Here is a 72,089-nt window from a genome sequence, read left to right as displayed (position 1 = left end):
TGTACACTGAATAATAACATCCAATGTAAATAAGCTCTTCCACGTGGGACTAAGTTGTAGTCACTTTCATATTTTTGAGAATATTGGCTCGCAACACACACAACTTTTTCAATGCAGAAGAACTAATCTTATTATCCCATATTTGATTTAAGGGGAATTCTTCAGAATTCGGGCAACAAGCACCGCCTTTTAACTTCTATATAAGCAGTTCTCTGATACCGCCAAAGTCCCACAAGCTGCAAAGAGAATCCCAGAATTTGGTTTGATTTTCCATGAGGCCATCATAACAATTGACTTTAGATTTTGTAGATCTAATTTGGTTCCAGATCTAACTTGAGAGAAAAGATGAAGGACAAATTTGGTCCATTGGGTATGCCAGAATTTGTAGACAATAAAATTCGCGTCGAGAAAATAATAATCAAGACAGGAAAATATCACAGCAATCGTATTATTTGATTTCAAATATGAGCATTACAATCTCGATGATTCCTCTGATTCACCTTTTCAATAATAACTTCAAGGGCTTTTGAGCTTGATCTTGAACTTGACAGATTTGATCTTGTCTTCTACTTGAATTCAAGGGCTTTTGAGTTTGATCTTGAATCTGGTGGTCTTGATCTTAAACTTATACTTGGATTCAAGGGCTTGCAGCTTGATCTGAATCTTCATCTTGATCTCTAGAACTTCTAGAGAAATAATTGAGTGCTTGAATGCTTTTAGCTTGTAGAGAAATCTGCAGCGTTTGATCCACGGGCTCTCTCTTGCTTCTTGTTAGAATTTTTGATCCTTTTTTTGAATTATGAGACCTCTATTTATAGTAGTAGGATGGAGAAGTTGTGATAAGGACAAACTTCTTTCGGCTAATCAGATTTAAGCTGACATGACAATATTTTATTGATCGAAACATGTCACTTGTACACGTGGCCGCATCTTCATTGGCCTTTGATTTGACTAGGCATGCTGCATTATTTTAACACGTGGCATGACAGTATAGGCTTCTTTATTTGACTTGGTGTGCCACGTCATTCGACATGTGACACCAATTTGGGCCTCTTGAATAAGATGACGTCTTGGGCTTGATAAAGTGGGCTCATCATTTGTAGCCCAGTTAAATGGACTAGCCCAACGAAATTGGACCATTACTTAAATCCATATTTATTGGATTTAAATAATTAACTCAATTACATTAGCCCATAATTTATTTATTTGGACAAATATATGTTGAATGTAATCCGAATTTCTTGTGCAGTAAATTTAATAAAATTTCGTTATCCATAATGATCTTTCTAAAAAAAATCAAAAAGATAGAGTTGATGATTATGCCGAGAATGCACTGCAACATAAACCAAAAGCTTGTTATTAGAAAATAAATAATTTTGGCTAAATGTATTAACCATGTCAATAATGGAACAAAAAAAGACATGAGATATAATAAAGAGGTAAAAGCTTAGTATTGTTAGTACAATTGAATGGTATATTACTGCAAATCAAATGTAAAACCACATCGATAATGGAACAAAAAAAAAGACATGAGATATAATGACCTAGTGAAAGAGTGCTTGTTACAGGCCTTTCATGGCCTCCACCACCACAACCCTATGCACAACCTACAATAACCCTAGACTACTCAAAACTTACCAACAACTTTGAATGCATGCGATGTGGAGCAGTGCTCTTCTTCGAATGTACAACCTATTCCCAAGAAGAATATCATATATCTTCATGAGGAATCAACATTACAATACACCATGGAGGAGATACAATGTATGATTATTCAAGAGGATTTACAATATGCTATCATAGGCAATTTTACGTATGGTGTGTCTGATTTGGAATTTTTACGTAATAACTTAGCCAAACAGTGTGAGTTAAAGGGAGATGCAAGCACTGGTCTCTTATGCAATAGACATATCTTGATTAGGTGCAAGTTATTTAATGATTATGTTGCTCTTTTATCCAAGCCTAATTTTTGGATTAGGGAGTTGCAATAGTATTATCCTATGCGTACATTGAAGTGGGATCCTTGGTTTAACCCCGAGGAAAAGACTACTATAGCCATTGTATGGATCTCATTTCCAACCCTAGCACCTAATTACTTTGGCCAATCTCAGTTCTTTTCTATGGCAGCAGCAGTAGAGAAGCCATTGAAGTTGGATATGGCTACTAAGGATAAGACAAGGCCAAGTTGTGCTAGAGTAAAGGTGGAAGTCGACTTACTTGCTAACCATCCTAAAAGAGTGCCGATTTCAGGTTATTAATACTACAAGTGATGCAATCAAGGCTAAATGGGTGAAAATACATTATGATTTCATGCCTAAGTATTACAAGAAGTGTTGCTTACAAAGGCATGATGAGGCAGGCTGCTGGAAAGTTCACCCTGAGCTGCGACTTGATAAAGAGAGTGCGGAAGGTGTTGAGGATCATGTTGGAGATAAGCCCAAGCAAAGTCAAGGTCATACAAAGGATATTAATGCAGGTAAGGAGGATAAGGATGGACAAACTTCAAAACCTAACCTTGCAAACCCTAAGCATGCAAAGCCTAACCCCAAGTACAATCATGTTATTAAGGTTCTTCTAAGTGGTAAAGTGGTTGGCAATGGTCAGGATTTATACAAATGGAAGAATGCTGAAGGAAAGAAGCAGGTGAATAGTGATGACAATGCACAGGAGCAGGTGGCTTTACCAACAGATAAGGAGAATGGTAATGGTGTTGCAAGTAAACAGGTTGAAACATGTAATGCTGGAACTGTTCAAACAAATAACAAGTTTGCAGCCTTAATAAATGAGAAAGGAGATAATGAAGGTATCTTTGTAGCAGCTAGATTTCATGTACAAAATTCCCATGCAGATGTGGATAATGTAGTGGACAATGTTGACAAGCAGTTGGTGGTACCAAATGATGTCCAAGTTGCTGGTCAAACTTTGAATGTCAATGCACCTGTGTTTACTCCTACTAAGAACAAGTCTTCACCCTTAATACCAAGTAATGGGTGGAATCAGTGTTTAAACCAGTGGTAGAAGTGGTTACTATGAATCAGACTTGTAATGGTGTTCCTTCAAATATTAGAGTTGATGATAATAACACAAGTAGTGGAAGGAAGCTTTGGAGTGAACAAGTTGAGGAAGATGGAGAAGAGGGTGAAATAGCTGGTAATAACCAAGATGATAATAGGCAGGCTATGGATTCTATTTCATATTCCCAAGAGATCAATAATATGTTTGAAAGAGTTGCTAGTGAAGACAAAGAGGAATCTGGATTAGAAGATCAGGCATTGCCTGAGACTCAGGACCAGCAGCAACACATGAGTATTGGCAATCCGGTATAATATTAAGAAGTTCAACATGAAGCTGATTCATCCAAAAAGAAGCAGACTCTAGTTGCTATAAAGGATGGTACACATGATCTTGCTCAGGGGACAGGTGGTGTTATGATACAAGAATGGGTTAAGGCACACCTATCAGATAGCATGTAAAAACATAGTTTAGTTTGAAGAACTTGGAGAGGATTCTCAAAGTGTGGATAATCAGACAAATGACACTCTAATGCAAACCCTACAGCAGCAGTCCAAGTCTAAAAGCAGTGCAAAGAAAAATGGAGGTGCTTCTAACTAAAGGGATCATCGAGACAAAGAAAATGCAGCTGTACAGAGTTCACAACAATAAAAAAGTAAAGGTAATACAGGAGGAAAGCCAAATCAGGCTTTACAGAAGGTTTCCAACAATGATTCAATGCAGCAGCAACAAGTTTCACAAGCTAATTCTGCAAATTTACCAACATCAAGTGGTGTTCTTGTGTTGAATGAGTCCACTTCCAAGGTAAAAAAGCAGAATCAAGTTGTTAAAATCAATTCTGGGAACATGCAAGTAGCTGTGGTTGGTGGGGAGGAGGCAAAGGTTGACATGGATGAAGAATCCACAGCTCAAAACTTCTTGAATGCTGCCAGAGATGGAGACTTATCTCCTAAATAAATTGAAAAGGTAGTTGGCAAAAACAGGAGGAAAACTGCGAAGGATAATAATGCACCTCAAGCTCCAGGGGAGCACACAACGAGAACAACATCTAAATCCAATATCTAGTGATGATGAATGCACTAGTTTGGAATATTAGATCAGGTGAAACTAAGAAGGCTTTTAAAAGACTTCTAACAATGCATAATAAATACAGGTTTTTTCTTATAGGCTTGATGGAACCTTTCCAACAAGCACATAAGCTGGAAAGTTACAGAAGGTGACTGGGATTAGAGACTGCACTTTGTAATATATCAGGCACGATTTGGGCTTTTGTGGTTGAGGAGTATGAAGTCGCTGTCTTAATTGATAGTATGCAACAACTTACCTTGAAGTTAACAAATAGGGATAATGATATGGAACTTGTTGTCACTTTGGTATATGCTAAGTGTGACAGGATTAAAAGGATAGAATTGTGGGACTCAGTATACAACTTAGCTTCAGATATGAACTCACCGTGGCTTGTTGGGGGAGATTTTAATATGATCACTGATGAGCATGAGAAATATGGCGGTCAACCTGTATCCTTGAATGAAGTATAGGACTTTAGGCACTGTATTAATACTTGTAATCTCTTTGATTTGGGATATGAAGGGAGTGTATATACATGGTGGAATTGAAGAGGGGCTGAAGACTGCATATTCAAGAGATTGGATAGGTGCCTTGGCAACTTTGAATTCCAACAGTTGTTCCCAAGATTGGAGATTACTCATCTAATTAAATCAGGCTCAGATCATGCTCATCTATTATTAGAATGCAAGGAGGAGGCTATACTAGTTAAGAAGTCATTCAGGTTTCTTAACTTTTGGGTGAAGCCTGAATCTTTCTTGGAGGTTGTAAGAGCAAATTGGGAGACAGATGTGACAGCAAATTCTTTTATGTCCTTTAATATAAAGCTAAAAAAGATGAAGAAGGTGTTGTCGCAATGGAGCAAAGCAACCTATGGTGATATTTTCCAGCAAATCACTAATCTTGAAGAGGTTATAAAAGCACATGAAGCTCAGTTTGAAGAAAATCCTTCCTTGACAAAATAGAGAAAAACTGCAGAAGGTGCAAGCTTAGTTGACTAGAGTATATGCATTGGAGAAGGCATTTTGGAAACAAAAGGCTGGTATGACACGGTTTCTGGAAGGAGACAAGAATTCCAAGTTCTTTCATGCACATGTCAATGGAAGAAGGAAAGTGCTGCAACTTAGGATAATTCAAAATTCTGAAGACCAATGGCTTGAATCTGAGGAGGACATTGCTGAAGAGGCTGTTAGATTCTACCAAGCACAATTTCATGAAACTAATGTTCCTACTCATTTTGACATACTGCAGCATGTTCCTAGACTGATCACAAGAGAGCAAAATGATGATTTGACTGCTGATCCTACCAAAGAAAAAATCAGGCATGTAGTATTTGGACTAAATAATGCAAGTGCTGGTGGACCTGATGGTTTCACTGGGATGTTTTTCCAAGCCTGTTGAGACATAATTGGTGATTATATCTTCAAGATGGTTTGGGATTTTTTCAGAGGCCAAGAGCTTCCAAGGTATATAACTCATACTAATCTTGTGTTATTGCCTAAGAAATAAGATTTTTAGACCTTTGGTGACATGAGACCAATAAGTCTGAGCAACTTTTTTCAATAAGATATTCTCTAGAGTTATTTATGAGAGGTTGGTTCACTTACTACCTGACTTGATTTCACAGAATCAAGCAGGTTTTGTGAGGGGTAGAAGTATAGTGGAGAATGTGTTGTTGACTCAAGAGATAATTACTTATATTAGGCTCAGAAATAATAAAGGGAAAAAGAATGCCAATGTTGTTGTTCCTAATGTTGTGATGAAGTTGGACATGACAAAAGTTTATGATAGGCTGTCATGGATATTTCTCACAAATGTGATGAGGAAAATGGGATTCTGTGAGATGTTCATCAGTTTCATTTATGAATTGGTTGGGAATAACTAGTATTCAGTTCTTATTAATGGTAAACCACATGGTTTCTTTCATTAAACTAAAGGTGTGAAGCAAGGTGATCCTTTGTCACCTGCTTTATTCATTCTAGCAGCTGAAGCGTCATCAAGGGCCTTGAATTCATTGCATAATAATTTGTGGTTCACTGGATTTGGATTGCCTAAATGGAGTCCAAAAGTCAATCATCTTGATTATGCAGATGATACCATCATTTTTTCATCATCTTGTGAAATATCATTAGGGTTGTTCATGAAGGTGTTATCTGAATATGAAGCAGCCTCTGGGCAACTGAATAACAAATCAAAGAGTTCAGTATATTTGCATGATAGAGTGGATGAGCAGGTATTTCAAAAAGTGGAAAGAGTCACTGGCATTGCAAGAAAGGAGTTTCCTCTGATTTATCTTGGTTGTCCTATATACTACAACAAGAGTAAGATGAGTTTCTACTCAGAATTGATTGCTAAAGTAAGAAACAAGTTGCAAGGATGGAAGGGCAAGCTATTATCTTTTGGAAGAAGGGCAATCCTCCTTAAGCATGTGTTGCAGACTATGCCTATGCATCTCTTGTCAGTTGTTGATCCTCCATCATTTGTGATTACTAAGCTGAACAAGATTTTTGCATAGTTTTATTGGAGCAACAATATTGGGGAGAGTAATAGCATTGGTCAAAATGGAAAAACGTTTGTTTGCCAGTAGAGGAGGGTGGTCTGGGATTCAGGTCTCTTGCGGACATGTCTATGGCATTGTTTTCCAAGTTGTGGTGAAACCTAAGAACCAAACCATCCTTATGGAGTTCTTTCATGGCAATCAAATATATGAAGAAGAATAATCCTGTGCTAGTTCCTTGGAAGCAAGGCTCTCATGTGTGGAGGAAAATGCTGCAGGCAAGAGATTTGATTGATCATCAAATCTGGTGGCAACTGAGAATGAGATCATCTCTCTTTTGGTTTGATAATTGGACTGGTCTTGGTTCTCTATATTTCATAATTCCACCATATTATCCATACAATGAGGCCATTGAGAATGTGTCAGATGTTGTTACTGATGGTAGGTGGCATATTCCTACTGTTAGAAATAATTTACCTGAGGACTTGGCTGATTACATATTGAATGAGGTGAAGCCACCTGCTAATCCTGGTGAGGTTGACAGACCTCGGTGGATGCTAGAAACTAATGGAGAATTTAGTGTGAAGTTTGATTGAGAATATGTAAGGAGCAAAGCTGAAAAGAAAGAGGTGTACAACAAAATTTAGGTCAAGGGATTGTCATTTAAGATAGCATTTCTAATGTGAAGGGTTTGGCATTTCAAGGTACCTCTTGATGATGTTATTAGGAGCTGGGGCTATCATATGCCTTCAAAATGTTCTTGTTGTGTGGAGACTAAGGAGGAGACAGTCCCTCACATTTTCTTGAGGTGTGCATCTACCCAAAGAACATGGGCATACTTTTGTTTAGCAGCTGGTATCAATATTGAAGGAATGCACTTGCATCAGGTGATCATGCAATGGTGGACTGCTGATATACCTTCAAGAGTTAGAAATGTATTCTATGTTATTCCATCCATCATAGTTTTGCAGCTTTGGAAAAAAAGAAATGGTGATAAGCATGGGAACAAAGTATCTACTAGCAGAGTCATTTATCAGGCCTAAATTGAGATTCAGCAGTTAGTGAGATTGAGGAAACCTGGGATCACTTTTGTTCCACATAGATGGCATGATATACTTAGAATTTTGGAGCAGTTTGTGCCAAGATTGCAAGTTACTAAGGTCATGTGGCATTTTCCACCTGAGGGCACTTTGAAGTGTAACACAGATGGTGCTACTAGGGGAAATCCTGGTAGAAGTTCATTTGCATTTTGTGTGAGAAATTCCTTAGGTGACCTGGTGTTTACAAGAACTAAGGAAAGGGAGAATAGTACTAATACTGAGTCTGAAGCTCAGGCATTGTTGGAAGCTGCTAGGTACTGCTTGGCAAATCATGTGTATTCATTCATTTTGGAGACTGATTCTCTCCTGTTGAAGAACATCTTGGATAGTGTTTGGAAACCTCCTTGGTATATAGCATTTGAAGTGAACAACTGCTTGATATTATAGATAATGCTGAAGTACGAGTTCTACACATCATGAGAGAAGAAAACCAATTAGCTGATCACTTGGCTAATGTTGCTTTAGATCATGGTGAGGTTAATGTGCAGTCCTTTGCAGAACTGGATTCAAAGGGTAAAAGAATTCTCAATAGTGACAAGTTGCAATGTCCTTATCTGAGAAACAGAACAAAAAGGAGATATTGATCATGAAGTCTGGTGGAGTAAAGTGGAGGAATAATAATCATTATACTCAAGTCTATCTGGATGAGAGCATAATGGTTTATTTTTCTACTGATCTTCGGTTCCTTTTTGCAGGATCTGGTGTCACATTAGTGGTCTTGGAATCTAGTTTCTTAGAGGAATTAAAGACTACCAGATGTTCATGCATATATGGAGAAATTTGCACTTCTGAGTCCTTTATTGAGGAAGTGGAGAAAATTATCATCAATAATAGTTTTTGCTACTGTACTATTGATCCTAAGAGCACAGGATATGAGGTGAGATGGAATTTTTCTGTGCTTAACAAAGTTGGTAGAGGAGCAGTTCAAAGGTGTTGGACTGGTGGCTTTGGAAGTATGCAGCTAGTGGTAGTAGCTGCTAAGGGTGGAGGATGGAAGATCAATTTATTGACACTCTATCAGGGTGTGGTATTGGCACTAGTTGCCCATCCTGCTAATGGATTGACAATGAAAATGAGGGGGGTAGTTTGGTCTGAGTTTCCTGATGGGAGTTGGTGCTTTCTGAGAGGAGTCGCATTGCTTGTGAAGGAAGATGTTGGTGCTGGTTTGAAGGAACTTTATCACTATGTTCAAATCCTATGGGAGGAGAACTTGGTGAGTCACTTTTACACTAACGTTACTTTATTTTTTGCAGGCACTTCTTATGCATGAAATAACATCAGAAATTCTGGAGTTTTTACTATAGTCTGTAACATTGATGTTATGCAGTTAGGAGATGATATGTTACAATCATGGTTTAGTTTCAATCTCTGCAAGGTTATTCAAATACCTTGTACCATAGATCCTATTTATATAGGAAATGACATGGTCTCACAATTCTCAAACACCAGAAGCTCATATTTTCTGAATCTAAGGAGGTACTTTCACTTGTGTAAAAGGCTCAGGTTTTTCACCAGTTCAGCAGATCTAATATCATGGAATTCAGTTGTACATAAGGGCCCAAACAGGATCTGTATATTGGCAAATCCTTATGTAGTGGTGTTAGCACCTTATGCTCAGCCTACAAAGGAAATGACAATATATGGGAAATGTTTTGATCTCAATGAGGGTACAACAAGCATCAGAGTTGTAATTATTTGGAAAGGAAGGCTGGTTCAAAGATGCATCAAGGGTACAAACTTGGGACACCTATTGAATTCAGCAGGATCACAGTGGACAGCTGGTTTTTTTCATGCAACATGCAGACATCAGGTATACTGCAGTACATCCTTTGTATACTGTGGTATAGTATCTGCAGATTGCACAAAGATTCAAGCAAGCTTGGATATACATGAATACAACAACATGGATGAGATATTCTACATGCATATAGGAGATGATATACACAAATATACCTCAGATATACATGAATATCCTTATGGTATAATTGGTGCAGTTCTCAGGTGCAGTCCTACAGGATTTCATCAAGCATTGTGCAAGGCTCATATAAGGCTACATGGAGTGTTTTCATTCAACTCTAATTATTATGTTACATGTTTCATTTCAGTTTTAGGATTAATTTTAGAGCCCGTTTGGATTGGCTTATAAGTTGCTTATAAGCTGTTTTTAGCTTTTTTGAGTGTTTGGCTGACCAGCTTAAAGTCATTTTGTGCTTAAAATAAGCTCAAAAAAATAATTGGGGCCATTTGACTTAGCTCATCTAAAGCAGCTTATAAGCTGAAAACAACTTCTAAGCAAAAAAAAAAAAAGTTAAACTACCCCAACTTATGTTTTTTAGCTTATAAGCTGCAAACAACTTATAGGCATAAGCCCATCCAAACAGGCTCTTAGCATCTAGTAGTATCAGCTTGGGATTTTTATGTCTTAAGCTGATCATTAGTTTATTTCTACAAGTTTTATTAGCCATTTTGGCTACATCTGTAAAGACATTTTGATTGCTTTGCTTTGAGAAAATATATAAAATCAGCCCTAAGCCAAAAGCCTAGTGGACTTTCTTAAAATATTAATATAAAAAAGAGGTAAAAGCTCAGTAAATTGAATGCTCTCAATACTACAAATGTAAAATGAAAAAAACCCATACTCAAGTATCATATTATTATAAAAGTGGGAAACCCCAAAGTGAAAAGTCAGATTACCCTAATACCCATCAATTGATGGACCTTTTTACCCTTCGAAATAACTATGTAACTACATTATTATTATTATTATTATTATTATTATTATTATTATTATTATTATTATTATTATTATTATTATTATTTTTACTATTATTATACAAAATTTAAAAATCCTCATAATTATAATTAGCGTGTTGGCTTCTCCACTACTAATAGCCTGTTTGGCCAAGCTTATCTTTCCCCCAAAAGTACTTATTTTTTCAATAAGTGCTTATTTTAAAAAAAGTGAGGTGTTTGGCCAAACTTTTGGGAGAAAATAAGTGCTTTTGGGAGAAAATAAGTACTTTTGGGGAGTAGCAGAAGCAGTTTTTCAGAAGCTAAAAAAATAGCTTTTGTCCAAAAACACTTTTTTGAAAAGTACTTTTGAGAAAAATACACATAGAAACACTTTTTAAAAGCTTGGTCAATAGATCATCCTAAAAGAGTTGCTATACAAGCTGTTGCTAGTACTGGGGAAACTAGGACTAAGTGGGTGAACATACAATATGATTTTCTGCCTAAATATTGTAAAACATGTTTCCTACAAGGTCATAATGAAGAGGGTTGTTGGAAACTCAATCCTACTCTACTGCCTAAAGATGATACTGAAGATGAAGAAGCTGAGGTAGAGTTTGGTTTGGGAGAAGCAACAGAGGTGCAAGTTGACAATGGTAAACAGGTTGCAGTTGTCAAGGGACAAGGTCAAGGGAGTAACAACACCAATCAAGCTGCAATGGTTCAGAACAAGCAGTCAGCTGCACAAGGTAAAAAACCTGGTCAGTGGCAAAATCAGGCAAGAAAATTCAATAAGGGCAGAAGGGATGTCATAAAATTTTTACAAAGTGTTAAGGTTATAGGCAACAGACATGATCTATACAAGGGCCAAGTTGGCAATGGTAAGCAACATATGAATAATACTGGTGCACAGATGGTTTTTAAAGCCAAGCCTCAAGAAATCAAAATTGCACATAATACTGATGGTTCTCAGCAACTTACCAATCAGTTTGCAGTTTTAGGTGATAATAATGAGGTTCACGATGATAATGATGTGCATGAGAATGTATTGGAAGTTCAGTATGAGAGTGCACTAAAGCAGAAGGCCATGATCCTTACTGCAGTTACTGATATGCAGGTGGCTAAGGTGAATGACATTGTGGATGATTTGCCAGTACTGATCAAGGATAAGGAGAAACAAACTAAAAATCAGGTTGAGGATCCAAATGTTGATAATCAGATATCAACAGCAAAGAAAGGAAAACTTATGAGTGCAGCTGATGCTAGGAATGCTCTTGTCTGTGCAGTGCCTATTGGTTCTCCATTGAACCAGATAGGTAGGGTACAGATCAATAAAACACATGGTTCAGATTTGCAAGCATATCAATTTGCAATGGTGGAGAAGTCTTTGAATGTTCATGCAACAGTTTTACACCTAACAAGGATAAGTATTCTGCTAACAGGCAAAGGGTGGACCACCCCTTTAAATTAGTGAAAGATTTGGTAACCTTGAATCAAGGTTGTCATGATGTTCCATCTACCTCCTTTGCTGCTGATGATGGAGGTATAAGATTTTGGAGTGAACAGATAGAGGAGGATATGGAGGATGGAGAAATTCATGCAGACAAACAGGATGACCAGACTAGGGACTTTTCTAGTCCTTCTCAAACTGCCTTGGAGGTAATGATTGGGAAGGAGGATGCACAAGATGAAGGAAAGTTGCAGGATAAGGAACATAATTCCTTAAACCTGCAGAATCCTGTGATTAGTGCTGCAGATGCTAGCCAAAAAGTACACACAGAAGTAGACAAATCTGAGGACAAGGCATCCAATGCTAAGAAGAACCAAAAGAAATCAAAAGGCAATTCAACAGGGACCTTACAGCTTACAATGACAATTTCAAAGGAAATCAATCAAGTAACAGCAACAGATGATGAGGGTGTTATGCAGGTTGCAGCATCACCTAGAGAGGCACTGAGAGTGGAAATGGATGAAGAATCCACTGCCCAAAATTTCTAAAATGCAGCAAGAGATGGTGATCTATCACCTAGGCAAATTGTGAAAGGTGCTGGAAGAGGCAGAAAGAAACCAGCAAGTCAAAACACACCTCAACCTCTTGGGGTGACAACAAGGAGAGCCATTTCTAAATCTCATAATTAGTGATGAATGCACTAATTTGGAATATTAGATCAGTAAATACAAAAAAAATCTTTTAAGTGGCTTTTGACAATGCATAATAGACATAAGTGTTTCCTGGTAGGCCTTATGGAGCTTTTTCAGCAGTCTTACAAGTTGGAAAGCTACAAGAGGAGATTGGGAATTGACACTGCTTTGTGTAATGTCTCTGGGAAAATATGGGCTTTTGTCAATGAAGATTATCAAGTCACAGTTATGATTGATAATGTGCAACAGCTTACTCTAAAACTGCACAATGTGAATTCTGCAGAAGAGATGATTGTCACACTTGTATATGCAAAATGTGACAGAGTGGAAAGAGTTGAACTGTGGGATTCTTTGCATTATATGGCTTCTAATATGACATTGCCATGGCTTGTTGGTTGAGACTTTAATGTCATATGTGATGAAGATAAGAAGTATGGGGGCCTGCCAGTGTCTTTGAATGAAGTGGAGGACTTTAGACACTGTATAAATACATGTAACCTTACAGACTTGGGTTACAAGGGCAGTGTGTTCACTTGGTGGAATGGGAGAGGTGCTGAAGATTGTGTGTTTAAAAGGTTGGATAGGTGTTTGGGTAATATTGAGTTTCAGCAGCTATTTCCAGGCCTGCAGATAACTCATCTGATCAAGCAAGGATCAGATCACTCCCCTCTTTTCGAAGAATGCAAGGACCAGGTTCCAAAAGTGAGAAAATCTTTCAAATTTCTCAATTTATGGGTCAAACATGAAACTTTCATGGATGTAGTCAAAGCAAACTGGATATCTGAGGTGGAAGGCAATGCCTTCATGAAATTCAATTCCAAGTTGAAAAATATGAGGAAGGCACTATCACAATGGAGTAGAGCAACATTTGGAGACATTTTTCAGAAAATATCCGATCTTCAAGAAGTGATCAAAGTTCATGAAGGTCTGTTTAAGGAGAATCCAACTCTGCAGAATAGAGCAAAGTTGAGACATGTGGAGGCTGAGCTGACTAGAGTATATGCTCTAGAAGAGGAATACTGGAAACAGAAGACAGGTATGGATTGGTTCCAAGATAGTGATAAGAATTCTAAATTCTTTCACAATTATGTTAATGGTAGGAGGAAAAAGCTCCAGCTGAAAAGGATTCAAAATAATCAAGGGCGATGGTTAGATGATGAAAATGATATTGCAGAGGAGGCTTTGAGATTTTTTCAGGACCAATTCCATCAGCAACCTGAAAATAGAGATTCTGCAAGATTTGATATCTTGCATCATGTCCCTTCTATGATCACAAGGGAACATAATGAGGATTTGGTAGCAGGTCCTACCAAAGAGGAAGTGAAACTGGCAGTTTTTGGTCTGAGTAGTACTAGTGCAGGAGGACCTGATGGTTTCACAGGTCTGTTCTTTCAAACATGTTGGAATGTTGTTGGTGATGATTTATTCAACATGGTATGGGATTTTCTCAGAGGTGTTGACTTGCCTAGATACATAACTCACACACACCTTGTTCTTCTGCCTAAAAAGAAAGATGTTCAAACTTTTGGTGACATGAGACCAATAAGTTTGAGTAACTTTGTGAACAAGGTAATTTCTAGAGTTATACATGAAAGAATGGTGCATCTATTACCAGACTTGATTTCTCAGAATCAAGCAAGTTTTGTGAAAGGCATAAGTATAGTAGAAAACATTCTACTAACTCAAGAGATCATAACTAATATAAGGCTGAGAACTAACAAAGGCAAGAAGAATGGAAATGCTGTAGTGTCAAATGTGGTCATGAAACTAGACATGACAAAAGCCTATGATACGCTGTCATGGCTGTTTCTTACAAAAGTACTGAGGAAGATGGGGTTCTGTGAAAGATTCATAAGTTTGATCCATGAGCTCATAGGTAACAATTGGTATTCAATTCCTATAAATGGTCAACCACATGGTTTCTTCCATTCTACCAGAGGGGTCAAGCAGGCTGATCCTTTATCACCAACTTTGTTTATTCTTGCTGCTGAAGTATTGTCAAGAGGTTTGAATGCAGTTTATGATAATCTGTGGTATATTGGCTTTGGTTTGCCTAAGTGGAGTCCAAAAATAAATCATCTAGCATATGCAGATGATACTATAATATTTACATCTTCTTGTGAGATCTCTTTGACTTTGATAATGGATGTCATAAATCAATATGAGAATGCATCTGGTCAGCTGATAAACAAGGCAAAAAGCTCAGTATATTTACATGACAAGGTTGATGAGGCAACTGTTTTGAAAGTTGAGAGAGTTACAGGAATCAGCAGACATGCTTTTCCTTTAATGTACTTAGGCTGTCCTATTTATTATAGTAGAGCATGCTTGGCCTTTTACTCTGATCTAATCACTAAAGTAAGGAACAAACTCCAGGGATGAAAAGGCAAATTACTTTCATTTGGTGGAAGAGCCACTTTGTTGGCTCATGTTTTACAGGCCATGCCAATCCATCTACTATCTGTTATGGATGCTCCTTCCTTTGTGATTGCTAAGCTAAACAAGATATTTGCTCAATTCTTTTGGAGCAATTCTGTTGGTGAGACTAACAGACACTGGGCTAAATGGCATAAGGTCTGTATGCCTAAGGAAGAAGGTGGACTTGGTTTTAGAAGGCTGGAGGATATGTCTATGGCCTTGTTTTCAAAACTCTGGTGGAACTTCAGAACCGGGCCTTCTTTATGGAGTGCATTTATGAGCAACAAATACTTAAAAAATAACAACCCAATTCTGGTACCTTGGAAAAAAAACTCTCATGTTTGGAGAAAAATTTTGAGAGCAAGGGATGCAATTGATCATCTCATTTGGTGGCAACTCATAATGGGTTCTTCTTTATTTTGGTTTGAAAATTGGTCTGGTTTGGGACCACTCTATTTTCTTACTCCCCCTGATTTTTACTGTGATGAAAACATCAATAATGTTGCTGATGTGGTTATAGATAGCAGGTGGAATGAAAATATTCTGAGGAACTTGCTGAACATATACTGCATGAAGTACACCCTCCAAGTCGTCCAGATGAACTTGACAAGCCATGGTGGACACTGGAAGCTAGGGGTGAGTTTTCTGTGAAAATAGCTTGGGAGTATTTAAGGTCTAGAGGCCAGCCTAGGGATGCATACAAGAAGATTTGGGTGAAAAGCCTTCCTTTCAAAATAGCCTTCTTGATGTGGAGGGTGTGGCACTTCAAAATACCTCTGGATGATGTGATTAGAAGCTGGGGATACCATATGCCATCAAAATGTTTTTGCTGTGCAGAACCTAAAGAAGAATCAGTACCACATATTTTTTTGAAGTGCCAAACTGCTCAAAGGGCCTGGTCTTATTTCTCTGCTGCTGCTGGTATCAACATTGCAGACTTGAGCTTGCATCAAGTGATTACAAAATGGTGGACTACTGATACACTAGCTAGACTGAAGCCTATTTTTTATGTTATCCCTTCTATAATTATGTGGGAATTGTGGAAGAAAAGAAATGGGGACAAGCATGGAAATAAGGTCTCTACTAGTAGGGTCATATATCAAGCATCAAGCAACATCCAAAAGCTGGTGAAATTAAGAAAACCAGGCATAAGATCTGTCCCTTATAGATGGTTGGAAATGTTGAAGATTGAAAGGAAGTTGGGGATGGACATAGATCCTTCCGCCTATCCGGAGTGTTGGAAATATAGCCATTTTCAATTTTTTATTTCCCGATCATTGGAAGCAATCTTCACTGGCACAAGGATTCTGGAGAATTTTGTGCCAAAACTTCAAATTACAAAAGTCATGTGGACTTTACCTGCTGCAGGAATTTGGAAGTGCAATACTGATGGGGCCACTAGAGGGAATCCTGGCAGGAGTGCCTATGCATTTTGTGTCAGAAACTCTGATGGTGATTTGGTTTATGCAAGTGCCAAGGAAATGGAGGAAACTACTAACACAGTATCTGAAGCAATGGCTTTGCTTGGTGCTGCAAGATATTGTTTGGAAAACCATGTGTATTCCTTTATTCTTGAAACCGATTCTTTACTGATGAAAAAGATTTTGGATAGAGAATGGAAGCCTCCATGGAATATTATTCATGCAGTAGAGGAGATTTGGGATATAATGCACAATGCTGAGGTTCAAGTACTGCACATAATGAGGGAAGGAAACCAATTAGCAGATCATTTAGCTAATTATGCACTGAATCATGGAGAAGTGAATGTAGCCTCTTTTGTAGAACTTGACTCAATAGGAAGGAAGATTCTCAATAGTGACAAACTGTAATGTCCCTATCTGAGAATCAGAACTGTCAAAACATATTTCTGATGGAAGATGAGCCTGAAGATCTGAGTTGGTGTTAGTGCTGTGCAGATAATTTACACTCATCATGTTCAAGACCTTTTGGAGGAGAACATGATGAGGCTTTATACACTAACACTATTTTCTATTTTGCAGGCACACATTATGCATGGAGACTGAAAGATTACAAGTTTTCTGGAAGTTCTACTGAGCATTGTATCATGGATCCTATTAAACTTGGAAAGGATATAATGCATGCTGGGTGGAATTCCAACTCTTCCCAATTTATTCAAATACTTGGCACCATTGATCCTACTCACATAGGAGATGACATGGTCCGTCTGCTAGATTACGCATACCAGAAGATCAACTTGCTGAGAGTAACTTGGAATTCTGAGAATAAATTTCAAGTTCTAAACAAAGCTGATCACATGCTTTGTCCTATTGATCCTATTCACATAGGACATGATATGGGAATCTCAGGATTTGATTGGATGGTAGTACTGGCCTCATACAACAAAGGGACAAGAAGAAATCAAGATGGCCTTGTAAGACTGATTTTTGAAAATATCATGAAGCTGTACAATCATTTGAGGATAACAGGTGTTCAGGAATTTCTAGAACTGCTGTCATGGGACTTAAGGAAAATCCTTACAGTTGCAATCAGTTCTTATATGATGACAAATCTTTATGCAGTGGTATTAGCACTTTGTGCTCAACCTGCAGAGGAGATGCCATTATATGGAGACTGGTTTGGCTGCTTTAAGGAACATATGTGCATCAGACATACTGCCTATAGATTACAGAATGATTCAAGCATAAGAGGAACAACTTCAGTATTAAGATCACCCAGATTTTCATGCACCAAGATAGGACCATGCATGCAATATCTCAGGCAGATTGTGTACAGTAGTATATCATAAGTATATTGCAGTATACTATCTGAGTCTTGGAGGATAACTCTTGTGTTATTGGTAAACAAAGGATATACATGTGCATTCATGAGTTTATACAGGATTGCAGGCACTGTTATGCACAAGTACATTGCTGATATACTCAGATATACATCTGATATACATGGAGCGTTGGCCAACTTGTGCATCAAGGGATCAAACTTGGGACATATCTTGGCTGACAAGAGGAAGAACAACATTCACAAATGCATAATAAATGGGATTAGCAGTTCATTTACACAAGTTTTAATCTTTTACCACTTTCTTATTTTAGCAATTCGTAGTGCCAACTTAAGTCATCATATAAGACTTAGAGCCCGTTTGGATTGGCTTATAAGTTGCTTATAAGCTGTTTTCAGCTTTTTTGAGTGTTTGACTGGTCAGCTTAAAGTCATTTTGTGCTTAAAATAAGCTCAAAAAAATAATTGGGCTCATTTAACTTAGCTTATCTAAAGCAGCTTATAAGCTGAAAACAGCTTATAAGCCAAAAAAAATAAGTTAGACTACCCCAACTTATTTTTTTTTAGCTTATAAGCTGTTTACAGCTTATAGGCATAAGCCCATCCAAACAGGCTCTTAGGTTGGTCCTTAGTTTAATTCTTGCATTTTTATTAGCCACTTTGGCAATCTTTGTTAAGACTTCTTAATTGTTGTTTTGGAAAAATTTATAAAATCAGCCCTAGGCCTACAAGCCTAGTGGAATTTATTTAAAAAAAAAAAAATTGGTCAAACACTAATTGCTGCTCAAAATTACTTTTTAAATTAATTGGTCAAACACAAAGTACTTTTTAAAATAAACAATTTTTAGAAACTTGGCCAAACAGAATCTGCTACAATAAAATGTTTACCTACCTATTCAATATCTTTAATTGTCAAGTAACTGATGAGGACTAAGGGTCAGGCAATTAAGTAGGAAATTGATGATTTTTTTTTTTTTTTTTGGGCTAAAAACCCCTAATAATTACTATAACACTTTTCACCTTCCAAGTCTCCTATTTAAAGTCACCTAGAAGTGTTACTGAATATGCAAATCCCATATGATCTTCTACTCGAGAATTGACACTTCACTCTGGCTAAGTTCTTATAGTTGTATACAACTCTTTTCTCTATTTAGTTTTTTTATGGTTCCCTTTTTTGTCAAAAGCATAGGCAGGATAGTGACAGAAAAATGAAGAAAACACCATGGATCTTCTCATAACTGTTAGGGGTGGCATTAGTGTTGCATTTGAAAATCATGATACGTGATGATACGAATAGAAAGAGAATGAGTTTTCAGGAGGAACATAGTTTGTAGCCTGGAAGTACATGTCAAAATGATATAATTTCCCAGTACATATTTTTCGAAGATGTTTGGAAATGTCAATATTTCCTGAAGAACATAATTCCAAAGTCTTTGGATTCATGGTTAAATTTTCTTAATAGTTAATGGATGATGTGTCAGAATCAAAATAATTGCCAGGAACTCCCATCACCTTCAAACTTCACGGATTATGAAGATCACCATCTCCATCTGTGGTGCTAGCGAAGATTCTTTAGCTATGAAACGGAGAGGGTTGGTTTCTCTGAAAGACTGGTTTTTGAATTGTCACTAATTGATTGTTTTTTTATAGTATATTATGATTAAAATATTTTTTAAAATGAAAAGACAACATATATGATCTAACATATATATAACTATTTACGGCCAAAGTGGCGTTATTTATCTTTTTGTACGCTTTTAATTTGCGTTTAAACTCATATACTTCGGAATATAATATGTATACAGTTTAGGTAATTATAAATTATTAGTTCTGTTACAAGTTAAGTAATGATGGATGCTAAATATATACGTGCTTCGCAGGTATCCAAAACTAGTATTATGAAAGGACATATAAATAAATTCTATAACATAGGACCCATTGCAATTTAGGCCTTCGCTACGTGCCAATCTCTCTAATTTGCATTAGGAACCACTGTAAAAGGCAAAAGCCTAGTCCCCACGCAAACCTAAAGCAACAACTGCATATATATAATTCTCATTCTTTTTGCAAAGCAACATTCAATTCATATTCACACACAATATGAATATACGGCTGGTTTTCTTTTATGGTAGTGCTAGGACTCCTACGACTTTGCCAAAAATAAGGTAGGGTTTTTTTTGCTAAAAATAAGGCAGGTTTATATTTCAGTTTTTATTTTGAAAGAAAATATTTATTATTAAGTTTTTATTTTGAAAGGAAATATTTATTATTAGAGTGTAGTAATAATATATGTAACAAAATATTAAATGATAATTTTGTCTGCTGTAGAGTCTTTTAATGAAGGGCAAAAAGTTCAACCAACATTTCTAATCAGGGGCGGATCTATGTTGTGTCGTGGGAGTGCCACGCCACCCGGGTGCCTCAGTGGAAACTATGTATGCGTATGTATATATCTATAAGGCAAGGTATAAATAATAGGCATGCCACCTAGAGTAAAAATGTGGCCCATGGTGCCAGTGGTTAGGCACCACCTTTTTCGCCCCAAGGGATGCCAGTTCGAATCCTGCTGGTGTCTTTTCCTTTCTTCCTTTTTTTTTTTTTTTCCTGACAGGTAATGTGATATCCTTAACATATGAACAAGGCTTTTTATTTATCTTCTCTCAACTTGTACCATCGTTCTTCCTTTTTATTTTAATCATAATAAATCACCTAAAATCTTCTCCTCTCTCTTCGTCAAATTTTAGTAAAATTTTTCCCTGCTGCCCAACTTCTCTTCCGTTGCTGTTCTTATCTTTAATTTTTATATTAATTTATTTTATTTAAATGGTTTAACAAAATGCAAAAGAAAAGGCTATGTTGAGTCTTGGCTCACGCTGATTTAAAAGAGAAATTTTCTTTATGTTGTGCTCCCTTCATCTCAATTTATGTGGCACCTTTCAGATTTCGAGATTCAACCGAGTCTTACTTTTACTGCAATTTTTTCATGTATCTTTTAAATATTTTGAATTATCAATTATATTGACTATAGTACTTTTTCAGAGTTCATTGTCAACACTAAAAGATTTGATTCTCGAAATTAAACTGAGCCACATAAATTGGGACAACTTGTAAGCTTGAGTTGATGTACCTATGTGAGCATGATTTTTTTCTATATAATATTTGTCTATGTAACTCAAACAAATAACCCGAACCACGATTCAGAGTTCATCAAACCGATCAAATGCTTACTTTATTTGGACCATATAAATTACAATACGTCTACATTTATATCAGAGTGGCACCCGGAACCTCCAAATTCTGGATCCGCCTCTGTTTCTAATAACAATTTTTTCTATTGTAGAGTCTTTTAATGAAGGATAAAAACTTCAAACAACATTTCTAAGGCCCTTCGTGCTTTTAATATAGAATAGATTCGTCGCTAAATAGAACCAGCGACGTATTTTGTTGTTTAGCTACAACATTCATCAATCACTAATTCCTGTTTTTTAGTTGTGTTTTGTGTTATCGGGCCTTGTTTGGGATAATTATTTAATTCTCGTCGTCACAGAAGTTTCATAGAAAATATTCATACCTTTTGGGGTTGTAAATCTATAATTACTCGTACGGCATGCATGAATAGAGCCATATTACCTTTATGAGAAGATTTAAAGAATAGCTTTCATATTTACTTTTTATATTATACTTAAAATGATTTAATTTTCCAAAAGTTTCCGTGTACATGATTAGTGAGGTATGAGTGGGGATTCTCGTATGGATTTGTTTGCTCGGGTCGGGTTATGTGATGGGTGTCGCCAATGTGGATTTGGGTACACTCATGACTTGAAGGAAAACGCAGGGAATTGACATAAATATACAACCCTTAAATAATATTGGCATGTTTGTAACCAAATATTATATTTAGCAATGAAACCTAAAAGAAATGGCATTAAGTAGCCATTTGTATATCTGCCGGCTTAAAAATAGGGAGGGAATATTTCGTCCCCCCTAATGTCATGCTATTCACTCCCCCAAAAATAGGAATGAATATCTTTTAATATATTTGATTAAAATCTCTTATCAATTGTTAAAAAAAAAAAAAAAAAACTATACTTGAAGGTTATACAGTTCATAGGTTGATATTTTTATCCTTTTTTATACATAATGAATATATATTGTTTAATAGTATAATAATTATAATGTATCCGTGGTACTTTACATTATATAAAAAAATGTATACATGATACTTCACAATATATAACAGAATGTATACATGGTACGACATAATATATCAGAATGTATACATGGTACTCTTCTTCTCTATCGAATTCCCAGAATTTATACATGGTAATGTATATTAGAATGTATACATGGTACTTCACAACATATATCACAATGTATACATGGTACTCTTCTTCTCTATCGAATTCCCAGAATGTATACATGGTACTTTAAATTATATACCAGAATGTATAGACGGTATTTCATAATATATACCAGAATGTATACATGGTACTCTTCTTCTCTATCGAATTCCCAGAATGTATAGTAATGTATATTAGAATGTATATATGATACTTCACAACATATATCAGAATGTATACATGGTACTCTTCTTCTCTATCAAATTCCCAGAATGTATACATGGTACTTTAAAATATATATCAGAATGTGTACTTGATACTTTATTTTAAAATATATTACATCAGAATGCATACATGGTACTTCACGATATATATCTAAATGTATACATAGTACTTCACAATATATATCAGAATGTATACATGGTACTTCAGAATATATACCAGAATGTATACATGATACTTCACAATATATATCAAAATGTATACATAGTACTTCACAATATATATCAGAATATATACATGGTACTTTATAATATGACAAATTAAAATTCTCTAACTCAGAAAAACATCCAAAAGCTATATCAAAAATTTTCGGTAATTTTGGAGATTATAGGTATTAAGGGGGGGCGGGGTGGGGGGGGTGGGGTGGGAATAAATATCTATATAGATTTTCTAATATACTACTCAAAATAGATGGAGAGATTAGCGTGTAATGTGGCTTATTTAAGGATAAAAGCATTAAAGGATGAGAGAGAAAATCAGTTATAGATCCTATTTTCTTGGTGAGCGTATTGGCTGGATAATGCCACACATTTTAAGGGAAATGCATATTTGGTTATGAGATGCCAATTTAAAAAAATGTAGGCTTTTTTATGCCAATTAGTGGCCCACGTTGTCGTGCCATGCCAAATTCCCAAATTTCAGGCAATACCGGCCTTGACAATCTTTACAATTTACTATAAATTGTCGGACAATTTGCACGATTGGCCTTCTTTGGGGGTGGTCTTTATTTTTTGTCCCTCAAATTGCTGGTCTTTAATATTTGCCTTTCGCCTAAAATATCCTGAGTTTTTGGGTTCGAACTCCGGTTTAGTCATAAAAAAAAATCGCAAGGCAAGACTTCGCGAAAAGTCTGTCTTATGCGGCAGACTTTTAGTTATGCCTTAAGGCTACGTCTGCCGCATAAGACAGACTTTAGTTATGCCTTAAGGCAAACTCTGTCGCATAAGGCAGACTTTTTGCAAAGCCTTGCATCGCGATTTTTTTTTTTTTTTTTTTGACGAAGACGGGGTTCTAACCCAGAACCTCAAGGTATTTTCGGCCACCTTTTTAAGCGAAGGACAAAAATTAAAGAACAACAATTTGAGGGACAAAAATTAAAGACTAGTGCCTTTGAAGGGCAATTCACGCAAAAAATTGTAAATTGTTGCCCATTAGGCAATCTTTTCCACTAAAAATGCATCATACATAAGGACAAAAAAGTCTTTCGTCGTATGGAAGAAAAATAAAGCGGAAGTCAATTTTAAATAGACTAAAAAATGACCACAACTTCAAGACCGTCACTTATCATGTCGTTAATTAGCAATTTTATTTTGAGATCGTGTTTTCTTTTTCTAACACAAACTTGGATTACCAACCAAGGATGTAGTGTAGTAGATGGGGCTGCTTCTCCCTTAACTAGAGGTTTCGGGTTCTAGTCCTGGGTATTGAAAAATACTTGGCATGGAGCGTTCCTAGAAATGAGCCCTACCCAGTACAAATCAGGATATAGTTGGGCTCCAATGCGATATCAGGAGTGGGAAAAAAAAAACACACACACACAAACTTGGATTATTAACCTAGTTATAGACTTATAGGGTATGGAAGTGGACCGTGAGTGAGGACTATTTGGGTCCTTTACTGGACCTAATGTAATCACTTTCTGCATTCCAAGAAGGCATTAGACGAGAGGTAAGTTTGATCTGCATTTTGTTTGAATCACAAAAAAGACGAGAGGTAAGTTTGATCTGCATTTTGTTTGAACCACAAAAAAGCAGTGTGCCCTATGACATCTCACATTCAATGGTGATGTTAAAAATATGAGCTCGACTTTTATAAGAGAAAATGATCTCCTGTAATCAGTTATCATTTTGAATAGAGAAAAAAATGACTCTACAAATATTTTTTCACGATTTATTTACTGATCTCCTACTTTTATGATTTCTTATAAAAATGATTACGTAGCTAAAATAACATTTGTAATTGATCGTAAAATTGACCTACTTTTTTAAGAATTATGACTTCATATTTTGCGATAACCACTAGAATATCATAGAATGATCTAAAGAGGGATCATATAACTTATTCAAAAGTATTTAAAGAATGTTTGTAGTATAGCTTTAAAACTGTGCTTAGTAGGGACCTAAACACAAAAAAATATTTTTTTCAGATCAGATCACGTTTTATGACTAAAGGTGGAGAAAGGAAGCCCTATCATAGTATTTCCATTAATCATGTAACTTTTGTACTATCACATGGTGACGTACTTGTTTAATTTATACTTCTTCTTAGTGTGGGGGAGGACTATGAGCAGTGGGAGCTGGAAAGATTGAGAGGGATATTGAACATTTGATAAGCAGGTTTAAGTTACATACACATTGATAGTGTTAACATTTTATATTATCGCCAAAATATAATCAGTAATAGCAAGTTAGTTATTATTTTTATTAGGTGATCAAGTTAATGTTTATCATCAACATTTACTTATAATTATACGGGCGATTTGCAGGATTTCCCTTAGCTGGGGTGGTCTTTCATTTTTGGCCCTCAAAATGGTGGTTTTAACTTTTGTCCTTCGAGGCAAAATTTGCCCATGCAAATTCTGCGGGCCTTAAAGGTAGAATTTGTACAAGGACAGAATTTATAAATTTCTGCCTTAAGGCCCAAATTCTGCCTTGCATGGCCAAATTTACAAATTCTACCTTGTGATTTTTTTTTTTTTTTACTAAGCTGGGGTTCAAACCCACAACCTCTGGGTATTAGGCGAAGGGAAAAACTTAAAGACAATTTGAAGGATAAAAATTAAAGACCACCCCAAATGAAGAGCAATCCACGCAAAAAAAAGTAATTACACTATAATTGATCTAATTGTGTAAATATCTTTTACAGGATTAACAAATAAAACCTTAAACTCCTAATAAAGTTTCAACCTAGGCTATAATTTTAATTTCGAAACCTTAATTCATAACTTAAAACCATGTGCGTTGTTGCTTGGTCAGAGAAGGTGTGTTATCTGGATGAGACTGCTTCAGTAATCAGGTAACGTGGTCCAATGTTATGGGCCTGAACTTGGTCCATCCATATCCTTACAAGAAAGAATTTATTGCTTTTCGTTGAATATTCTTGGTTATCAACAAAATTTTGAAGCCTCCAACATATCAAATAATTATATTCCTTATTTAATTGCTGATGTAATTTAATTGGACAAACAAAAAAGTTTGGTGAAACAAAGTCTAAGACAGTCAAATATAGCCTTTAGGAAATCACCCTTTTAGACATCATTACACTGGGGTCTAAAATTTACTTGCACATTTCTTAACCTTACAAATAAAATATTAGACTTTCGTTTAAAGCTTATAATAATTTGCAAATTTTAAGAATGAAGTCTAACGTTTCTCATAAGATTTTCAATTTGCTCAAAAAAAATCTTTAGGCTGTGGGCTAAAAGATCATTGTGGTGTGCCATGAACATAATTGTACAAGAGTCGAGTGGCTCGTATGGACATTTCTACCAACGTTTTACATTGTGACAAAAAAGAACCACTTCTAAGTTCTATCAACGTTGCGTGATGACAAAAAAGAAAAAGAAAGCATAGTGTACAGCCAAGCTAAGACTGGGTAGGTATTCAGCTAATTCCCTTTTTACCGAAAACATTGTCATGTGCTTCAAATAACTGACGTTAGTAACCTCACATAATTGGTGTCAGTCGTGTGAGTCACAAAATAAATTTTTGGATTCACAAAACTTGAGTCCACTTTCTTGAGATAAAAAGTAACCTCACATGATTAGTGTCAGTCGTATGAGTCACAAAATAAATGTTCTTTTTTAACATAATTTATACGAAAAGTAGAGCAGACCCGACTAGACAGCAATCACCATTATGGTTAATGAGATTCGAACTCATGGCACTATAGTTTGAATTGTCGCAGATGATCATTACGGTTTTTGGGACTCAAACTCATGACACTATAATTTGAATTGTCTGCAGATGCCAGTTTGTTCAAAAGTGCAGGAAAAAGAGAAAAAGCCTCTTGCATTAATTTGGGCATTGAACACTATCTAGCAAAACTAAGATCATATAACATATTGCCCTCTAATTAGCTCTCAACCATTGCAGTAACCTGGTGAGACTGGATTTGCTGATCTAATAAGCTGCCTCCATGGAGTAGAGGAATTTTAAGAAAGAAAGGATTGTTCCCTATACAAACACACAAGTGGAAAATACATTCCAATTGTGAACTAACAAGACAAGATGTTCCTACTAAATTTACACCACTTTGCGGGAAATATATAGCAAAGCTGCCGATATCTCCATTCTAGAAAACAAAAATGAGCCAAGAGTATATTACGATGTTTTGACTAAACCTGTTGTCCAATTCCGCCAATCTAACTTACTGATCGACTTATTCCTAAAGCTGACCATTTCTTTGAAGTCAAAACCCCACTTTTGGCTATTGCTTTCCAGTTTTCCTGATTCAACTTCCTCTTGTCCTTCTTCCTTTGTGTTGACTTCTTCTTTTGCAGATTCTTCATTTACATCTTCTGCTTCTTTCGGAGTTTCAGGCACCGCATCAGTTATGATATTCTCAAGCATATCAACAATTTCACTCATTTTAGGGCGAGATTTTGGGTTCTTTGAGAGGCATTTGTTGGCTAGTGATGCAAGTCGCTGAGCTGACTTGACACAACCATGCCCTTCAAGTCGAGGGTCGAGAATAATATGAAATTTCTTTGAATCTGAAATGTAAGGTCTCACCCACTCTAATAGTTTCTGCTCAGCTCGAGGAAGATTCCGTTCTAACACTCTCCTTCCTGTGATGAGCTCATAGAGAACAACTCCAAAGCTCCAAACATCACTTTTAGCGGTGAGTCTTCCAGTCTGGACATATTCGGGAGCTGCATAGCCTACTGTACCTACTACCTGAGGAATTGCTATTTCAGGCAATATGCATAGAGAAAATCTTAATCTTTCTGCTTGAAGTTTTATACTCCCTCCTATATTATCATAAAGAATATAACGCTGTTTGAGTGGACATGGAGTTTAAGAAATAACAAATGACTTTTGAAACTCGTGTTCTAAATCATTCATTAAGACTAAAATGGAAAATATAAGCTTATATTGTTTGTGGATACATAAAAATGTCTGCCCCCACTTTTTCATGTCAGTATATATATATATATATATATTTTTTTTTTTAAACTGGTAACTGTATATCAGTATAATTATTAGTCTCGTATTATCTTACTCTTCGATTTTTAGTATTACCTGTTGTTTCCTTTGCTTCGGCTATCGTATTATTTTGTTGTTCTTTTCTTTTCTCCATTATTTTCATCATGGCTTCTTCACTATTGTATTTCCTTTTCAAACTTACTTTGAAATGGTCTACTTGAGTTGAGGGTCTATTGGAAACAATCTCTCTACCTTCTCAAAGTAGGGTTAAGCACCACCCCTCTCCAGACCCCACTTGTGGGGTTACACCGGGTATGTTGTTGTTGTTGTAGATACATAAAAATAACATTTTTTTTTGGGACGGATTAAACAGGAAAGTGTTTCACATAAAATAGGACAGAGGGAGTAGGAGGAAAAAAAACTTATTAGCTCCAGATTAAGACCCACTGACACATCCAGTCTCAAATAAAAGAAAGGGAAAGAATATCAAGAAAGAGGAGGAAAGGGAAAAAAAATATACTTACTGATGTTGAGACATGGCTTAGTCCTGCAGCTGGTCCTTGCCTCGCCATTCCAAAGTCTGAGAGTTTTGCATTAAAGTCTTCATCCAGAAGAATGTTTGATGGTTTGAAGTCTCGAAATATCAACTGAAACAAAGACAGCAAAGAAAAAAGTAACAAAATGGATAAGTATAGAACCAGAAACGTCAAAGCTTAGAAATGGGTAATGCTGACAAGAGGCTGAATCCTGAATATTTCAAGAGGCCTTAGACAAAATAAAGTTATTCTGCTATCTCTGGTGATAGAGAAAAATAATCTTGGCTTGGACTGTTATATGCACCAAAAAAGTCATGGGTTTTCTTATGAATTTACAAACAAAAGAATCAATATTTCTGCAGTTAGTTCTGCCTGTACTCAATAAATAACTTTGACTTCTGCCTGTACTCAATAAATAACTTGACTAACCATAAAAGTACCAAGGCAATTGGCATCCAGATGTCAAAACTGTTATAGGAAAAGAATATAATGCAATACTCCATATGCTTTAAGCCAAATGTTCTGAATGAGACTTCTTATTTTCTTTTGGTAACTTATTCAGAAAAGAAATGCAAATAAATGGTGAAGCAGTTTGAAAAAAGTCATTGTTTTAACTTTTAAGCTTGGATAAACATCAGATTAAACAAAATCCACAGCCAAATGTCAGCTTTCTCTTTGGCATCTAACATGTCACGCGAACCTATCTCATATAGTTTTCCACATTCTTTTGCTATTTATCACATTCATTTTACTATTCTCCAGTTGATAATCAATACAGAATTTAGCTAAGGTCATTCCTTCGCTTTATTTTTTTTGCCTTATTCAAATTGATAAGATAAACCAGGTGGCGAAAAGGACCTGCAATTAACCTGTCCAACAGGATTCAAGGGCTTTAGTCATATGATTTACTCATCATCCAGGAACAAAAGGCAAGATTGGTTCTTTATCCCCTCAAAAAGAAAATATTAAAAGGACAATCAACCCTCTATATTGAACTTTTTCCTTGCTACCACAATTTGGAAGCATTGGAGAAGACTTTTTTGATAAAGATTCTCATATTGGAGGAGGATACTAAAAAGATTGACATGTATTTCACTCTAATAAAACACAATGGAGCACTTAAACTAACACACCTAACTCATATTTGCAGGCATGAGAGATAACGAAGTTCGTCTGTCGAAAGAAGACTTCTTCAATCGATCATGTAAAAAGGTTTCCTGATAATTTGGTATAGTCTAAAACACAAAAGTCTACATAGTAGCTAAACCACTTGTAAGTACCACGCGTAAAAATAGGAATGGATTTTGAAGTAAGCATTCTAAAGCACCTGAAAATCCATTTCTTCGTGCAGATAGGCTAGTCCACGAGCAGCATCTTGGGCAACTTTTAATCTCAAAGTCCAGGAAAGAGGGGTTTCTGATCGGACCAACAGATGATCCTCCAAGCTTTTGTTACGCATTAGTTCATAGACCAAAAGGCGTTGCATCCCTCTTTCATCATCTTCTGCACAGTACCCGATTAACTTCACTAAATTCGGGTGCTTCACTACACCTAAAAAGTTTACTTCATTAATCCACTCCTTATGCCCCTGAATACTAGACCAAACAAAAATGAACCACATAAGATGGCTGAGCTAGGAGGTGATAGATAAAGAAATGAACTTATACAGAAAAAGTAGAACTTATAATATGCAAAACATAACAGAAAATTATCCAAAGAAATATATATAAAAAGAATTTTTACTGCTCAAATAACCAGAACAAGCCTTAAAGCACACCAGCTACTCGTGATATTTTTGAAAAACGGTGCATCTTATGACATTATAAGTCTCAATAAAGGTTAATGCTGTGAAGAAAGGTTAATTTGATTAATTATGAAGTAATTGACAACTTGGTAAAACTAATATTTCAAACTAAGCTATCACAGATTGAACTACACAGCTTAAAGTGTTTCCTGAGTACTCTTTCCGTAGCAATGTAGTTGTCATGTTTCGCTTTTAGAGAGACAATTTAACTAATCTTTACAGCTAAATTGAATTATAGCCAAAAACTAATATTTCAAACTAAGCTATCACAGATTGAACTACACAGCTTAAAGTGTTTCCTGAGTACTCTTTCCGTAGCAATGTAGTTGTCATGTTTCGCTTTTAGAGAGACAATTTAACTAATCTTTACAGCTAAATTGAATTAGCTCAACTCAATATTTGACAACTGAAACTTAATAGCCAAAAACTAGCTAGACAACAAGTAAAGTTGCAACTTTTCTCATGTCAATTTGATTAAAAAAAGCAAAACGTGACACCTGCTTTGAGATTGAGAGTATAACTTAGTGGGCGTTTGGACATAAAAATTGTGAAATTTTTAAAAAGGTAGTATTTGGGAAAAAGTTAAAAAATGATATTTGGAAATTGGAGTTGTGTTTGGACATGAGTACAACTTCTAAAAATATTGAATTTTTCAGAGTGAAAAATGTGAAAACGTATTTGGAGTTTTTCGAAATTGGGAATAACAATTCTATGTCCAAACATGATTAACGTAATAAAATTCAGGAAAAAAGTGAAAATTGGCCATGGCCAAACGGGCCCTTAAATCCTAATTTAGTGGCCATTTGGCAATGAATACTTTTTACTCTTTTTCCCGAGTTTGAATTCTGAAAATCATGTTCGGTTATAAAATTTCGGAAAATTCAAGTTGAATTCCAGAAGCTTTTGGAATTTCAAAAAAACACTAAAACGTTGTTTTCACTTATTTTTAACTTCAAATCACTCACAAAAATTCAAACACAACTCCAATTTCTTAATACCATTTTCGCTTTGAAAACAAAAACTACTTTTTTTTTCATGGCCAAACATGATTCCAAAGAATAAAATTCCCGACAAAAAGTGAAACTTATCCATGGCCAAACAGGCCCTTAAATCCTAATTAACTACTAAGGGTAAAACTGGAAAAGTATAATTAGTTTTGTCTTTATCTTCTAAAACAATAAATAATTTGCGATAACAATTTTTTAAAAATCACACAGATAATTTGAGACGGAGAGAGTACGGAGAAAAGGCATGCCTGGAATCCATGACGATTCAATCTCTTAACAGCAACTTCCATTTTCGAATTCGAACCAATAACAACGCCTCTATAAACACATCCAAATCCACCTTCACCAATCAACAAACCTCTACTAAACCCCTTTGTCGCAATTTTCAGTTCATAAAAACTAAACACTCTTAAATCATTACCTCTCCTTTGAGTTAAAAACTCGTAAAACTCAAACGACTCGCTAAAATCCTTAGATTCTGAGACCAACTCGGACCTCGATTTCCGTGTAATATCAAAACTGCTTGATGCTACGCTTAATGAACGAACCCATGATACTTTTGATCCCTTTGAATTTAACGTTGTTGTCCCTTCTTCATTATCCTTTGTAAAATAAAAGCATTTCATCTCTAGATATTACGAAAATAGCCTTAGGTAACAATTACAATGGTGGATCCAGAGGGCTTATGCAAGTTCTTTTTACAGAAAAATGCAAAGAGAAGGTAACATTTTACATAAATATATTCAAGAGAAAATTTTCAAGAAAAGATGAGGGAATTGAAGATTTGAAAATGGGTGGTTTATGGGTAGGAAAGAATTGAGTTGAGGAGCGGGTGAACAAACATAAGTACAACCTTGGATTTGTAAATGTTGAAAAAATAATCGTGTGTCAATATGGTACTAATATATATATATATATATAATATAGGAGTAGTAAATTACATTTGGTACTTTGTTTGTGGGGGTATTATATATAACTGATATTATTGTATGTATAGATTATTATAGAGTAATGGAAGAGCAGGTTCTCTTGATCCTGAATTCCTGATATTGTCGTGTAGCCGAGAGAGAGAGAGAGGGGGCCAGTGTATGTTTTTTGAAGGGAAATTAGTACTATTAATAAATTTTTGACTTTGGTCTTCTGATTTCTAGTTATGTATATTTAACATTTAATTAAGAGCCTGTTTGGAAAGTCATCCGGTAATTGGAATTGGTGTAAGTACTACCCAAGTAATTACACGGTCTAGTAATTACACAATATTGTAATTATCACAACTTGTTTATTTGTCATAATATAATTACAGTGTAATTACAAGCGTGTTGTTTGGTTGTACATGTGTAATTCACAGTTAGTTCAATTTAAAAATAAAATTTAATTATAAAAATTTTAAATTAATATTTAAAAAATAAGTGCATATATAAATGATATTAAATTATTTATTTAATAATAAATTGATTCTTGAAAATATGTTAATTAATAATCATATATTTGTAACTAATATTGTAAAAAATAATTGATATATAATTTCAGATTAATAATATTTTAACTGATTATAAAACTTAAAAGCATACCTTTTTTGTGAGAACATCATGGGATTGGATATTTGACAAAAAAAGAATATTTATAAATATAATGTCATAACATTATTCAAATGTTTGACAATAATTCTATCAACTGTAAGTGAAAAATAAACAGCGTGCAATGTGAAATAACAAGTCAATAGTACTAAAGAAAATATTTTTAAAATCGAAAATATAACCTAAATTCAAAATCCAAAAGAAAAAAATTTAACATAATACTCTTATGTCAAATTCCAACGTTACATAAGTAAGTTTCAACGTAACATAAGTAAATACTCCTATAATTTAAAAGCAAGGGAAAATATAAGTTTATAACTTTATTCACAACGAAATTCTACTTTAATAACTTCACTCATTATATGCCAAGTTTGTTAATGACTCATTCTTTCTAATATTAAGAGATGTAGTTTTAAATATTAGAATATTAACACGGTTATGCTAAATGAATAAAATTAAAAAATTTAAAAAATACGAGCAATTACATGGAACCACAAGAAGTAAAGGTTGAGAATGAGAAGAAACGAAATGAAATATAAATACTATAAAAAGAAAAATATATTTTAAAAAATAAAAATAATTAAAAAGTAAAAATAAAAAGAAATAAAATAATAGAAATAAAAAATAAATTAGAAAATAAAAGAAATAAAAATAAATTAAATAATAGAAATAAAAAAATTAAAAAAGAAAATAAATTAAAAAAAATAAACTAAAATGTAACCCTGTAATTATAGGGTGTAATTACACCCAATTCTCAGCCACCACCCCCCTCCCCCCCTTCATAACTGGAGAGTGTAATTACACCCTCTCAATTACACTTAATTCCCACCTAACTGTGTAATTACATGGTCAAACAAACAGGCCAAACTGTGTAATTAAATCCAATTACACCCAATTACAACTACCTGGGTGGCTTTCCAAACAGGCCCTAAGGGAAAAGGGTTTAAAATACCCCTCTACTTTGGAAAAAGAGCTAAAAATATCCTCCTTTATAAATTTGGGTAAAAAAATATCCCTCCTATCACTAAAGTTTTCAAATATACCCCTGTCTTAATCCCCAACATATCTCGATTTCATTTTTAAACCCGATCCAACTAAATAAAAAACCTATATGGGTTACCCGCTCCTATGCCTAGTGGCTCCAGATGTAGTACTGGGAACAAGTTGGCCTCTTATGAATTTTTAGGTAGTTGGGTCGGGTTTAAATGGAGCGGGTTAAAAATGAAATCGGGTTATGTCGGGAATTTCTGTTAAGACAGGGGTACATTTGAAAACTTTAATGACGGAAGGGATATTTTGAACCCATATTTGTAATGGATGATATTTTTAGCCCTTTTCTCAAAGTAAAGAGTCATAAAGACCCTTTTCCCTTTAATTAATTGATATGTCTAGTTTTGATCCTTTTCACCGTGAATTTTCAAAAGTTTAATAAATTACAAGTGTTAGATCATTCAGGTGTAAGGTGTCAGGTGTCGATGTATTATGTTAAAATTAGTAATGTTACACCATATTTGAGAATTGAGAGTAATATAGTTTGAGAAATAGGCTAAAAATCACATTTTTCTTATGTAAAGAGATCAAAGTCGCACATGTCAGTTAATTGAAGATTAAATGTGTTTAGTCAATATTATAAGGACTGCAATTAAAATTCATCAATAATTGGGGGATTAAAAATGCAACTATGCCTCTTTTGAAAGAAAACAAAAAATGGTACTAGTGTGTCCAATTTGAAAATTTAAGAAATGAAGGGTTTGATTAGGGGTGTACATGGACCGGGTTGGTTCGGGTTCTTCAAATACCAAATTAAACCAATTGCATCGGGTTTTAAATCTATAAACAAACCAAACCAACAAAAGTTGGATTTTTCAACCTCGGGTTGCTCGGGTTTTTTGGGTTTTTTTTCCAGTAAAGTCTTCATACAAAATATATTACTTGTACTTTAGTATTTCTTTAGTCCTAGTAAGATATGACTATCTAATTAAAATATTTTTAAGAAAATAACACAAAATGTGAGATGAGAGATGACGTTATACTAAAATATTGAAAAAAAAATGTAATGAAATCGCATAAAATAAAATGATCATAATCTAAGTGGTCGTTTGGTTTAAGGTATAACATGGGTTATACCGGTACTAATTTTTATACCACGTTTGGTATAAGGTATAGATTTATCCCGGGATTATTTTATACCTTGTACCAAACGTGGTATAAAAATTAGTGCTGGAATAACTCAACTTATACCTTCTTAACCCACTTATACTGGTATTATTTTATACCATCTTTCAGATGGTATAAAATAATACCAACAGATGGTATTAATTAGTCCCGGAATTGTAATCCCGGGACTATTTTGACCTCAAACCAAACGACCACTAAAAGTATTAAGTCATGGTATAATAAATACGGCTAATTTATAAGGCATATAAAAAATGATCATAATCTAAAAGTACTAAGTCATGCTAAAATAAGTTTTTCATTGTATAAACAATATAAAACTAAAGAATAGATATAAAATATTATTGTCATTTCTAGTGTTAGAATTGAATTTCTTTTGTTAGCATGATTTTTGTTGGGTTTTATTTGAGCTACTAATATCTATAGGCTATAAAACTTATTGGACCATTCAAATTCTAATTCCAAGCTTGAAATAATATGTTAAAAGTTCAAAAGCTATGAAAAAGTTTAATAAGTATTTATAAATTACATTATAAGTAAATATTTTTAAGCATAAAATATTTTTGAAATTTTATACATGTAATGTCAGGATGGTTTGAGTCGGTTTGACTTTTTTTAGTTAAAACCAAATCAAACCAAGAGTGGTCGGGTTTTTTTTTTAAACCAAACTAGGTCAAACCAAACCACTAGTCGAATTTTTTTCTCGGTTTGATTTGGATTATCGGTTTGGTGCAGTTTGTCAATTTCCTTTGTACACCCTTAGGTTTGATATTTCAAAAACACAATTGAAGTCCCCACAGCTTCATCACGACAATACTGATCTCTTGTCCCAGTTTATGTTTGAATGTATCAGGATCAAAACACTTTTCAATGTAAAATTTAGCTTTAAAAATTAAATTTATATAATTACAAATTATATAAAAATATTATAAATTCATATAGTCAAGATTCAAAATAGTTTTAAAAGTCTTAAAAAGTCGTATTCAGAAAAGTTAACTCTTTAAGTAGTAATACTTCATGTAATGGGAAGGATTATCAATATTTCCATCAAATAAAAGTATTGCATCAAAGGGAAAAACAACCAAAACACGTCTATGAAAAGTATTCCCACCTGAAGTAGAAAACATTTGAAAAATAACATTTTTTTAAAAATTAAGCAGTTTCAATTTTTTTTGGGCTCTAGAGACTATTTTAGATGTAAACTTAGACATTAGCAGCAGTTGCATAATTCATAGAGAAACTTAATTTGGTTAAGCAAATTTTATTTTAAGTCACATGGAAGATGAATATTATGAAAAAGGAACCTCAACATATGTCTGTCTTATAAACTATTGCTTAAGATGGAGGCGGATCTTTGAATTTTAAGTTTATGAATTCGAAATTCTAACTTTTTTAAAGTTAATGGGTAGAAAAATAATAATTTGCACATTTTCAATGAAAAATATATATAGGATTTGAAATCATAAAAAAGAAAAATAATAAAAGAAAAAAATTAAGGCTTGAGTTATGACCCCTTTAGTCCGAGTTAATCTGCTTATCTTGAGTAGTCAAGCATACATCAAAAAAAATTCACGGTGTGTTCTATTTTAACTGCTACTATACTTAAATTTTATCTCATTTTAAAAAGTTTTATAAATATAGATCTTAGGTCTGACAACAACTTCTATCCTACGCTCTTCTTACTTTTGATGTGATTCGTTATTTTTCTTTCCAATAATTTTTCTTGTGGCATAGAATACATAAATCTTCGTATATTATAGCCACAAGGTCAAAAAAGGGCTAAACCTACAAAAACCAATGTAGCCATCACAATAGAGACCTGTGAATCAACTGATGATTTGAGTCTCTTCTCTAAGTATTTTCATTTTTTTTAAACATGCGCAATACTCAGCAACATTAAGCTCGTATTTCAGTGATTTAAGATTTGTACAACTGGTTTAAGTTCGAATAAGCAGTAGCAAAATTGGTTGTTTACATAATTGATGATCGTATCTATGCATTATAGATACTTTAAAAAATTGAAAGAGGATTTAATTGGAGATGAATAACTGAATAATACAGGCAAAGACTCATTCATCCGGCAAAACTTGTAAACAATTTAACGAGATAAATAGAATGATGATAGTAAGAAGTTGAGTCTGTCCGACAAAACTTGTAAATAATTGAACATAGGCAAGATTGCTCATCCGACTGAACTTGTGACAAATCCAATAGTATGAAATTTTAGCCGTCCATCTGCACTTGTGAACAATAATTGAGCAAACTTAATTTTTTCATATTTCTGTTGTAGCGTTGAGGCTATATTTGCAAAATTTCGTTAAACGGATACAAAATATGAAACTTGACTTCAAATCATCCTGTTTATACATATACTTATCACTTCTATGATTATATAAATCTTGCTCTAATTTAATTTTTAACAGTTAAAATTAAATTGTTTACCTGAGTATAAATATCACAGAACGAGTAAGTATGTATCATTACTTATAATAATAACAAATGGATTGATTTCATACTTCTGAAACGTAAAAGACATAATATTTTGTTTCTGCACTATCGTATTGATTACCTCTTTTTTTCCTCATTATTCATACTGATTACTACTCGATATTGTTTACTAGACACATGCATTCTTTCCTTTTATATATATTTAAAGATATTGTTTCCCCAAGCATGCTAAAAAACAACATTAGTAGCTGGTGAAAAGGAGGACAAGTTTTGTTTTTAAGGAAAATGCATAAGCAGGTGGAGCATATCACAATTCACAAGCAAACTCTTTGGCATTATTATTAGAGGAGACCCTATTTAATTGGCTTAACCAACAAGCCAGTTTTGTCTAAACATCATGAAATCTTTGCTTTTGGCTTTTTTCTCCTTTTTTAGTAGCTCTATCCCCCCTTCTAGACTACACTTGAATGGTTTCTTTTTTGTTATGGACTCTTGACTAATTTAAATTTGTGATGTGTAACGCCCATTAAAGGAAAAATACTTCCTACTTGAATTTTTTCAATTTCCAACCCTTAATAGTTACATCACTAGTGCAAGTCATGCATGATTCAAGATTAACTTGTTTCGTTTCTATGTACTTTAGAATTACTCATAGTACATATAATTTTTACATTATCAAGTCAAAATTGACATACAACAATAGATTCACTCTCCATACCAAAGGTCCGTTCAGACAATAGATGGACGAAGTTTGTGAGTGAAAACCATTATTCCACTTGAAATATTTCTTAAATCAGTTTTTCAAACTCAAATTCAGTTAAAGTTGAAATAATGGACTAATTATACAATAAATATTGATTTGCAAATAATTTTTCAAAATATTTATCCAAGCACTAAGAGATCTGATATGCTAACTTGAAAAATAAAGTTATAGTCGATTATATTATGCTGATTTTACACTATATATATAGAATTGGTGGTGAATATTATATTACACTCATCAATAAATAGAAGTGACATAGGTAGTGCCACAATTTATGCGTTGGATACGAAAATTTGGATTGACTTTTTGTTATTAAATAATTTACTTGCATTTAGACCCATATAGTATTAATATTCTAATAAATGCCCAATCTCTCATTTAATGTTGTACACTGAGGATATTCATATTCTTTTCCTTATTTATTTTAAAATTAAAAACAAAAGAAGACCATACTGTGAGTTCCGAACTTTGGAGTATTTTGTCACAAATTTTCCCATTGTGAGCATTGGAAATCCGCAAAAGATGACCAAAAAGTAAACCTATGCTTCATAAATATATCTCATGCAGGTTCTAGAGTCCAATTTTTCAGCCACCAAAATTAAATACTGCTCGAGTTTTTTTTTTTCTCTTTCTTTTTCTTGTTCTATATTTGTCAATGCGAGTTGTTGCACGAGTTCTGGCTGCTGTGCTATCCAAAGAAAAAGATGATTTATCAGCACTTTGAATGGATTTTTTCTCATTCAGCGTCGAGACATTTGCCTAATTATTTATTTTCATCAACCCAATTTAAAAAAAAAAAAAAAAAAAAAAAACAAGAACGACAAAGTTGATCCTCTTTTTGGATCGGATTCAAGAGTAGGTGATGTTTATTTCAGAAAAAATGTTCATACTATTTATTAAATCCCCTTTTTAAAAAAAAAAATTATTTTCAACCAAACAACAATTTTAGTGACATTTGGTTGAAAAGGTGAAATTTTTGCGGGTTATTCCTGTTTGGGATAATTGTTTAGCAATGATTATCTTTTTATTTCTCTTGTGACTTGATTTTTGAAAAAATCTCTTTTGAGTAAATTGAAAATCTTATGAGAAAAATATTAGACAACAACTAAAGTTTTATAAGATATTATAAATGTTAGATGACAGCCTAATGTTTTGTCTGTAAGATTGAATAATATATGAGCAAATATTACATTGGAGTCTAACATTTGTCCAGAAAGATGATTTTCAAAGGCTATATTTGCACAACTTTTAAAAATATAGCCAAAATCTAAACGGGAACATTTTGCGTAAATCAACCGTTGAAAAGTTCCTGAAAAAATTTGATTTTTTTACGCTACACAACAACCTAACAAACCCCACGGCAAAAAAGAATTTATTACTATTTTAGCCAGTATACACTGGTGACAACTACAATTTATTACAGCTAAACGAGTGAATTCTTTTTATATTGGCTGGATAAAAAATATGAAAATTAAAAAAACACACACACTTCACCTAGTTTTGTATCATAACCAAAATTTTGGATCACTTGCATCTGCTAGTTATCCTTGATGTTTTTAGAAAAATCTTAAGTATTAATCTCAAGAGAAGGACAAAACACGAAATTTACAAGTAACATGTGAAATCCAAAATCTTAGTCTTCTCCACTTCTTGTTTTTTTTATTTAAAATTGGAACTTCCTTGCTTTTTTCTTCTTTATTTATATAAGTGATGACTGCAACATCGTCTTGAATTTGTTTATGTGTGTCGTACTTATTTGACTTCAATTTTCTCATTTGACTCGTGCAAAGGGAAATCGGATCGGAATTCTTCTAAATTAATCTTGAATTGGTCTTTAGTCTCCAAGCTAAGCTACTTACGTTAGCATATTAGGTTACCTTTCAAATGGGATTGGCTCCATGAGTTGAAAGAGTTAGCCATAACATTTATTCATTCTATTTTATAATGATGGTGTTCGTATAACTTGTAAAGCAAAGTCATCATCCTCAAAAATTTCAAAAGAAGAGCTGAGGATTAATCTATGATATTGACGTCCTGATATTCATTTCAGATTTTTAAGGTAAGATTTGAAGAGAAAAGTCGTAAGCAGATGATTAATTGTCTTTATAAACCATTGGTTCAGGTTTATAGGGATAATACATTTAAAAGGAAAAAATTAAGCGGCTCATTTATCAAATAAAGATCGTTACATGGATTTTTTTTTTTTTGATTGATATAGTGAAGATCCAAATCGAAAAGTGAAAAAATTCATAATTGGAAGAATCGTGACAACTCTAATTGTAGTAACGTTGATTATGTCATCTTCGATGTATCTCAATTAATTATCGAATAGTCTACTATCATAGAACAAATTCGAAATTGAAATTTGATGTGTTTAATCTTAAGGTTTTAATTATCGAAATCATTGTACCTTTAAAATTATATTCAAAATTTAAGATTTTTTGAAATTATAGTTTAGTAATTCTACATGTATATATTTATATTCCACATAAAAATAAGGATTTCAGTTGAATCAGTAACTAATATACTACATCCGCCGCAACCTACTACTAGAAACAAAGAAATTAAAAAAAACATTTAACAAGGTTCAAACAAGGACTTTGACGCTCACTGAGTATAGTAATAGCCATCCCATTAAATACATCACAATCAAATCTGCCTTTTCTTTTCACCATATATATATATATATATATATATATATATATATATAGATATATATTTTCCAGAAAATATAATATTTCTATCATTCTTTTTAGGGAAAAGGGTCAAATATACCCTTCTACTTTAGTTTAATGGTTAAATATACCCTCCGTTAGTCAAAGTAGATAAATATATCTCTTCCGTTAGTCAAAGTAGATAAATATACCCCTTCCGTTAAGAAAGTAAACAAATATACCCCTCGGTTGACAAAATCCCCAATTCCACCATTAATTACCCGATTTAACTTAAAAAAAACCCATGTCCGACCCACCTTGACCCGCAAATTAAATTCTTTCCACCCAAATATACCCACCACCACTACAACCGACCCAACACAACAACCACCACCACCGCCACCACTGTTTAGCACTCCCCCTTCCCCTTACCCCCTAAACAGTTCCGGCAACTACCACTATTTTTCCTTCATTCTCTTTTTTTATCAACCTTAGACCTTAGTTATTGAAAAGTTAAAGAAAAAATGAAAAGAAGTCCTGACGTCTTTTTTGGAAACAGACAAAGAAGTACAGAATAAAAAAAGAAACAAAAAGATTAAAGAAAAAACAGAAAAAGGTAAAAGAAAGAGAAAGGAGAATATTAGAGAAGAATTTCATGCAATTCGATTTCGTCAATTTGGGGAGTTCACATGTACTGATTTGAATGGCTGTTCTCATTTTACACATTCAGTGGTGGTGATGGTGGTAGAAGTGGTGGTGGTGGTTGTGTTGGGTCAGTTGTAGTGGTGGTGAATATATTTGGGTAGAAAGAATTTAATTTGCGGGTCGAGGCTGGTCGGGCATGGATTTTTTTAGGTTAAATCGGGTAATTAATGGTGAAATTAGGGATTTTGTCAACTGAGGGGTATATTTGTTTACTTTCTTAACGGAAGGGGTATATTTATCTACTTTGACTAACGGATGGTATATTTAACCATTAAACTAAAGTAAAGGGATATATTTGACCCTTTTCCCCTTCTTTTTATCTAGACTCTGGGACGATGATTGTAGTCACACTGCACATACACAAGTGTATACATTGTGAGTCACTTTCTTCAATTTATGAATATAGTTTCAAGATTGATTATAGTACTTCATCTTAAACCCAACTTAGAGAAGTGAACCTAAGACTTTATGCTTTGAATAACTAACTATGGGATAGAAAGTCAAATTTGGAAATTAAGGAAAACTATAAAACGTAAAAGGAATAGAAGAAAAAGGGGAAAAAGAATAATAGAAACTAAACGGAAAAGCTATCAATCGGGTGTGGTGAAGCCCACACTTGTTGTGGCATGTAGCCCAACGCCTCAGCCCATCACAGAACCCAAGTGCGCCAAGTGATTGTACGGTTTGTCCTTCAAATGGACTCGTCTTTAATTTTTACTCTTCAAAATCCAGCTTATGCCTGAAGGGACATAAGTTTTTTAAGACGTTGGCATAACTTGTGAATATTATGATACATAATATATACCTCTACATGCAGATCAGTACAACCTATTTGAAGACATACTATTTACTCTATATGTCCTAATTTATGTGGTATTTTTCAGATTTTGAGAGTGAAACGAATTTCTCTTTGACCGCGATTTTTTCATATGCCTTATAAATATTTTAAATTGTCAATTATCGTGACTTATAGTGCTTTCACCTAGTTTTTAAATATGTAAATTTTATTTTAAAAAATTTAAAGATTTTATGTTCGAATTCATAATCAAAATTAAAAAATTTTAACTTTCAAAGTCTAAATTGTGCTATATAAATTGGGACGGAGAAAGTAACAAACTAGTTGATAAGGATATATAACAACCTTTAATAGTATCTAAAAAATAAGGACACAAATGAAATGCTTAGGAAATACAGGGGAGTACTAAACTGTAAACTAAGAACTTCAAACCTATCTGGCCTAAAGATACACTTTAGTGCTCTTTTCCACTTTATAAGCTGCTGACACTAGTGATCAAGTGACTAATATCCATAGGATAAGTATCTGAAGGTAGAAAAGCATCGTATGCTCTCATAATAGCAATTATATTTGCATTTTCTGTGGGATGAAAATTATCCCAGAACACATGTACTGCCCTAAGGAGGCATGGAGTTTTTTCAGGAACACATTGACCTCCAGCAGTTGTTTTCGAAATATTGCAGCATGGTTTATTCAAAAAACTCAGAGTACCTGCAAAAGAAATATAAATAGAATTTATAGCATTGGTCGACAATTGAATACAGTCAGACCTCTCTATAACAACACCATTGGGTCCAAGAAATTTTAGCTGCTATATCGAATGACTGTTATAAAGATGGTTGTTACTGTTATAGGTAAAAAGTTGGTTTAGAGAGATAAAATGTAACATAAAAAATTATTCCGAAAAATAACTTAGTTGTTATAGAGAGGTGTTGCCGTGTTGTTATATGATGATGTTGTTATAGAAAGGTTTGCCTGTAGTTCAATATAAATGGAGAAAAACTTTTGATTAACGTACCCATAATTGACGAAATGCTATACATGTTTATATACGTGAATTTTGCCTTTGTAAAGTTGGTATTCAGCTCATCTACAAGAGATTTCAGCTTCTCGTTGAATAGTTGAATTGCTTCATTGGTCGAATTCACACACGTTGTTGTATTGTGTTTTTGTAACTCTTGTGGAATGCAACCTATTCGGGGTAACCCAAACAGGGCAATTTTCCTCGCTCCATCTTCATATAGAGTCTAGTATTAAACAACATAGTTAGTATTAGCAATGCTTTTATACCTTTAAAAAGTCTTTCAATGCAAAGGAAAGCAAGATTATGCAAATATAATTCACTGTTGGTATGTGTTGAAGTGTATGACTGTCTTATCTAAAATGTTAAGCTGTTAGAGAGAGCATATTATTATTTACTTAATTATATTCTCATCAGTAATTATATTTGCTTCAGGCGTGTATGAGATTCAAAGGCTATGAAATTAGTAAATTGTCCCTTTGGGACATCAATTCGGATAGACACATTCTCTGCAAGGATATGTGACTTGGTTATTCTTTTCAAATCAGTAAAATTATCTGGAATTTGATTTGCTATTTTCTGCAAGTGGATGATCTTCTGGATCTCCTGTTCACATATAGGGGCACGTGGATCAAAATGAGATAGTGATGAAACTTTCTACACAATTTCTCTTTTGATTTCTTTTCTCTCTCCCCCTAATTATGGGAAATTGATTTCATCAAATCGACAATCTGCAAATCAAGCAGTGAATAAATCTCCCGTTAATGGCTCAAGGTAGCGAATAATAAAGGGCGATTCAAACCCAACATATATTCCTAACCTTCTTTGGGGGCCCATCTTAGTGCGCTGTGGTGGTGCTACCGACACATATACAACATAACCAAAGATTCGGAGATGAGCAATATTTGGTTCATGACCAAATACTAATTGTGATGGCCTGACGAGGAGTATTTATTATAATGAGTCGGTCTGAGACAAATAAGAATGCTGCATGTAAGATAGAATGACCCCAAATGGTAGTGGGCAACCGTTTTTTCATAAGTAATGGTCTTGCTATCAATTGTAGGCGTTTAATAAATGACTCAACAAAGCCATTTTGGGTACATGAGCTACAGGATGTTCAGCTTTTATCTCAACTGATAAACAATAATAATCAAAAGCTTGGGATGTAAATTCTCTGGCATCATTGAGACGTATAGCCTTAATGGGATAATCTGGGAACTGTGCCCTTAAGCGTATTATTTGTGCCAATAATTTCGCAAACGCCAGGTTACGAGACGATAGGAGGCACACATGAGACTATCTTGAAGATGCGTCTATTAGGACCATAAAATATCTGAATAACCCAGAAGGTGGATGAATAGGTCCACATATATCCCCATGAATATGCTTTAGAAAGGCAGGGGATTCAATGTCAACTTTCATTGGTGATGGCTTAGCTATCAATCTACTTGGAAAGTAAGCGGCACATGAAAATTCACCACTTTTAAGAATCTTCAGGCTCTTAAGTGGATGCCCATTTGAATTTTCAATAATTCGTCTCATCATTATTGATCCAGGGTGACCTATTCGGTCATGCCAAAGCAAAAAAGTAGTTGCACCATTAAACTTTTGGTTTACGATCGAGTGTGCTTCAATTGTACTAATTTCTGCATAATACAGGCCAGAAGACAAATTTGGTAATTTCTCCAAAATATATTTCTGGCCGGAGACATTCTTTGTAATGCCAAGATATTCATTATTTATTTCATTTAATGTCTCAACATGATACCCATTACGGCGGATATCTTTGAAACTCAACAAGTTTCTTGGAGATTTAGAAGAGAATAATGCATCTTCTATAACAAGTTTCGTCCCCATAGGCAGAAATATAGTAGCTCTTCCGGAGCCTTCAATCAATTTCGAATTGCCACAAAATGTACTAACATTTCCCTTTTTCCTAAGCAAGTGAGAAAAATATTTCTCATCTTTGAATATGGCATGCGTTGTTCCACTATCAATCACACAAATATCTTCATGATTGGTCATTGATCGAAACAAAATTTGAGGAATTTCCCTATATTCTTCGAGGCTTTCAAAGTATTTGCTTGAGATAGCAGAGTCTCGTGCTGATAACGTATTATAAAATAAAGACTATAAAGTAAATATACCAGAGACAAGTATATAGAGAGACTAATATTTTATTAAACTTTGAATTGATGTCCAAATGAACTGAATTGACTTTCTATTTATAAGAGGAGAAATACTTTGTGGCCAAGCAACCAGGAAGATGGCTTGATGGCCAAGTTCTCTTAGTGGCCAAGTAGCCTTTGTGGCCAAGTAACAAAGTACTTGCTCTCCAAGAAAATTTAAATGGACATACATTACTACTTTAATATTTAGAACAATAATAAAATTTTCGAGAACAATGCAACTATTTTAAGAGTTTGTATAAGCCATCAAGTTTGAAAAATTAAAATCTCAAAGACAATCAAAATGTAGAGTCTATTTCTTAACAATATAATTATTAATATTACTAAAAAATAGTAGGAATTAGCGACGGGCAAGTTCTGTAGCTAAACAACAAAATCCGTCGCTAATCCTATTTAACAACGGATTATAAAAAAAATCTGTTAACTATGAGCAATTTATCGACGATGTTCGTAGCTAATTCCAACTTCTTTTTTTTTTTTTTTTTTTTTTTTTTTTTGTTAGTAAGTCTTAAAAGACTTTCTAAATTTATTTGCAGTTTGGGGATGAAGAGGTGAAAGTTAATCCGAACCTTTAGTTGTTGGGCATATTGTTCTATCAACATTGATGCATATTGACTTGGTGTGTACAAATGATTTGTTGGGTAATATTTCGGCATAAGGTAGTTGTTGATGTAGTCATTGCTGCCTATTCCGACAATGTACAAGCATTTGTTCAAGTGCAAGTTGGCTGAATCTTTATTTCCTATTAAATCCACAAGGTGTGAAATTGTAACTTGATGATTTTGAAGTTGGTAATCCAAACTAATCCGATTGCCCTGGAAAAAAAAAATAAAGATTAATTTTCCAAGTGAAAATTTAAAGTACTTTGACTTGTTTTCTCTATGCACAACATAGATCTTTGTCAGAAAGTTAGTGTCACAACTTACCAATTAATCAGGCTCCAATGCGGGCACATGATACCGGATGAGAAACAACAAAAAAAAAAAGAATATCGTATTTCCTTTCGCGTTAACTATGTTAAAAAGGAATTTGCATGTATCTATAGAAGGGCTTGAATACATCGAAGCGTAAAATTATACTTACAAGATGGCTTCCTGTCTCGTTACGAATTCCTGCCGAACCAGAGGCATAATTCACACCTTGCAAGATGTTCCCACCACTCGCACTTGCAAAAGGTGGAATGTAGTGATCAAAACCTAGCAATTCCGCTGCGAATAAAGTAAGAAAAAGAAAAAAAGAAGAAAAAGCAATGTTTAATAACAAACAAATTAAAGTAGTATATGCCAAAGAACTAATATCGGAAATAATTATTATCAACCTACTTTTTTACATATTATCGCGTAGTTACTTATTTTTCTGTTGATGCATTTGTTTTGTCTCTTGCTATACTGTTGTCTATTTTCTTTTGAACCGCGGGTTTATTGGAAACAATCTCTCTACCCCACACAGATAGGGGTAAGATTTGCATATATCCTACCCTCCCATGATCCACTTATGAGATTAGACTGGGTATGTTGTTGTTGTTATTAATGAAAAGAAAGAGTGGCTACCAAAAATATATTAAGTTTGTGGCTTAAAAAAAAAAAAAAAAGAAGAAGAAGAAGAAGAAGAGAAATGACCTAGGATATCTGCCATATTCCGGCCATTAGTGAATCGTCCAGTAGGACCATTGGGGAAATCAATCCCATAAGGTGGATAATTAGCCTTTGCTGTTGTATTTAGGTTGTTATTATTGCCATTATCAAGTAACGAATCGCCAAAAATGAAATAGCAAGGCACTTTTGGAGCAGCATGAACTAATGTTATGAAGTTTAGGACCAGCAATATCGTTGTTATTGTTATGTTAACACAGGCAACCATTTTAGACATTTGAGGAGAAGAAGACAAATGAAAAAATCGTTGTAATTAGGAAGTGATGATTGCTTGAAATATTTCATTTGTAGGAGAGGCACTAATGTTGTTCCAATAGTTGCGGGTGGGGAAGGGTAGATAAGGACTATGAAGAACAAAGTAGTTGGAATGATTTCAAAACTAAAATTAACACGAGTGAAGATGTTGCAAATATATATATATAAAAAAACGTTAATATCTCATTTGTTTTCTATAAGATTAAGATATCTGAATGATTAAGATGTTGTCTCTAGATCCGAACACTGAATGATTAAAATTGTTTGTCATTCAACATTTAACTATGCATTATGTATTTATTTAAACATAATAAATATACAATTTAAATTTAAAAAATAACTAAATATTAAAAAATTAATATGAACATAATGTTGCTTGAAATTCTTTTGTAGGAGAGACACTAAAGTTGTTCCAATAGTTGTTACTTCGGGGTGGGGAAGTGTAGAGACGGACTATGAAGGGGACAAAGTAGTTGGAATGATTTCATAACTAAAATTAGCATGAATGAAGATATTGAAAAAAACAAAAAAACGTTAAAGTTTTATTCTGGAACAATTTTTAATTTATTCTAGGACTATTAATACGGTAAAATTCAAATTATCGAAATTAATGTACCGACATTTTTTATTTTTGATTTTACTAATTTTGATAACTCTATAGGGTTTCTACTTTGATTTTAGGTCGTTTGGTTTTTGGTTTATGGTTTTCTGCAATTATAATTATTTAATTTTTTTTATTGTTTGAATTTAAAATATAACAATTCATTATATGATTATATAATTTTATAATTATACTACTCTTGAGAACCAAATAATATAACTTGATGATATCTTTCATTAACGTTATCAAGTATTGTCACTATACTAACGTGCTTAGGCATTAAGTAACAAGATAAATCGATTATAATAATTACTAAGCTGTTTACAAATCAAATCCTTCTACCCGCGAATAATCTTATCTTATCTTCTCAAAACTGTGCATATTATTGCTTGAAATCATCTGCTCGAGTAACAGATTATTGATTGACAAGTCTAATAGATTTTGCATTTAAATTTGAACTTTTTATAGGCTTTTTACGTCCTTTTTTCTGCATCTTCTATAGAGCTAGCGTGCATGAGAGTGGTAGCCTGGTAGGGGACGGAAAATTCTGATGAATTCTTACTCTTCCTTATCGATAACTGTGTGATTCTTTGGGCCCCCCTTCTTTGGTGCATCTTTGGAAATCGTAACATTCCCAAGCTTTTCAATACATCATCATTTGGTTATTAGATTTTTCTTTTTCTTCCATGTTCGGTATTAGTATTGGTCCTGACCTAATATAGATTCACACCGAAAAATTGTACTAAAAGTAAAGTGCTAGCTAACAAATGTGATTCTGCACCAACAAGGCTCAAACCCGAAAACGTTGATTAAGAATGAAAGAGTACTACAACTCCACAACAACCCTTGTTGATGGTTATTAGGATTTCAATATAGGTAATATTGGTAGTACAATTTTATAGTGCTACTGTACTATCTTTTAATTTTCAAGTCGATCCATTGATCATTACAAAAACAATCGCATACCCGGTGTTCCATTGTAATCCCACAAGTGAGATATGAAGAGAGTAAGATGTACGCAGACCTTACCTTTACCTTTACGGGATAGTGGATCCATTGATCATTAATATACAAAAAGTTACCATTTATTTGACATCCCAAACTTTATCCATGGTGATTGAATTGAGACTACTAATCTTTGTCCTAGCCAAAGGTTGGACAAAAAGTGTGAGATTGATTAATTAGGGGGGATCATAAGTAATAGTGGAAGGTTTAGTGGGTTTTATTCTAAAAGAGGGTAGGTTTCATTTGTCCATATTTACCAGTCCTTTGATTTGGTTAGGGAGATCAGAGAAGAGGTTGAAGACCGTGATTTTATCAACCCTGTGGCTCAAGGTTGCAAGACTCTGCTACTGTAATATTAAGGGGTCGTTTGGTACGAATACAAGTAATGCAGGGATTGTAATGTTGAGATTATTTTTTATCAAGTGTTTGATTCATTGTATTAAAAATTAGATATACAATGAATAATCTAAGCTTGTGTTTGGTTTAAAACTGTACAAAATCTTCTTTACAATTACACCCTTGAATATTTGTAGGATTTTCTATTTCATGTAATTGGGGAAAGGGTTTGAGGGGTAATTTAGTCATTTTAAGGGTCTTATCCAGGTATAGTTAAACCTGGTATAAGTGATCCCTTGGTTTCCTCGGTATTAGATAAGCCCCCCTATGGTGTATAAGTAATCCATCTATTAGATACGATCAAATTGAATTAACCAAACATTGTATTGGATGGACTCAATTTTAATACAAGGACTATTTCGATTAATACAGCCTACCAAACGTAAATGGGATAATAATAACACCATTTCGTCCCTTAGCTACTTGGAAATTCTGATTTTGACTTTTGTGATATGACTCAGTATATTTAACATTATTTAAATGTATATTTTTATCCCATTATGTAAAACATGTTATAATTGATGTATTTTTTAGAATTAGACTATCCTCAAATATAGGTTAAAATACAAGCTTAGTGTAACTCATAAGTAATTTAGTGATAGAACATTTAATAATTGCGCTAAATTTATGAATATTCACACGTAAAGGGATAAAAAATGAATTTTCGGAAAAAAGACATCCCTGCATTGAATTTGTGCAATAGTACTAATAAGACTGACAATTATACGAAAATGAGACAACAGTAGAACGGATCAAATATGCATTTTTTGGAAACCACGTACTGCATGTTGCCCAGTACTAGCCAAACTGTTAACAAAAGAAAACATAGACCTTAGTATCAATTTTCCCTGGAAGTTGTTAAAAAGTTAACCAAACATTAATTTTCAGCCACAAATTAAAGACTGGGTATTTACATATGGGTAAAAATTCACACTCACACAATATTTTAATATATGCTTTTATTGCTAAACCATAATTAACTAATACATATATAGAATCTCCTCCCTCTCTGGTAAGGCTTCTAAACAAGCGATTCTAGTGTTCTAACATCAAGTTGTAAATGAAACAGTCCGAGCCTCCGAGGGCTACATATCTATCAAAACCTTCAAAATATTCTCAAATTCTTGCTTCTAAGGCTGTTAAAATAAATTACATTTAGGGCTCATTTTGCGAGTTACGTTTAACTGTACTCATTACTTTAACTCGAATTAACTATGTATAAATTATGCAAAAAAAAATTGAAATGTCCAATGATATAAACGAATAATTTATAAGCTTCAAACTTCTTAGGTCAAAGCATGTTGCATATGTCAAAGGTGATGGTCTGGTTTCATGTATCCTTATAATGCAGCAAGGACGGAGCTACAAGTTTATCTAGGGGTTCGGCGGAATAGGAGAACTTTAGTTCAATGTCAGAATTGTCCTTAAAGACCCTTTAAACTTGGCGTGTTTTATTTAAACCCCCCTTAAACTATATCTGGTTCCTAATTACCCCCTTTATTTGACTTTTTTATAATCGTTATCCCTCAAGCAATAACTGATCATAACTATCTCTCCCCCGCCCCCATTGTTGACTTTTCTGTAAATCAAGTGATTTCAAATGATGTTTCATGCATGAAAGTATAAAATAACAGCCACATCATATTAATCTGATGTGTAGAAAAATTATAAAAGCCATTTCCTTTTACCCATTCCAACAACTATTTCCTTATGTCCTTCAGATATCTTCTCTATTCCTCTATTAAAATATAACTACCAATTTTTCCTTCTTTCCCCATTTTTTGAGGGATTAACGATTATAGAGAAGTCAAGTACATGGGATGATTAAGACCAGTTATTGTTTGAGGGGTACCGATTATAGAAAAGTCAAGTATAGGGGTATAATTAGGATCAAGTATAGTTCAAGGGGATCTGAATAAAACGCATCAAATTTAGGGGGTTCATTAGGTATTCTGCCTAGTCAAACTGAGAATCTGAGTTAAAATTCACTTAATGTGTATAAATAATTTATCATAAACCTAGTAACTTGACAAGATTAGAATCCACAACCCATAATAAGCTTCGTATCCTGGCTCTGTCTCTGCAGATGCTGCTTGGATTTTTCAATATTTATCATGACATACTTGTGTCCAACGGGTAAGATAAGGGTTTGGGTGCTTCATTTGAATTCTTCGAAGTACACTAGAATTTAATGTCATAAAAGTTGACGCACCAGTATCCGATTCTTTCACGTAGGTGTACCACATATGCACCCCGTAAGCAAGTCCTAGAAACATTGATCTAGCTTAATGGAGAGTCACGGACTTCAAAGAAAGATTTATTCTTGACGACAATGTCATACATATCTCGAGATTTGAAGTTAGTAAAGCTTTTAGGAAGTGAGATTAGGTGTGCAGAATCATCTGATTTATGGTACTGTAGTAGGTCCGATCTTATTGGGTTGTTGTATCGACTCCATCCGAGTTCGATGAGTCTCTTCTCTAGTTCTTCATAGGAACTTATCGTCTCGTTCTCCGGTAGATACACGAGCACCCTAGGGCGGGCTCCCGGTGCAGTGGGTGTACCTGTGCCTATAAAGACGAATACAAAATTTAGAGTCAGTACGTGAACGAACGTTACCAAGGAAGAAGATGGAAATGTAACCTATGACATGATTGGGGAATTAAGCATTTTGCCTTGAATTACCAATAAAAAATTTATATTATAAAATCCTTGTTGAATCCAACAAATTGTGTATTAATACCAATACGATAGAAAGTTTTGAATCAATAATTTCTTGAAAGTCATTTTTTAAAAAAAATATGACCCCTTTGTCTGATTAGTCAGTTTTCAAGGATGGAGAAGCTTTTCTGCCAATCTCAGGCATACTACCAATGGATTATTTGATTTGATCGACAATCTAGGGTATGAAGCAATTTATCCATCTCTAATTAAATATCCAATGGATTATTGGATCCATATTGAAGCAATGAGCTAGATGAAGAAGGCCTCCTAAAATAAAGGGGATAAATGACCAAGACTAAAAAACAATTTAAGATGGCATTGTCCAAGAAGAAGCAATCCCAAAGCAAAGTCACTGTAATATCTCCTACTATACCCTCACCCATTCTTACTAAGAAACTGAAAGAAGCCTCAAAAACAGAAGAAAGAGTGGAAAGTGAGGAAGAAAGAGATGTAGAAACTACGGGTATAGTTTAAGAAACCAACGGCTTAATCTCTCTAAGCGCCATCGTAAATATACAATATAAAATGCATATAGATATTCAGGCGTCTCTATAGCATCAAACACATGCAATCAATTTCTCCGCGAGTGTGTAGCATTATCGAACCTAACCATTAAAATTTAATTAAAGTAAAAAGAAAAAAAAATCAAGTTTAATAAGGTAACTGTTCGCTTAAAGATCGAACGATGCAATTTTAAGAAATTCAGCTTTTTCACAGACATATATATATACACACATATATTGAGTACCTGGATATGTTGGTCGTTTTTGCTCGAAGGACTCACGAGTAGGGTTTTTAATCAAATGGACAACACCCTTGTTGTCGAATATCCATACACCAGACATTGCTTGAATTATATTTCTAGCTCCAATGAAGAAAGAAAAATAATACTACATACCTTTGAGAAATGAGCTGAATCTAAAGTTGATGAAATGCTTTCTTTTGGAGCAGTAGATGTCTCCCTGTGTAGGGTTGCTAGTACAGCATGTGATCACTGATATCCTGGAAGACTGGACTTACCTTTTTGGGATGCTAGTTCATTTACTTTCGACGTGTTTTGATTTTTATATCCTAATAGTACAAATAATTTTAGCTAGCTTTAATCTCAACATCATTTATAAGCCAACTACACACAATGTTTAATCAATGTCTCTGTTTCAATTTATTTATCTTATTTTTCTTTTAATCAGTTTAAAAAAGAATATATTTTTTTTTTTGACAACTCTCTAATTCCAACTTTTAACATGACATATTTAAGACCATAAAATTAAAAGACATTTTGGTACATTCTACATATATTTAGTTTAAGACCATAAATTTTAAAAAAAATCTTTACTTTCTTAAACGTTGTATCAAGTCAAAACAAACAAACAAATTTAAACAGAAGGAGTATATAGTAAGCGTGGTTTATTAAAATGGAAAATATAATATGGTAAATTACTTGCTAACAACTATAAATGGATTTTAGGCCTACCGTAACCTCAAAAGTTGGTTCAAGAGGCCGTGAAAATTGTCCAAGCTATATTAGAGAGACTACCCATCCTTCAAAGCAGAGGTGAATGTACGATTTCTAGATCATGGTTACACTACTAAATAAAGAAGAAAAAAATGCATTAACTGAGAATTGATCCTTGTTCCTCTTGATAAATAACTTAGCTTTTAATCACATGTACCAGTCAGATTGTTTGTAGCATGGGTGTGATTAAGTAATATTAGATCAATTCTAGAAAATATGTACACAAAATATCTAGTTTTGCGAAAAAATCACGTGTTCACGTGCCCCAAATTTTTCACATAAATTTGCCTTGCCTTAAAGGATCAATGTGGGACTCTTCACAACAACTTCAATTTATTGACTTTGTAAATTTATCTCACGCACTATTAGTGCTTATATTGAATGGATTTAACTTGCACATTAATATTTTTTGCGTTCCAATATATATATTAATATTTTCTCTGTTTCAATTTAAGTGACATAATTTGAATTAAGAAGAGAAAACCAGGGATGCTTTACTTTGATCGATCCCCCCTAACTCCTAATTACCAGCTTTATTGTCAATGGAATTGTGTATTTATTGGGTTCCTTTTTGTATATCTCACATTAAGAAGGCAAGGTCTAGTCCTCCTCCTTTGGATGAGGCTCCTTTGCATTTTCCCAAAGTTTTTACTTGGATGGGAACAGTGGCGGAGCCAGGATTTATGTCAAGGAGGTTCAAAAATATAAAGAAGTCATAAATGAAGAAGCTAAGGGGGTTCAACGTCTACTATATATACATAAAAAATAATTTTCACCTTGTATATACAGTGTAATTTTTTGGCGAAGGGGGTTCGGAATCCCCTGGGCTCTTACTAGGTCCGCCACTGGATGGGAAACATGTGTCATGTTAAAAAGTAATGGTTGAGATTTATTTAACCAAAAGAAGATTTTAACCATAATTAAGTTAACAAATATTTTCTTATTAATTTTTGTAATTTTCGATAGTTCCTCTTTTTTATATATAAGAACTCCAATAATTAAACTTTATATGTTAAGTTAATCTTTACTCAATTATTTGTTGTGTTCCCTTTTTCTTTTAATTTGTTCTGTATTTTTTTCTTTTTTCTTTTTAACAATTGACGAGTCAATATATGTCAACAAATGGCCACAAATTTTAAAATTGCTCAAATTACTTTTATTTTACAAGTGTTATTCACTATTTTGTATTCTTCTTAAACTTTTGATAAAATACATTGATTTAATTGGCCATCTTACTGAATTATATATCCCCCCCTTATAAGCATTTGATGTTCATCCAGAAATATTTGAAGCAAATATATGGTATATTTATTATCCTAACCACGATGAGGACTTGGATTTGGTTAATTAAATCTCAACCGTTACTTTTTAACCATGACGCATGTCTCCAATCCAAGTAAGAACTTGAGAAAAATGGAGAGAGGAGACATGGAGAGGAGCCCCATCCTCCTTCTTCAAATGTAACCTTTACCAATGACAATCAAATTGTGGTTCATTTTTTAATTTTATTTTTAAATCATCCGACTCTATTGAGAGTGGATGTCTTTTATTGTTGAGCAAAATTACACAACAATGGAGGAAAGCCCCGTTGTACCTACTTAGAATAGGACATCCCCTATTCTACAAGGAAAGTGGGATTTCTATGTTAGCTCTCAAAAATTAGTGAGGTAGCTTCCTCAACTATACAAGTTCCTCATGGAACATCAAAAGTGTAGAATCCGTACATGTCTCTATCTAAAGAAAAAGAGTTCTTTTTGTTAACCATTCTGAAGGCATGCCAATCTTGTTCATAAGAACTTCTCCTCTAGCTTCTCTTGGCAATTGTTGATGTTGTGTAATCCATGTTCTACTTGTGCATTGAAGACCCCAGTTGGCTAGGCAGTCAACTACTTTATTTTCTTCTCTAAAGCAATGATATAAATCCCAATTATATATAAAAAACTGTGACATTATATTATAATAAATTGTGGCTCATTTATGTATAAAAACTAAAGTTTAAGAAAGAAACAGAGACTTTTGGATCTTGTAGACTTAAAATGCTAATGTAGTTATGTTGGGCTATAGAACTGTACTTTGAAACTTGTGACACTGACCCCATATCATAACATTTGTGCAACTATAAAAGCTTTTGATTAAGGATAAAGTGAAAAGCGTAAAGTTAATTATTTTCAAATATAAAAATGTCAGCTGAAGCTCAATGGTGTAAGAAATTGTACACTAATAGTGACATAAGTTAAATTTTATAGTGAAATCCTTTATCTTTCACATTCCCTGTCTTAGGACATCAAAACTAGCCAATAATTGTATAACTTCCGGAAAAGGCTCAAATATGTCATTGAACTATCGGAAATGATTCATTTCAGCCACTCATCAATAGTTTGACTCATTTATGCCATCATCGTTACCAAAAGGGCTCATCTATGCCATCACCGTTACCAAAAAATGGCTCATTCATGCCATTTTTCATTAACATTGGTTTTACAATACCAGGTATGACACGTGACCTCCAATTAGATGTCCACATTGTTTAACTAAACCAGCCCAATTTTAAATCCCAAATTAACAAAAAATCCGACCCAAATTTATGAAAAATGGCATGAATGAGCCAATTTGGTAACAACGATAGTATGAATGAGCCAAACTATTGATGATTGCATAGATGAGCCATTTCCGATAGTTCGATGGCATATTTGAGCCTTTTCCATGTAACTTATCCAACTTGTCCAACGTTTGAGAGTCCAGAACCAAAATGACTCCAAAAAGTGCTTTTGAACCAAAATACCCCAACAAAAAAAAAAATTACAAACTGCCTTTAGCACATTAAATTACTGCGCTAAAGTGTATTCTATCTGGCCTTTAACACATTAAAATACTGCGCTATATCAGTCCTTAATTTTCCAAAACTGCCTCTTATTACATTTTCACACCTTTTTATGTACTTTAGCCGCATATTAATCATGCTTTGAGACTCCGAAACTTAAATATTTTATATAGAAACCTATTTATTTTTGTGCGATTAATAAGGTGGCTCAATACATTAAGGACACGCAAAAGTTCGGATTGTCGTTTTAGTGGTTGAAAAGTGCTCGAACTCCATTTTTGTTTGAAGACTTGGTGTCATTAGCTTTAAGTGGACTATGCAAATACTTAAACTTATTCATTAATAATAAACCAAAAGTAATAAAAATACAATCAACAAAAAAAAAAAAAAAAAAACTTAAAATACATTCATCAATTCATGCCCTTGAGTTGATGAAAAACTAAACATACTAATATTCTTCAAAATAACAACATCATCATAAATTAAACTTAAAACTAAAATCATAACATTCTTAATCATCATCAGAATAGAAGTCCTCAATATCGTCCTCAGAAAAATATTGGCGGTTTCTTAAGACACATCTTTTATCAGTAGATGTTAGTTCTCTACCGGTTGATGATGCTTGTTCTTCGGCCAACTTTAGCATGTAAAATATACATCATCTTGCCAGCATTCTGTTGTTTTCTTTTCTAGTCCTTTGTACGGCAAGCTCGCAAGTTGCTAGACCTACTCGAGGCATGGTTATGGAGTACCTTGTTGGGATTGGAGCGTTCAGATTTTCCAAGTCACGAATAAGACGTTCTGATTCTGCAAGCCGATGTGACCATTCTCGGCGTAAACCACAATAATATTCTCGCGGATCAGAATATTTCACACTGCAAAAATCATCGTTACGCTCTATAAGAAGGTGGGGATTTAGCTCGTCTAGTTTGAAATCACTGGTATCACTCGAAAAACTGCTATGATTTGAACTCTCATCATCACTGCTATTTGATTCTTTTGGAAGGAGTAAAGACCAAGCTGAGTTCCTACTACTCGACATTGAATACGTTGTATCTAATAACAAAAGAAAGTGCTACTTATATAGTTGCAAACCCCAATGTACTCCTAGTTGGGGTTGGTCTTTATGACCCTACTTACTTACTTTATATAAAAAAATATTAATCTTCATCGGACATCTCACAGTCCGAATCCCACTTGGATCTAAATCTTATGCTACTATGTACACCATATTCTACCCTAAGGTAACGTATTTGCATCCGATTGTTCTCTTCGCGAAAACGGTTAAGAGCAAAATTAAACTCTTGTGGAGTTCCACGAGGCATTGACATAGCACGTTTTTTTGGGCGTTTAAGCCCTACTGATGCTGACCTTTGCTCCAGTGCTGCAGCCTCCCTAACACACCAATTCTACTCCTCTGTCATCATATGGTTGTAACGTTGGTTGTATCTCTTGTTCGGGTTGTTTGAGTATTCAAAATCTTCACCCAATATGTTTTCTGGAGAGAACGATATAACACGGCTAATATCTCTAAACTAGTCAACAAATGACATAGTAACTCAATTTTGTGTGGAATTTTGTGTGGTTGGTAACTATTCGTCAAATTACGTTATACAACACTTGCTGCATGAAACCCAAAGTTTGATTCGAATTATGATGTTTTTCTGTATGACAGTTGAGGTGACAACATAGGGCAGTAGTATAGCGCAGTAAAATACTGCGTTTTGTCAGAATAACACAGTAATATACTGCGTTATACATATATAACGCAGTAAAGTAATGCGTTATGTGATGCGTTATTCTAACATAACGCATTATTTTATTGCTCTATACTGACATAACGCGGTTAATTCATGCGTTATGTTGACTCCGTACTTAATGTGATTTGACGTAACACTTTGACATACTAATTGCATGCATGCGTTGGTTGAATATTCAAACTTCAAATCTTATTAATACAGCTTTCGAATGAGAGAAAAAATTCTAAGTTTCATCCAATTTTTAACACAAATTCTAAGTTTCATCTAGCTTTTGCATTTTGTATTCCTCCTAAATTAGTCAAAAAATGGAAGATGTTCCAAAAATTAGAGTTTCTTTATTCTGGGACAGATAAATTATATTCGAGGAAAATAATTTGCACTATGATTCTCCCCCAAAATACCATGCTAAGTTTCCACTTGACTTAAAATTCTCAAAACTACTCCAAGCCTTGTATAATAGACTACAAGTTAGTAGGAGTGATTTTGATTTAAATATAATTGGAAGATATCCAATGTCATTTACACAGCAAGGTGTAACTAGTTATGGACAGTGGTACATTCATGACGATGGTTATTTGACGGATTATTTGAAGGTGCCTTATGATTATAGGGAATGCATAACTTTAAACGTCCTTGAAATGTACATAGAGAAGGTCCCCAATAATCGACTTGAATTCATGGCTAGAGCTGCTCGGGAAGCTCGAAATAGACCTCGTCGGGAAGCCCTGTCTAGAATTTAGGCCGAAGTCACTCAAGCGAAACCTACTTATGAACACAATTACCTTGACATGAGTACTTATGAAGGCATTTTGTCGAGCCAAATGTCTCTGGATAGTTTAAGTCAGCAATTTGACGGGCAGTGGTAAGAATTCATTTTTTACATTATTATTATTATGTGTAGTGGCACTTGAATGCTACTAATGATGTCGATTATATTATTTAGGGGTTATACACCTAATATGGATCATATCGGACAGTCCTCTCAATCGGGATGGATGAATTAGGTTGGAACATCCTCAGCCTATCCAACTACTCAAAACGATAGTCCTTCCTCAAGTTTCGGTGCAGTTGATTACTATCGGTACATCTATTTTTTTTAACATCAATAGTATTATTTGATGTGTAGTAGTTAAAATACCCTACTTTCTTATGTAGGGAGAATGTGGTGGTTGCACCAAATTATAGGCAAAGAGCTGCTATGGATGGTTCGGATTATCCGAATATAGTGACATCATCGAGTGATAGTGAGGAAATACCTAATGCGGAGGAAAGTGATGATGAAGAAAGTGAGGATGAGGTTGAGGTTGGAACTAATCCTCAATATCAAGTAGAACTGTTGCAAGACATGATTAACAGTCGGGCACACCAGGAGGAACTGAATTCACAGCAACCATTTGAACAACAAGAGTCGACCCCAGTTCAGCCGCAAAGCCAATTTCAACAGCAAGAGTCGATCCCGGTTCGGTGGAATTACTATGAGATCCCCTATCTTGATCATCTTCAAGATCGCCCAGATGCCTTTGTCTTTACTAGGGAGGATGATCATATTTGACGAAGTTTGTGGAAAGAGCCAGTGGATCTTTTAAAACAAAAGGCTCATATTGAAAAAGGCATGATTTTCAACTCGAAAAAATCATTGCAAAAGGCTTTTAAGATTTATTGCATCCAGTGGATGAGGGAGTTCAAAGTTGACGATTCCACACGAAAACTTTGGCGATTGGTCTGCAAGCGAAAATATCAAGGTTGCGAATGGATGCTCCGTGGTAAGGAGACTGCTGAAAAGATGTGGACTATTTCAAAGTTCTACACAAAGCACACTTGTGATATGAGTGACCTCCCAGATGATCATTGCAATCTAGATACCAATATGATTGCTCGTGTGTTAGTTGGCGACATTGGAAAAAACCCAAGGTTTCCCCTTCACCTAAGTTTATTTTATTTTTGATATTAATATGATGTTCCTCGTTGCTATATGCTGATATTTCAACTTATTCAGGTTTCCTATTAAAGATTGTATTACAGCCGTCCTGAAAGTATATAGCAAAACCGTTAGTAGGAAGAAGGCGTATCTTGGGCGTAGGCGTGCACATGAGATAGTCTACGGCAATTGGGAGGGCTCTTTCAAGAAGTTGCCGAGATACATGGCGGCTCTACAACACTTCAATCATGGTACTGTTGTTGAATGGAAGCTCAAATCGAAGTCTGGTGTGCCCGGTAATATTTTTGAGTTTGTGTTTCGGGCATTCAAACCATGCATTGATGGTTTTGCTCATTGTCTGTCATGCCCCAATTTCGGGGTGGCGTGACTGGCACCCGAAGCCAAACTAGGCTCCAGCGAACCACTCTAAATCTGAAACACTGGGGAATGACCCCCAACTTAAACTGATAATGTCCAATTTGGAGATATATAAAAATGCCGACTGTCTCATCTGAACTGGGCGCACACCCAAAATATATGTATAACTGAGCAAGTCGAGGGGACTGCTTTAATCGTACAAAACCAACAGACATATACAAGTCGACAAGGCTATCACACCGACATACTATGTACAGGACTTGTTTACAAGCCTCTAGGGATATGTGTGACTGTACCATACAATCTAGAGTCAAAAAGAAAAACTCCAAAGGACCTGGCAACTTCGAACAGAAAGGGAGCTCATGACCGATCAACTGATATATGATTACGCCTACTTGGGAGGTCTATCCGCCTATCGATCAGTACCTACAGGTATGAATGCAGCACCCCTAGACAAAGGGACGTCAGTACGAATAATGTACCGAATATGTAAGACAAGGTAACAACTAAAATAAAGTAACAAACTATACTCTGGATATTTCAAGAAAACATCTGAAAGTACTCTACCTAGGTTGCCTTTCATCTGAGGCAAGATAACACAACTCTATAGATATAACTCCGTAACCCGAGGTCAGGCATAGATAACTCCATGACTCATAGGCCAGGTATAATCAACTCCATGACCCGTAGGTCAGGTAATAACTCCATGACCCGTAGGACAGGTAACTCCATGACCCGTAGGACAAGTAACTCCATGACCCATAGGCCAGGTATAATCAACTCCATGACCCGTAGGTCAGGTAATAATTCCGTGGCGCATAGGCCAGGTAATAACTCCGTGGCTCATAGGCCAAGCAATAACTCTGTGGCTCATAGGCCAGGCAATAACTTCGTGGCTCATAGGCCAGGTAATATAAAATGTAAATATATGTATACCGTACATGTGCTGAAAAGTACCGATTCTATAACATGTCTCTTCTGTCTTTCTATGAACTCCAGGACATAGGAAGGGAATGTGGCCCCTCAGAAAGAATAACATAACACTCAAAAACTAGACAACAATATGACAAGCTCTACTTTGACAAATCTCGAGTTATAAGGTTTATCACACTCTTACTATATATGGAAACATGCCAAGAAAAGAAGGAACAACCTTAACATACCTTTTTGGTCTCCTACTACCTAACTCCTGTCCTTTCAAGTTTGTAAATCTACATTCAAAAAAATTTATACTATTGTTAGGCTTATCATCATATGCTTGTCTTAAGCACTCAAATTAATTTCTTTTAAAATCTGCCGAAATTCGGGCAGCATCTCCCCTGTTTATATCCTTTGCCCGAAATCAAAATACCAACAAAACAACAACAATAGCAATACTAATATCAACAACATCATCATAAATACCAAAATATTCCATAAAACATCCCATACGATGTTTTTCAGCATACAACAACAATATACTCTTCCTTTCTTCCCAATCAAGGAGCATAATCTCATCAACACACCAACAACATTAGATACCATCTATGTACATGTAAATCAGCCCAACCACACGGCCACAACATGCTCAAAACAGTCCATAAACACAACAACTACAACATAACACTTTATGACCTTTCCTCCATAACTATTTTCACTTTTAAGACTTGCTAAACCTTCAAATCAACTCAACATAAGAGCTAGGATGAAGAACATACCTTATACTTGAAGAACTTTAGCCACACCAACTTTATTCAAGACCAAACTCACCACAACATCAGGTAGAAGCAAGAACAATCACCTTTCATGGACTAGTTTGGTGTAATCTTGTTAAATTCTTGATTTAATGAGCTATAAATGTTTGGGGGATGTGTTATGAGATTTCTAGAACTTATGGGAGTGTAAAATGCTGAAAAAATAGGGTTGATGGGGGGTTTTTATACCCGCGGAAGCCATTTGGCAGTTGGGAGGGTTATCTTAAAATGGCCATAACTCCTTACTCCGATGTCGTTTTGACAAACGGTTTGTTGTGTTGGAAACTAGACTCGACGAAATTCAGATTAGGCTTTTGAAACACCTTAAAACTCTTAATATAAATGGAGATATACCCTCCAATGTTGACCCAAAATTCTGCCAACATTTTTTCAAATTTTCGACTAACTTAATTTCTTCGATTTGCTTGGTCTCGGAATCTTCCGAAACTCTCCATACATGATTTTTATCATTAATAATATCCTTTGGTTCCATGGTTTTCCTTCCCGGTTACGACTTACGAGATCATAATTCATCTTGTGCTTCATTGTTACGTACTTCCCATGGCTTGTACCTCCCAAACTTCATGGGATGTCTCCGATACTCCATTAATACGGTGAAGTACGTGGCATGCTCATGCTCTGAAAGTGCGAGGTGTATCATTGTTGGCCTGTAATATCAATAGATGTAACACATGTGTACGCGGTATACGACATAAAGCTGCTAATTGCAGCTGGAATGGATGCAAATGGAGCTATATTCCCTCTAGCTTTTGCAATTGCAGCTAATGGGAGCATTAATACGTGGGGTATGTTTTTGGACTACTTAAGGCAACACGTTATTAAGGATTGCATAGGAATGCTGGCATATTGCACAATATGTTTAATTTGCAGAGGTGGCAGCCACCCTTTGCCTACCATCGTTATTGTTTAAGGCATTTGAAGGAAAACTTCCAAAAGGCATATCGAAGCCCAGCACTTTGCAATTGGATGTGGGCGGCTGCAACAGCGCATCAGGAGAAGAAGTTTAACCTGCAGATGGACATTATTAGGCGGGCAATGAGGAAACCTTCCACTGGTTGAATGCAATTGATAAAGACAAATGAACATTACACCAGGATAAATGTAGGCGATGGGGTATGCTGACAACAAACAGCTCTGAGTCATTCAATAGCTTGTGAAAATCTACACGAGGACTACCCGTCACCGCAATGGTGAGAATGACTTTTAAGCAGGTTGTGGAGCGGTTCGTCAATAGATCAAAAGAGGCCAAAGCACTTGCGGCAGACAATCTAAGATGGATGCCAAAACCGTCAAAAGTGTTCGAGTATCACAAATTTAAGGCTCAGCAACACGACCGGATGGAGTACAACTATGCAGAGCGTATATTTGAACTCACAATAAGTGTGCACCAAGGTAAATGAGGTAACGTCCACACAATTTGTGAGATTCCAAGAACATGCACATGCGGCAAGTGACAATCATATCACATGCCATGTTCTCATGCCTTCAAGTGTTTTATCGCAATGGGAAAGAACGTCTCCCCGTACATGGCTGAGGAACATACAGTTGAAAATTCTGCAAAAACGTATGCTGGAAGGTTCTACCCACTTGGTAGTGAGAGTTATTGGCCACCGGATCCATTTTCAATGGTTGCAAATAAAGCATTTATCCGTAAATTCAAAAAGAAAGCATACTCCCATATTCATAATGAAATGGATGTTCCACCAGGGAGATACACTAAAAAATGCTCCTTTTGCAATTATGTTGGTCATGATAAGCGCAAGTGTCCCTTACGGCATGGTGGTCAAACTACATCTCGCGGTGGAAGTACCTCTCATAGTGGAGGAAACTTTCGTGTTGGTAGATCTAGTGGTGGTAGAACATCTCGCGGTGGTGGCACATCTAGCGGTGGTGGCGGAAGATCAACTCAAGGGCATTAATTGATGAATGTTTTTTAAGTTTTTTTTCTTTCTTTGATGATTGTATTTTAAAAAGTTTGGGTTTCTTATTAATTAACAAGTTTAAGTATTTTCATATTGTTATGAATGATGCAATTTGATTATTTTGAGATTGGTATAAATGCTGCAATTTTGACTAAAAAATAGTACACTTAAATCTAAACCCTAAATCATAAAGAACTTAAAGCTAATGACACCAAGCCTATAAACAAATGGCATTCGAGCACTTTTCAACCACTGAAACGGCAATCCAAAGATTTTCTTATCTTTCATGTATTGAGCCTACCTTATTAATCGCAAAAAATAAGTAGGGTTCTATATAAAATATTAAAGTTTTGGGGTCCCTAAGCATGATTAATTTATGGTCAAAGTACGTTAAAAAGCATAATGAAAGAGGGGTTAACCAAAAGGAAAAAAAAAGGGACCCTTTAGCGCAGTATTTTACTGCGCTAAAGGCAGTTTTATAACATTTTTGTTGTTGCGGTATTTTGATTCAAAAACACTTTTTTTGGGGTCATTTTGATTCCGGACTCAACGTTTGACGAGGTAGGTGAGTCACATAATTAAGGATGAGCCACAATGGGCTGAACTCAAAATGGCCTGTCAAATTTTTTGGCTGAAAGGAGGGAGATTGTAACCCACGGGTTTATTATTGTGGCTAATACAGTAATTTTCGGAGAATAAAGATGCGGAACATTGGATATCATTAGAAGATAAAGGATTTTTTTTTTTTTTTTTGACAAAATTGTAACAAGAGATTCTATGAGAAATGATCTTGAATTGGGATGAATTGACAGTAATAACCATTGCTTGACATATATTTAACACGACAAACTTTGATGAGTTGGGGTCATAATATGTATTTTTATTCGGGAAAAGGGTTAAAAATGCCCTTAACGTATTAGAAATGATTTAAAAATATTTCCACCTCTTGGATCAAATTTGCCCCTCCTTCCATCTATTGAGATAAAAAATGCTAACATATTAGAAATGGCTCGAAAATACCCTTCTGCCACCTATTGCCCCTCCATTAGTGGAATAATTATATGATATTTAATTAAATTTCAATTAAACACATGACCTTGCCCGTGCGATGCACGGGCCGAACATGTCTATTCGCTTTAATTAGCCACTCTTTAAGGTTTGTATTTTGAAAATAACTTTTAAATACATTTTAATTGTTATTATATATACAAAATGTATTTTATGTACTATCACTTTAGTTGTAATTAAAAGTCTTTGAGATGGAAAGAGTCGGACCTTTTTATCAGTATCATGACAATGAAATTTGTTCATTGATGTAAAAGAAAATTAGTAAGAATATGAGGGAAAATAAATATTTTGGTTCTAAATTTTTTCTTTTAAATTCTTCAATATTTTATATGTATACCGACATGTTAAGTAACTATTCAGATCCAAACATAAGAACCATTTTGTTGTATATATTGGATTAAATTATTTTTATTAAATTAATATTAATTGTTACAAAGAAATCAAAATTAGAAAAATATATGTTATATCATTAATCACCAAATTTTAATTCTGAAATGAAAATATAAAGTAATACATTTTATAAATGTAAAGAAATAATAATCAGAGACTACAGAGGAGAGTAAATAAGTAAAGTATTGATAATGAAGGAAAGCGGGGATAAATGTCACTCCCTTCCTTTACTTTTATTTGTCGACGTTAACATGTCAAGGAAAAAATCACGGAAAAAAAATCTTCTTCTTATTTTACCTCTCACATTAATTATTCATTTTCAAATCATTTTCTGAGGCTATTGAGACTATATACCAATAAATATGGATATTATGATAAAATATATACTTTATTTATTAATTTTAAAAGAACGTGAAAAGTCAAAAGTGAAAAAGTTATGTGTAGGAGCATTAAAATAAGTTTTGGTACAAATTTGCATTGCTATTGTCCGTCCTCTCTTCACATTTAAAGTGTTGACAAAGAAGAAAAACGGGGATAATAGAAATAGAGAAGAAGATAAATATAGAATAGAAAAATAGACATATATTTTTAGTAATGTGGCCAAGTAATATGGACGAAGGGAGTACTTCATTTTTATTAATTTTTAAAGAACGTGAAAAGTCAAGTATAGTAATGTGGCCAAATAACATGGGACGGAAGAAATATTTTATTTATTAATTCTTAAAGAACGTTAAAAGTTGGGTATAGTAATGTGGCTAAGTAACATGGAACGGAAGGAGTACTTCATTTATTAATTCTTAAATAACGTGAAAAGTCAAAATGAACAAGTAAAAGTGCACGGAGGAAATAAATATGTGTCGGAGAATTAAAATAGAAGTGCACACGTGTGTACATGAGAAGAGAATAAATATTCAGCACTGTGGCATATATCCACGTGAGATTTATTACTTCTCAAAGAATGTGAAAAGTCAAAAGTGAACAAATTAAAGTGCATGGAGGAAATAAATTTGTGTAGGAGAATTAAAATTGAACTGCATATGTCTATACATGAGAAGAGAATAAATATTCAGTTAGAACACGAAAAGTAAAAAATGAACAAGTAAAAGTGCACGGAGGAAATAAATGTGTTTAGAATTAAATTTAAAGTGCATACGTCTACGCATGAGAAGAGAATAAATATTAAGTATTATGACACATGTCTACATGGGCTATAAAAATAGTTGAATAAAGTGTACAAATTATATAGCTCATGGTACAAGAATTTAATGCGGGTACAATTCGTGAAGCTGTTGGTACAAGCTTGGGGAGCCGTGTTCGCCCCCCCCAAGCCGCTTATATATAATAGATATATAATAGAAATGTAAAAAGCCAAAAGTGAACAAGTAAAAGTGCATGGAGGAAATAAATTTGTGTAGGAGAATTAAAATTGAACTGCATATGTCTATACATGAGAAGAGAATAAATATTCAGCTAGAACATGAAAAGTTAAAAGTGAACAAGTAAAAGTGCACGGAGGAAATAAATATGTTAAGAATGTAAAAAACCAAAAGTAAACAAGTAAAAGTGTATGGAAGAAATAAATTTGTGTAGGAGAATTAAAATTGAACTGCATATGTCTATATATGAGAAGAGAATAAATATTCAGCTAGAACATGAAAAGTTAAAAGTGAACAAGTAAAAGTGTACGGAGGAAATAAATATGTCGGAGAATTAAATTTAAAGTGCATATGTCTATATATGAGAAGGGAATAAATATTAAGTATTATGACATATGTTTACGTGGGATATAAAAATAATTGAATAAAGTGTACAAGTTATATAACTTTTGGTATATTTTCTATAAGAATGTAAAAAGCCAAAAGGGAATATGTAAAAGTGCACGGAGGAAATAAATTTGTGTAGGAGAATTAAAATTGAACTGCATATGTCTATAGATGAGAAGAGAATAAATATTCAGTTAGAACACGAAAAGTCAAAAGTGAACAAGTAAAAGTGCATGAAGGAAATAAATATGTCGGAGAATTAAATTTAAAGTGCATACATCTATACATGAAAAGAGAAATAATATTAAGTACTATGACATGTATCTACATGGGATATAAAAATAGTTAGATAAAATGTACAAATTATATAGATCATGGTACAAGAATTTAATGCGGGTACAATTTGAACCATGGGCTGCTGCGAATTGCCCTTTTTTTGGGGTGGTATTTAAATTTTGCCCCTCATATTTGTGGTCTTTAAATTTTTCCCTTCGGCTAAAACCCATAGGTTCTGGGTTCGAACCCCCGCTCAGTCAAAAATTTAAAAAATTTTTGCAAAGCAAAGTTTAAATTTCGCTATGCCCCCTCCGGCAGACTTTTAGTCATGTTTAACTAAAAGTCTGCGAGAGGGGGTAAACTTTGCCTTGAAGCATATATATGTATTTTTTTTTAACTTTTCAAGGTAAACTTTTAGTAATGCCTTAACTAAAAGTGTGCCCCATAAAACATAACTAAAAGTATGCCCCATAAGGCGTAAGTTTTCCTTAAGGCATAACTAAAAGTTTTCCTTATAAGGCAAAGTTTAAATTTTGCTATGCCCCCTCCGGCATACTTTTAGTTGTGTCTAACTAGAAGTCTACCGGAGGGGGCAGACTTTTAGTTGTGTTTAACTAGAAGTTTGCCGGAGGGGGCAGACTTTTAGTTGTGTTTAACTAAAAGTCTGCCGGAGGGGGCAGACTTTGCCTTGAAGCATATATATATATATATATATATATATATATATATATTTTACTTTTCAAGGTAAACTTTTAGTTATGCCTTAACTAAAAAGTGTGCCCCAAAGACATAACTAGAAGTATGCCCATAAGGCGAAACTTTTTCTTAAGGCATAACTTAAACTTTGCCTTATAAGGCAAAGTCTATGCCTTAAGAAAAGTTCTTGCCTTACGGGGCATAATTTTGTTATGCCTTAACTAAAATTCTGCCCCATAAGGCATAACTAAACTATGTCTTAGGAAAAATTCTGTCTTATGGGGCAGACTTTTAGTTATGCCGGATCCGACATAACTTTAGCTTTTCCTTAAAGGTTGTATGCTGGATCCGGCATACACTCCCCCAGTCCTGCCTTACGAAATTATTTTTTTATTTTATGCCTGAGCGGGTGTTCAAACCCAGAACTTCATATAATCGCTCACCTTTCCAAGCAAAGGGCAAAACTTAAAGACCACAAATATGAGAGGCAAAATTTAAAGACCACAAATTTGAAGGGCAAAATTTAAAGACCACCCCTAAAGAAGGGCAATCCGCGCAAAAAAATGGCTGTATTCGTCCCCTTACGTGGCTTCTATATAATAGAAATTCACATAAAATTCTGACCTAACCTAACACAAAACTCTTTTAAGTTAATACAGCTAAGCAATAAAATTTTGATCTAATTTTCCCATTCTGATACTCCTATATTTTCTTTCGCGACTTTATAAATAAATGATTAATTTTTATGTGGAGTTGGTCGACATAACACCTAGATTTGATCGGTACCTATATATATTGTTGTGTGCTTAAACGTCTAAAAATCATCAAAGGAATATCTCTTGGGGAAGGGAATTAGTTCTTCAGCTAAGTGTTGGGTCCATCCCATAATTTGAGGAAGGAAACATCTCCCTCATTTTAAGGAAGAAAACATTTCCCTTGTTTTGAGGAAGAAAACATATTCCTTGTTTTAAGGAAGAAAACATCTTCCTTGTATTTGACAAATTGTCAAGTGCTTGCTTGAGTCACAAATGACATCAATAGGTTCATTTCATCCCTATAAATAGGGAAGCCTTCTATCATTTGTAGCATCACCAAGAGCAAGAGAGAAAAACAGTAAGGAAAACACTTGAGTGAGATATAGGTATTCAGTTTAGGATTGGTTTTTTGTAATAGTTGAGTGTGAGAGTTGATCCTCCTATTGTAATTCTGTCCGGTTATGAATAGAAGACTTCTCCAATCCTAACAAGTGGTATCAAGAGCTTGGTTAATCTTGCAGGCCAATCTTTTAAAGTTTCGTAAAATTTTTAGTCAAAAATTTTTTGTCCCAAAATTGTGCTCTGAGTATACCATTAGAAAGATCTCGTTCCGAGGATTCCGAATATATATTTTTCAGAATATTTCGACCACCGGAAGGCCTCCAAAAGACCGGTCAATGTTTCCTTGTCCACTATCGCTGCCGCTGCTTCGCCACCTTCCGGCCACTAGCTCGCCGGAGAAGACGACCGGAGAAACCCGATCCGACCAACCCGTTTTTTCCAGACCAACCCGTTTGACCAGAACCAGATCTGGTCAAAGTCCAATTGCCATATCATCCTTTTGTTGACTCTTTCAACCAGCCAGTGATTAAACCGGCCCGGTTCGATTTGAATTAGTGCAGCCCGGTTCACTCTGTTTTTGTTCGGTTTTCAGATTGGTCAGACCGGTTCCCTAAGTTTTCGACCATTCCGGATTCAACCGTGAGTCTCGTTTTTCCTGATTCTGCTTCCACAGTCCAATACAAGCAGATTAGGTGCACTTTATCATGGAGAAATCATCATCGGATACCATGATTCCGCTAACATCCTCAAATTATAACATGTGAAAACCTCGTATGGAGGACTTGTTAAATTTGAAGGATTTAGCCGAGCCGCTCGAAAATAAAGGTGCCAAACCCGACAAGAAGACAAACGAAGAATGGGCAAGAATGAATAGGAAAACGGTCGCACAAATTCGACAGTGGATTGACCATAGTGTATTCCATCATGTCGCGCAGGAAACGAGTGCTTACAAACTTTGGGAAAAGCTTGGGAGCATGTACCAAGCAAAAACGGCTCGAAATAAAACATTGTTGATGAGGCGATTGGTAAATCACAAGCTACGTAGCGGTACCTCTGTCACAGAACACACAAGTCAGTTCCAAGATCTCGTGAACCAACTAAGTGCAGCCGAATGGGTTCTCAAAGATGAGGAGCAAGCAATCTTGCTCCTAAGTTCTCTACCTGATAGCTGGGAGACTCTTGTCGTCACTCTCAGTAATTCTGCCCCCAATGGTAAGGTGACCATGCAGATGGTCACGGACGCCTTAATAAACGAGGAATCGCGAAGAAAAGAAACCGGGGTAGATCAATCATATGCCCTTGTTTCTGAAAATAGTGGACGCAACGGAGGTAGAAGCGGAGGTAGAGGAAGAGGCCGAGGCAAAGGTAGAGGTCGAGGTCAAAGTAGAGGAAGATCTCAAGTTCGAGGGAGATCACGAGAGCGGGGAAAATCCTTCGATACCAACACTTGGTTCGAGGGATATTGTACCTATTGTGGCAACTATGGCCACAAGAAGGTGGAGTGTCGAAAGCTTAAACGGGAGTAGCCTCAAACTAACCAGAGTTCGAGCAAGGAAGATGGTGAGACCATGGTCACCGTGTCACCAGACATTGCACTTGTTACATGCGGAGAGGAAACATGCCTACACGTGGGCACAAATGATATTGAGTGGGTGATTGATACTGCTGCATCATTCCATGCCACTCCACACCGGGATTTGTTCAGTACTTATAAATCTGGAGACCACGGCGTTGTGAAGATGGGCAACACCCGTTTCTCGAGCATTGTTGGCATTGGTGATGTGCACATAAAAACCAGCAATGGAAGCTCACTTGTGTTAAAAGAGGTTCGTCATGTTCCGGATCTGAGATTGAATCTAATCTCAGGAGTAGCTCTGGATCAACAGGGGTATGGAAATCTGTTCAAGGATGGTACGTGGAAGCTGTCCAAAGGCTCTATGGTTATTGCTAGAGGACATATTTGTGGTAATATTTACAAAACCAATGTAAAGTTGTATCGATCGAGTCTCAATGCAGTTGAAGAAGAGACATCGCCAAACTTGTGGCATAGACGATTGGGCCACATGAGTCTGAAGGGATTGATGACTCTTGCAAAGAAAGAAGCCATCTCAATAGATAACGACGTAACTTTGGATCCCTGTGATCACTGTTTATTCGGGAAACAACATAGAGTTTCTTTCAGTTCCACCAGAAAGAATCGTTCCGAGTTGCTGAGCCTTGTCCACTCTGACGTGTGTGGACCCATTGAAGAAGAATCTCTTGGTGGTAGCAAATACTTCGTGACATTCATCGACGACACATCACGGAAGGTTTGGGCTTATTGTCTCAAATCGAAGGATCAAGTATTCGATCGTTTCAAGACATTCCATGCTATGGTAGAAAGGGAGACTGGAAAGAAGCTGAAATGCCTCCGATCTGACAATGGAGGCGAGTACACTTCCCGGGAGTTTTTGGCATATTGTGCTGACCATGGGATCAGACATGAGAAAACGGTGCCACGAACACCACAACATAACGGTGTAGCTGAAAGAATGAACCGCACTATTGTTGAGAAAGTCCGATGCATGCTCAGTATGGCTAAACTGCCAAAGCCATTCTGGGGCGAAGCTGTTCTGACAGCTTGTTATCTTATAAACAGGTCACCTTCAGTCCCATTGAACTTTGAAGTTCCAGAAAAGATATGGTCTGGGAAAGATATTTCATATTCTCACTTGAAAGTGTTCGGGTGCAAGGCATTTGTGCATGTATCCAAGGAGTTGAGGCAGAAGTTTGATCTAAGATCAACTCCTTGTATCTTTATCGGCTATGGAGATCAAGAGTTCGGATACAGGCTGTGGGATCCCGAAATGAAGAAAGTGATTCGGAGTAGAGACGTCGTGTTCCATGAAAACCAGTTTCATGAGTGTGCTCCAACAGTCAACAAGCAACG

The 72,089-nt window shown here is 34.8% G+C and overlaps 3 protein-coding genes across 3 annotated transcripts; all 3 read right to left on the bottom strand.

The window, feature by feature from the left end:
* Positions 1 to 26,333: 26,333 nt before the first annotated feature.
* LOC132605870 (serine/threonine-protein kinase PCRK1) lies at positions 26,334 to 31,927 on the bottom strand. Its single transcript, XM_060319129.1, has 4 exons — positions 31,086 to 31,927; positions 29,354 to 29,614; positions 28,015 to 28,137; positions 26,334 to 27,241 (listed from the first exon to the last, which is right to left on the bottom strand). Exons 1-4 carry the CDS (start codon positions 31,461 to 31,463, stop codon positions 26,666 to 26,668), a joined length of 1,338 nt encoding a protein of 445 aa, XP_060175112.1. The 5' UTR covers positions 31,464 to 31,927; the 3' UTR covers positions 26,334 to 26,665.
* A 10,326-nt stretch (positions 31,928 to 42,253) lies between these two features.
* LOC132604986 (GDSL esterase/lipase At1g29670-like) lies at positions 42,254 to 47,122 on the bottom strand. Its single transcript, XM_060318324.1, has 5 exons — positions 46,788 to 47,122; positions 46,252 to 46,376; positions 45,738 to 45,983; positions 42,974 to 43,202; positions 42,254 to 42,666 (listed from the first exon to the last, which is right to left on the bottom strand). The coding sequence occupies exons 1-5, from the start codon at positions 47,035 to 47,037 to the stop codon at positions 42,428 to 42,430; spliced, it is 1,089 nt and encodes a 362-aa protein (XP_060174307.1). The 5' UTR covers positions 47,038 to 47,122; the 3' UTR covers positions 42,254 to 42,427.
* Positions 47,123 to 51,098: 3,976 nt separating this feature from the next.
* LOC132604985 (flowering-promoting factor 1-like) lies at positions 51,099 to 52,801 on the bottom strand. Its single transcript, XM_060318323.1, has 2 exons — positions 52,550 to 52,801; positions 51,099 to 51,647 (listed from the first exon to the last, which is right to left on the bottom strand). Exons 1-2 carry the CDS (start codon positions 52,644 to 52,646, stop codon positions 51,358 to 51,360), a joined length of 387 nt encoding a protein of 128 aa, XP_060174306.1. The 5' UTR covers positions 52,647 to 52,801; the 3' UTR covers positions 51,099 to 51,357.
* Between the last annotated feature and the right edge of the window lie 19,288 nt (positions 52,802 to 72,089).

This window comes from Lycium barbarum, chromosome 8 (genome assembly GCF_019175385.1).
Source record: "Lycium barbarum isolate Lr01 chromosome 8, ASM1917538v2, whole genome shotgun sequence".
Taxonomy (NCBI): domain Eukaryota; kingdom Viridiplantae; phylum Streptophyta; class Magnoliopsida; order Solanales; family Solanaceae; genus Lycium; species Lycium barbarum.
Note: the sequence above shows the minus strand (reverse complement) of the source record. Positions and strands in the feature narration are given on the sequence as shown.

Coding starts and splice junctions, on each gene's coding strand:
- LOC132604986 (XM_060318324.1), bottom strand. CDS start 47,037: ATGTCTAAAATGGTTGCCTGTGTTAACATAACAATAACAACGATATTG. Junction 46,377..46,787: donor GAATATGGCAGATATCCTAG/GTCATTTCTCTT, acceptor CTTTATTCGCAG/CGGAATTGCTAGGTTTTGAT. Junction 42,667..42,973: donor TAGCATTTCGTCAATTATGG/GTACGTTAATCA, acceptor TTTCTTTTGCAG/GTACTCTGAGTTTTTTGAAT.
- LOC132605870 (XM_060319129.1), bottom strand. CDS start 31,463: ATGAAATGCTTTTATTTTACAAAGGATAATGAAGAAGGGACAACAACG. Junction 29,615..31,085: donor TGAATCGTCATGGATTCCAG/GCATGCCTTTTC, acceptor TCTAGTATTCAG/GGGCATAAGGAGTGGATTAA. Junction 28,138..29,353: donor ACGAAGAAATGGATTTTCAG/GTGCTTTAGAAT, acceptor TCTTTGTTTCAG/TTGATATTTCGAGACTTCAA.
- LOC132604985 (XM_060318323.1), bottom strand. CDS start 52,646: ATGTCTGGTGTATGGATATTCGACAACAAGGGTGTTGTCCATTTGATT. Junction 51,648..52,549: donor AAAACGACCAACATATCCAG/GTACTCAATATA, acceptor TCGTCTTTATAG/GCACAGGTACACCCACTGCA.